Genomic DNA, 66,211 nt, shown 5'->3' with positions numbered 1-66,211 from the left:
GATGTAAAAAGAATTAAGATGCGTATGTACATGTACCGACTCTCCTTAAGGAGTGTAATTGTGGGAATCTCTGGCCAAAGTGGTGACTGAAGTGACAGGAGAAAGGAAGAAACCCTCGAGGCAACAGTCCAAGGCTCTGGAATGCTACCCTAACCCTAACCCTGCATGACAACGGTCAGCAGAAGTAAAAGAAGTTATCCTCAGAGATGTTTGCTTTGGCCAGTGTGTCCCTTCTGCCCCATAAGCTTGCTTAACTTAGACTGGCATGTGTTATGTAGCAAACCATGCATTCCTTCTCTGTTCCTTGTCCAGAACTCCTGAAAAAATGTTTTCTTCTGCATTTTTGTCCTCATGTCCTTTAGTTACAAATAACCACAGAGATCACAGACACTACTGTTTCCCTGAGGCTTTCTCTAATAGATATAGAAAACGTATTTAATGAAACTCAATATCCCTTAATAACAAAAAATCTCAATAATCTAGGAGTACAAGGAAAGTATCTCAAAACAATAAAGGCATCATGTATGACAAATCTACAGCTAGTATGAGTTATACCCTAAAAACTATAAAACATTGTTGAAAGAAATTGAAGATACAAATACATGGAATGATATGCCATGTTTATGGATTAGACTATTGGGTAAATGTCCATACTACTACCAAAAGTGATGTACCAATTCAAAGCAATTCCTTTAAAATCCTAATGACATGTGTTATAGAAACAGAAAGAACTAAAATTAATTACAAAACACAGAAGCCTTAGCCATGTATCCAAGTAGCCAAGTATCCAAGTTATACAAACTAACAAATATTAGAGGAGACAAGTCGTAACACAATCTTAAAAATGAGGAGCATAGATCGAAGGCATTACACTTCCTGTTTTTGAATTATATTGTAAAACTACATTAACTAAACCTACTACAATTGGAAATAATGAACCTAAGGGAGCCACTCACTTCCACTCATTTAATTTAATTTAATTGCAGCTCCCCTCCCTGGTAAGCAGCTGTGATGTGGCAGGCTGCAGCCCTCCAGGGAGAGAACCACCAGCGGCTCCTGAGATCCACACCATGTTGGAACTTAGAATGCTAGGAAACCAAGCAATCAGCCTGCCTCCCTGCTAAGCAATAGCCTACTGGTGCATGCGCTGAGAGTCAATCATCCCACTTCCCTTACCCCACTTTTCCCCCGGCCCCGTTAGCAAATGGGAACCAGGGATCTGAGCATCTCCTAGGAGGTTGACCATAGCAAATAAGGGGGACTTCCTTCTACCATCTCTTTGAACGCAAATATTTTTATTACTGTTTTGCTTTATTCTGATCAATGGTACTGGTCTATTCAATATTATGTTTTGATAAGCTCTATAATGTTCTGTATTTAATTTTATTTTGATACACGTGATTGAAAGAACAACTATTGTGAAAATAATGAGATATACCTATTACTGTTATCCCTGCTGTGAAGTTTTACTACACTGTCTCAATTGGCTTTATTCTGTCTTGTTCTGTGGTATTTTACTACCTTCAAAATAAAAATTTTTTTAAAAGAAACATAAAAAAATAATTTAATTTTTAATTTTACTTATAGAGAAAAGAAAAACAGAAAAAAGGATAGAAATAATACAGAATTTCAAAAAATAAACAGTAAGAAATCACTAGTTGATAAATTACATATTGTCATTTTAGAAACAGTTGTTCAAGCCGGGCGTGGTCATGCACTCCTGCAATCCTAGCACTCGGGAGGCTGAAGTAGGAGGATCGTTTTGAGTTCAAGACCAGCCTGAACCACAGAGCAAGACCCTGCCTCACAAAGACAAAAAATAAAAATAAAAAATAAATAGTTGTTCAAGTTACAAAATTAAAGCACAAAAACTGGACATTCAAACAGTGACAGTGCAAACAGTTCTGTTCAATGATCCAACAAAAAGTTAGTAATATGGTTATCAATTCTACACACTTAAACATACATGCAGTTATATCCTTTAGAGCACTTTCCTTCCCTTTCTTTTTCACAATAGTGATTACACATTTGGATCCTACAGTTTTACTCCTACAGTTTTTATTACTTTTTACACTAGAGATACAATGTGATATTTACAAATATGATTCTTATTTATTTCACTTATGAAGATGTCTCCAGTTGCATGCATTTACTTATAAAGGCCTCAAGGTCATCCTTTCATAGCTGAGTAATATTCCACTGTATAAAAATACCACATCTTTTTCATCCACTCTGCAGTTGATAAGCATTTTGGTTGTTTCCAATATTTAGCCATTACAAATTGTGCTGCTATAGCCATGGGTGCACATATATCACTGTCATATGACCTTTTCAGTTTTTCTGGGAAAATACCCAGGAGGAAAATAGCTAGACTGAATGGAACTTCCAATCCTAGTCTTCTGAGAATGCTCCATACTAATTTCTGTAGAAGTTGCACCAGTCTCCTACCAACAGTGGAGCAGTGTCTCCCCCCCCCACAGTCTTGCCAAATTTGTTATCAGTTGATTTCTTGATGGCAGCTATTCTTTCCAGAGTGAGATGAAATCTCAATGCTATTTTAATGTGCATTTCTCGAATGACCAGTGATGGTGAACATTTCTTCATGTATTTATTTGCCATTTGTATATATTCATCTGAGAACTGTGTGTTCATCTCAGATGCCCATTTTTGGAGAGGATCTTTGAACTTGGGGGGCTTGATGTTTTTCAATTCTTTATATGTTCTGGATATAGGTCCTTTGTCTGAGGGGTTGTTGCCTAAAATTCTTTCCCATTCTGTGGGTTTTCTTTTCACTCTGTTGGTGATTTGTTTTGTTTTGTTTTGGTACCAGGGATCAAACTCATGACCTCGCACTTGCCTGGCAGGCACTTACACCACTGAGCTAAATCCCCAGCCCTGGTGATTTCTTTTGAAGTGCAAAAACTTTTCAGTAATATGATATCCCAGTTGTTGACTCTCTGAAGTGTTTCTTGTGTGGTTTGTATTTTGTTCATGAATTCTCTGCCTACCCCTATATTTCCAAGACTTCTACCTACCTTGTCTTCCAGTAAATTTGGTGTTTCTGCTTTAATATTTAGATCTTTGATCCATTTTGACTTTAGTTTAGAGCATGGTGATAGGTAGGGGTCTAGTTTCAGTCTTCAGCATGTGGAGAGCCAATTTTTCCAACACCATTTATTAAAGAGGCTATCCTCTTTAGCCCCTTTGTCAAATATCGGGTGGCTGAGTGACTTTGTAGTTTTGCTTGCATCTTCTAATCTGTTCCATTGATCCTCAGCTCTATTTCTTTGCCAGTATCATGCTGATTTTATCACTGTAGCTCTGTAGTATAGTTTCAGGTAAGGACTTGAGATGCCTCCTGCTTGCCTTTGTTGCCTAGAATTGCCTTTGCTATTCTAGGTTTCTTCTGTTGAAATGAATTTTAGGAGTGTTTTCTCTAGATCTGTAAGGTATGTTAATGGTATTTTGATTGGGATTGTATTAAATCTGTATAACAGTTTTGGGAGCATGGTGATTTTCACAATGTTGGTTCTTCCTAGCCAAGAGCAAGGAATATCCTCCCATTTTCTAATATTCTCTTCAATCTCCTTTTTTAGCATAACATAATTTTCAGCATATAGGTCTTTTACATTCTTAACTAGGTTGATTCTAAGTATTTCATTTTTTAAAACACTACTGTGAAAGGTGATATTTCCATAAGTTCTCTCTCAGTGAGTTTTTTTGTTTGTGTGCAGGAATGCTATTGATTTTTGAGCATTGACTTTGTATCTAGCTACACTGCTGAATTTGTTTATTAGCTCTAGTAGTCTTTTAAAGGAGTTTTTTGGGTCTTCTATATAGAGTATCCTGTCATCTGCAAATAGTGATAATTTAACTTCTTCCTTTCCTACCTTTATTCCTTTTATTTCTCTCTCTCGTCTGATTGCCCTGGCTAGTGTTTCCAGAACTATATTGAATAGGAGTGGTGATGGTAGACATCCTTGTCCCGCCCCTGATTTTAGAGTGAAAGCTTTCAGTTTTTGTCCATTCAGTATAATGTTGGCTGTTGGTTTGTCATAGATGGCCTTTATGAGATTGAGGTAGACACCATGTATTCCGAGTTTCTGAAGGGTTTTTATCATGAGCAGGTGTTGGAAAGCTTTTTCTGCATCTATTGAGATGACCATGTGGTTTTTGTTCTTGGCTCTGTTGATGTGGTGTATTACACGTATTGATTTGCATATGTTAAATCATCCCTGTCCTACTGGAATGAATCCCACTTGGTTGTGATGTATAATCTTCTTGATGATTTGTTGCATTCTATTTGTTGGTATTTTATTGAGGATCTTTGCATCAATGTTCATTAGTGAGATTGGCCTATAGTTCTCCTTTTGGTTGGGCTTTCTCTGGTTTTGGTATTGGAGTAATACTTGCCTCCAGGAATGATTTAGGATTGCTGCCTTTTCTATTTCATTGAAGAACTTAAGGAGTATTGGCATCAAATCTTCTCTAAATTTCTTGTAGAATTCAACCATGAATCCATCAGGACCTGGGCTTTTCTTTGTTGGCAAGTTTTAAATTATGTTTTCTATTTCAATAGCTGATTTGGGTTATTCAAAATTGCTATATCTTCTTGGTAGTTTATATGTTTCTAGAAATTTGTCCATTTCTTCTGTTTTCCACCCTGAGTAGAGATTTTCAAAGTAGGTATTCATCTTTTGAATTTTCATGGGATCTGTAGTAATTTTCCTCTTTTCAGTTCTTATTGTATGAATTTGGATTTTTTCTTTCTTTTTCTTTATACGGTTAGCTAGAGGTTTGTCAGTTTTGCTTATTCTCTCAAAAACCCAGCTTTTTGATTCATTAATTCTTTGGGTTTTTTTTAGTTTCAATTGCATTAATTTCTGCTCTGCTCTTTATAATATCCTCTCTTCTATGAGCTTTGGGTTTTACTTGTTTTCTTTTTTCTAGAAGCTTGAGATGAAACATTAGATTGTTTATTTCTGTTTCTTCTGTTTTCTTGATATGACAATTTATTGCTATATATTTCCCTCTTAAGACCATTTTCATTGCATCCCACAGATTACAGTATGTTGTTTCCACATTTTCATTGAATTGTAGGTATTGCTTTATTCATCTGTAGCCTGCTGGTCGTTCAGAAGGTTATTATTTAATTCTCATGTATTTATGCAGGTTTTGCAATTTCTTCTGCCATTAATTTCCAATTTCAGTGCGCTATGGTCAGAAATTATGCATAGGATAATTTCAGCCCATTTGCATTTACTTAATAGTGTTTTATGGGTTAATATATGGTCTACTTTGGAGAACATCCCATGTGCATCTGAGAAGAATGTGTATTCTGATGTGGTTGGGTGGAATACTCTATAAACATCTACTAAGTCCATTTGCTCAGATGTGATTCAGTTCTATTATTTCTTTGCTGACTTTTTGTCTAGTTGATCTATCTCTTTGTGACAATGGGGTCAGGGCCCCTGTTATAACTGTGTTCTTCTGTATTTGGTTTTTCATGTCCATTAGTATTTGTCTTATATAGTTGGGTGCTTCTGTATTTTGTGCATATATATTTATAATTGTTACTTCTTCCTTTTGAATTTTTCCACTAACAAATATGTAGTGACTTTCTTTATCTTTTTTAATCATTTTAGGCTTAAAGTTCACATTGTCTGCAAATAGAATAGTTACCTCTGCTTTTTTCTGGTTTCCTGTTGCATGGAATACTATTTTCCATCCTTTAACTTTTAATCTATGTTTCCTTTTGGGTCAGATGTGTTTCTTGTATACAGCACATTGTGGGATCCTGTTTCTCGATCCATCTGTCAACCTATTTCTTTTGATAGGTGAATTGAGGCCATTTACATTTATGAATATAACTGATATGTACTGGCTCGACTTTGCCGTGATATGTTCCAGTTGTTTGCTGTCTGCTTTTCCCTCTTGTTTAATGGCTTGTCTTGCCTATTGGTTTCTTCCTGTTGTTCTGCAGATTGTGGTCATTTTTATCTCTATCTAGTATGTCTTTCAATATTTTTTTAGGGTTGGTTTGGTAGAAGTGAATTTCTTCAGTTGTTCTTTGTCATGGAAGTAACTTGTTTCTCCATTAAATTTGAATGAAAGTTTTTCTGGGTACATCAATCTGGATTGAAAGTTGTTTTCTTTCAGGGTTTGAAATACCGCACTCCTAGCTTGTCTTGACTTGAGGTCTTGTGCTGAAAAATGTGCCATGATTCTAATGGGCTTTCCTTTGATAGATGAGTTGTGTCTTTTCTCTAACAGCTTTTGGTATTCTGTTTTTAGCTGCAGGTCTGGGATCTTAGTTATTATATGTTTTGGTGTAGATTTATGTTAGTTGTGACTGTTTGGCATTCCACATGCCTCACTTATCTGCGTATCAAATTTTTTTTTGTCTTTTTCCTTTTTATTGGTACCAGGGATCGAACTCACGACTACCTGCTTGCAAGTCAGGTGCTTATGCCGCTGAGCTAAACCTCCGGCCCCCTGCATATCAAATTTTTCCCCATGTTTGGGAAATATTCTGCTATTGCTTCTGTGAATAGGTTACCTATGTCATTTGTGTTGACTCCTGTATCTTCACTGATGCCTATTAGTATTATATTGTTTCTCTTGGCATCACATTGAAGCTGCTGGATTGTCATTTCATGCTGCTTTGTTATTTTTAAAAGTTCTATCTTTTCATGATCACTAATTGTGATTCTGTCTTCAAAGTCCAAAATTCTATCCTCAGCTTCACTTAAATAGTTTTAGCAGCTTTCAGTAGAATTTTTTGTTTCTTAGATGTCTCTTTGAATTTGTTTCATGGTTTCTGCTTGTTTTCTATATTGTTCATTCAAGTTTTCAATCAGTTTCCCATGCTCCTGTACTGTTTTATCTACTTCTTCTCTAGCTGCACTGAGCAACTCCTTTACTAAGATTGCTATTTCTATCTTTACATGAGAGATTACTTCTAACTTGATTTCTTCTATAGCCTCATGGATTTGGTTTTTTTATTTCACTTGTTATCTTTTCAGAGATTTCTGGTGTGTGACTTTTGAAGTCCTCCGTTTCAGTGTCTCCTGTACTTGCTCCTGATAGACTAGATGTTTGAGATTGCATTTTACTTTTTCATTTTGCCATTTTTCCCTTTTAGGTTAATATTTGGTCTTTCAATCCTATTAGTCTTAACTGTTGGTAGTGTGTATCTAAAGGTCCTACTGTAAGGTTGGTGTTTGTTCAATTGTTGGCTCCCACAATGAAGAGGTGGGCCAGTCACCTGAATTCCACCTGCAGGGCCTGTTGGGTGAGTCCTATATTCTTCCTAGGCTGACAAGCCTAGGAGTATTGGTGGAAATCAACCCTTAGTTCCTGCTGTTATTATGGCTTCAGGTTGTTCAGAGTCACCAGGTCTCCCTGTTTATAGTGTTTGTCTTGGCTGGAACCTTACTGTGTCCCTGGGTGTCTCACAGGCCCTTTTAATTTACTCCAGGTTGGGGGAGACCTTATTGGCACCCTCTTCAACCTACCTGATGTTATCTGCGTGGAGGAAGGACTCACCCACACTCTTGCCAAGCTCGCCAATGGCCTACTTCTGGAGGAGGCTTCACTCTTGCTCCCTGTTTACCCACTGAAGGTGGCAAACTCTATTCCTATTTTAGGGGCAAACTCACTTCACTGATGGAAGCCTGCTGAATTCTTCTGTTTGATGAGGGGTTACTGAGTCTCCCCTTGATATAGCACGGTTAATCCACTGCAGTCCAAGGTTCTGGGGGAGAAGAGGGAGCTGAAGATCAACAGCAATACTAGGTCCAGGAGGTGGGGTGGGGGGGTCCCTGATGGCAGCAGTGGGACTGTGGGGGTGCATGCCGCCGGCTGAAGTTTCTGAGTCCCGAGGTGGACAGACAGGATGGCAAGGACATCGGAGAGGTCCAGGTCCGGCCCAGCCCTGCGCATGATGCTGGCTGGAGTTCCTCGGCCCCACTTGTTTAATTTTAAATGACTCCCTATGGTCATTCCTCTTTTGCAGTCCTACGACAGGTAGAAAATCACATAACCATATTTCAAGAGATTTCTAATGCTCTAGGTGAGAACACATGCTTGTTGTATCTCCTAATTGACCTTCTAGCCTGAACTTCACCCTATTCAAACCTCATTAAGAATTCACATACATGTACTACATCTCATGCATAGAATGAAGATCAAACTGAATCCTGGGACAAGCATGCATGTTGATAACCTCTCAGACTCAACACCCTGCCAGTTATTCCTGTCAATCACACCTAGAGATTCACAGGATATTCCTGGGTAGAAGTGTGAGTCCTTCAAATTCCAAAAGTCTGATTAATCTAGAAGCTGCTGTGTGCTGTGTGCGCTGATCTACGTGTAGTACTTTTGCTCTCTCTCACCCCAACACTAATTTGTTTGTTTCTGCCACATCTTTTGTCAGCACAGACTTTCCCTGAGCACAATTTCCCATGATCTTCAATAAACATGATCTTCATGCTTTTCACTTGTCATTTGAGTGTACATTTGTGATGTTTTTATTTGTCATACAAAAGACCTGAAATTTATCTGTCCAGTTCATCATGTTGTAACAAACCAGCCTGATATTGTAATAAAAGCAGACCTATAGACCAATGGAACAGAACAGAGTTCCCAGAAATAAACCCTTATATATGTGTTCAACTGATATTCAACAAAGGTGCCAAGAATGCACAAGGACAAAAGGGTAGGCTCCTTAAAAAATGACACTTGGAAAACTATTGATATACTAATGCACAGAAATCAACTCAAAATGGATGAATGGCTTTAGTGTTAGATTAGAAACTAAGCCTCAAAAAAATGAGGAAGTCTATCCGTATATATACTGTATAATTACATCTAGAGAACAAAGTAATGTATCAACAGGAAAAAAAAGATAGGTTGGTTATTGCTGGGCAGTACAGCTTGTGAAATATATTCTTTTACTGCTTCTACTTTCTCAGTAAAATCTTAGAAATTTCTATCCATTGAAGGTTAATCTTTTATACTTAACAACTATAGGCTGAGAATCAGATTTGGTGGTGCACAACTTTAATCCCAGAATTTATGAGACTGAAGCAAGAGGATCAGTGTGAGTTCTAGGCCAGTCGACACAGAGAGGTTGAGGCTAGCCTGAACTACATTGCAAGATCCTGTTTAAAAAAAAAACTATAGGCTGTAAATAATAATTTAAATGTTCTTATTGAGAGGAAAAATCTAAAAGTACCTAAAAATAACCCCTAAAATTATCAAAATATTAGTTTACTAAAAAAGTCAAAATATTAGTTTACTAAATTACAAGGTTTTGTACCAAAACTAGAAAGATAATAATGGCCATTTTCAAATAGGCTAAAAACATACCCCAGAGGAAAGATAGACTCTTTAATAAACAGTACTGGGGATACAGGCTATCTATAAGTAGATGCTTGAATCTAGGCCCATGTACCTCACCAGGTATTAAAGAAAAATTAAAGTGGATCAAAGATCTAAATGTTAAAACAGAAGTACAATTTGCTGGAAGGTAAAATAGGCAGGAGGATTGCTGTTAGCTGAAGGCATAGGCATAGGCAAGAACCTTCTGAACTTTCTGAACAGAACCCTTATTGCACAAGAATAACACAGCAATCAGCAAATTAAAAACTTCTGCACAGCACAGAAAACAACCAATAGGATGAAGAAACAGACTCCAAATAGGAAAAAAATTGTCAGCTATTTCTTGGACAGAGGACTAATTAATATCTAGAATGTATAAAGAATTCAAATGAGGGGCTGGGGATTTAGCTCAGTGGCATAAGCACCTGCCTTGTAAGCAGGCGGTTGTGAGTTCAATCCCTGGTACCGATAAAAAAACGAAAAAGACAAAAAAAAAAAAAAAAAGAATTCAAATGAAATTAGACTCCTAAAACAAAGGATCCAATCAAAAAATGGACAACTGAAATGAATAGATACTTCTCAGAAAAATAAGCACAAATGACCAACAAAGACATTTAAAAATGTTCAATATTTCTGGCCTTTTGAGAATTGTGAATTAAAACAACCCTGAGATTCCATGTTACTCCAGAAAGAATGACTGTTACCAAGAAATCAAATAATAGCCTAGAATGGTGGTGTGTACCTGTAATCCCAACACTTGGGAGACTGAGGCAAGAAGATGCTTGTAATTTAAGAACAATCTAAGCTATATACTGAATTCAAGCCAGCTTGAACTTCATATCAACACCCTGTCTCCAACAAGAAAGAAAGAAAAAGAAAGAAACCAAATAATAATGGTGGTGGGAGGAAAAAGGAACACTTCTGCATTGTTGGTAGAATGTAAACTAGTACAGCTTTATGGAAATCATCGTGTAGATTTCTCAAAAAATTGATAATAAAGATTACATTCAACCCAGCTATTTCGCTTCTGCGTATCCACCTCCACAGAATTAAAGATATAGAATTACAGTGACACATGTTTATCCACTTTTATAGTAGCACAATTTATAACAGCTAAATCTTGGAAGTTACCTGTATGTCCATCAATAGATGGATAAAGAAAATGCAGTATTTATATTTAATAGAGTACTGCTGTACCATAAAGAAGGATAAACTTGGGTCATTTTAGGAAAATGGATACAGCCTGAGACTATAACTTTAGGTGAAACAAATCATATACATTAGCTTAAATGTTGCATGGTTTCTTTTATGAGAAGCCAAATATGTTAACCAAAAGCAAAATAAAAGAAAACGTCTTATTTACTTTTCTCATTTCTCTGAGACAAAATACCCAACATCCAAAGTTAAAGGAGGAAAGGTTTACTTCAGCTCTCAGTTGGTAGAGTCCACTGTTGGCTGGTGGCTTAGCAGGGCAACACAGAAGAGGGGCATCTCAGGAGAGAACAGGGCAGGGAAGGCAGCAAGGCAAAGCAGCAGCAGCAGCAGGGCACGTTCCTCTCCTTTATCCTATCAGGCCACCTGCTTTTTGGGTGGTGCCACCAACACCCCGAGTGGATCTTTCCATTTTTCTCACCCAACACTACGCTAAATAAGTCAGTGGACTGCCTGGTCATCATGCATCCTTAACCCCAGTATCACATCCTTAATCCCAGTAACACACACTCTAGATACAGCCACCTGCAAAAAGAGCCCCACCTATGATACATGAGACTCTAGGAGGACATCAAGATACAAAGTATAAAAGATAGTTTGTAGGGAGTAGGGAGATAGATCTTTGGAAATAGGAAGGGGACCAAGAGATGAGAGAGAAGAAGCCGGGTGTGATGGCACTCTCCAGTAATCTCAGCACTTGGGAGGCTGAGGCAGGAGGATCATTGGCAGTTTGGGACCAGCCTGGGCTACAAAGTGAGCCCAAGGCAAGCCTGAACTGCATAGTGAGACCTTATCTCAAAAAGACCAGGAAAAAAATAGGAGAGAAAAAAGACCAGTTTAACAGTCAAGTTCATTAAATACAGCTTTATGTAAATATTTGTATATATTTAAGGTGTGATAGATAACCTGTAGATGAATAATAAATTGTAAACATTTGATGAATCTTCCCATATATTGTTCAGTGTATTGGCTATTGTGATAAAAATTTATGCTTTAGCCTTCCCCAAAATGTTTTTAAATGTTAAAATTTTAACTAGAAGGAAAGCAGTAATACAATACAATATATAAGATAGTGTCTATAAGGATTTATAATCAAAATAAAACTTGTATTTCATAGCCTCAAAAATATAAACCAAATTATAAACTTACAAAGCTTATTTTTGTAGCATATTTTATTGAAATTAGGCTATGTAGAAGTCTCATACATCATTGACAAACATTTCAAGAGAACAATGGAGGAGTAAGAATATAGTACACTGTCTATTTGACCCAGAGAAGAATGAAAATAGCAAAATTACATTAATATGTATACATTAACATTACAGTTTTATTCACAGGGCATAAAACTTACAAAGTAATAGGATTTCAAGACAATTAATGGATAACATAAAAATAGTTGTACATCAACAAATATAAAACATACTTCAACCTTATTTGTGGTATGACAAATTTAAATGACAAGTGTAATATATATTATGGTCTTACGTTTGTGTACACCAAAAATTCATGGGCTTAAATCCTAACACCCAAAGGGATGAATGAGGAGGGTGGCATTTTTGAAAGGTGATCAGTTCCTGAGGGCTCCACCTTCATGAATGGCATCAGAGCCCATATCACAGAGAGCTGGCTGGCTCCTCCATCATGTGCAGAGAGAGGAGGCCGTCTTTTACTCAGGAAGCTTTATCAGACACGGATCTGCTGGCCCCTTGATTTTAGACAGTCACAATTTGAGAAATTTCTGATTCTAGCTACCCTCTACGATATTTTGTTTTAGTAGCCCAAATGGACTACAGCAGAAATACGAGCATAATAAATCATGTTAATAATGTGAGTTGCTAAAAGAGAAAAATACCTTATTTATGTTATTAACAATTTCATAATATTACAAGCCCTGAAAAATCTCACTCAAAATCTAAGGAAATAGAGCTCTTCAAATATAGTAAAATGATGCTTAGCAATGAATTATTAATAATGAAAAGCTGCAACCAACAGTAACCCAACATTAATAAAATTTACAGTCTTTTCACATATTAACCAGAATAAGCAAATTTGAAAATGTGCACCTGAATTAGAGTCCACATATAAACAATTTTTTATTTTAAAGGGGGTAAAATTGAACACAACAAAACAGAACAAAATAGGACATAAGAAAGCAATGTAAGAGATATAAATTTCAAAGCTAGACGACTTGAGATCTTCACTATCTACCTTATTTTCTTCCAAATAGTTGTCCATGTCTTTGCATACAGAGAATTCATTCAAAACAACATAGTATAAAACTGATCTGAACAGAATGAGGAAGGCATTTGAGGTCTTCAAAACTAGACTATAGGGAAGTCACTAATGGCTGTCGTAGAGTCTCTCATTCTCTTCAAAATAGCTGTCCATACTTTCATGTATATTGAAGTTCAACAAAACAAAACAGGCTAAAATAACACCATTAATTAGAACAAAGCAAAACAGGAATTCAAGTATTGGCCTTCAAAGAGATGGTAGAAGGAAATCCCCCTATTTGTTACATTGCCTATGGTCAACCTCTCAAGCGATGTCCAGATTACTGGCTTCCACTTGCTATGGGGAGGGGGGATGTGATGTTTTCTCAGCCCGCGCACTGGCAGGCTTATAGCCACTTACCAGGGATAGGCTGTGTTGCTTGGTTTCCAGGCGCTCCAGGTCCCAGCATGGTGTGGGACCCCAGTAAACACCAGTGGCTCCCATCCTGGTCCACTGCAGCCTGCCACCCCCATCGCCACTCACGGAGGAGGTGGGGAGGCAGGGTAGCTTCAAGCTGTTTCTTTCTAATGAATTGACCATTTCACTGCCCAAGTTCTGAAATGGCCAACAGACCATAGAAAGACATCTCTTTAGGCTCCTGCTTGAAACCAACAGCGTCAGGAAGCTGCCAACCTTGATTCAGGGCCAGAACAATGTGAACTCACTATGTTTAGATAAGTAATTTTCCCCTTATTTAGAAAAATACTACAAAATCCTTGCGAAGAGGAACCATCATATTTATAATAAAACTAATAATTTTTAAAAGGATATATCTTCCCCTAGTTTCTCTCAGAAAATACTGTAATGCTACCACCAGGAACCACAAAGTCAGCAAAGTTTATGTATCCAAGGTGATTTATTTAATATTTTATTTTCTTCTTCTTCTTCTTCTTCTTTTTTTTTTTTTTTTTTGAGCACTCTGCCCCAGTTGAATCCTTGAGTCTTGTGATACGTCTGTCACTGCATAGTTACTGTCAGCAAACCTGAAAGCTTTAGAGAAACAGTCTTCCCTCAAACCCATGAGCTGATATTCCAGCAACTAAAACCATCCTGCTGTTTCTATGTACTTTGGTCTCTCCATGTATGGAGTTAATTATAGTTTTTCCTTGTAGATCGTGTACTTTAATAAATTCTGGTAGGTGGCTTTTGGGTATAGCAGCCTGCATGATGTTTGTCTCTCAACAGCAAGAATGTTTTTCTTTTAGTAACAATAGCAGTTTTCCAAGTTTGTTTATTTGTCAGCTTTATGTGTGCATGTTTGCTGGGAGAATTTGGGTCACTTTTGAGTGATTCTCCTTTTTATGTGAAATACCACTTTATTTCCCAGCGCTACTTTAGTAATTTCTTTTTTTAAAAAAGACTTCTGAAGAATGCTGATTTCAAAAATGCATTATTACTTATGTGAAAACATGTTTACCATACGTAATGGCTTCACTTATTGTGGAGAGTTGAAAATGAACATCTTAATTGTTTTTACTCCCATTGTTCTAGCTTCCCTCTATCTCTAGTTTCCCTTCCCATTTTTAGTCTATCAATGTGTTTCAGAATAAATGTGTCGCTTGGATGCAGCATATTGTGAACTTTTGTTTTTTGATACAATCTAAGTCTTCTATTGGAAAGTTGAGACCATTACATTGAGAGTTATTACAGTAAGGTCTTGACATATTCCTGTCACTGCATTTGTTTTTCTGTTACTGATTTCTTCGTTTTTCTTCTTTGTTTAACTGCTCTCCCAGCTTGATGTTTTTATTCTATCAGACTTTTTGGGATTGTTGGCTTATTAAGATTTTGGGGGGCAGCTGGAGATTTAGCTCAGTGGCATAAGTGCCTGCCTTCCAATCAGGCAGTCGTGAGTTCAATTCCTGGTACCGATAAAAGGAAAAAGACAAAAAAAAAAAAAAAAAAGATTTTTTTGCACAACTGATGTAGTATTATGAAATATTTTTATTTCCATCAACATTTGTTGAGACAATGTCTTGCTATATAGTTTAGGGTTGGCCTTGAACTCACTATATGGCCCAGGCTGGCCTCAAACTCATTGCAGTCCCACCTCAGCCTTCTGAATGCTGAGATCACAGGCATGCAACACTTCAGTGGGATCCTCCACGAATTTTAAATGGTTGTTTTGCAGAATATTTTAGTGTAGATTGAAACTTGTTTCTCTTAGGACTTATAACACTTCACACCAAGCTCTCCTAGCCTTTAAAATTTATATTTTCAAATGTGGTGTAATTCTAATGAGTACCCTGTAAGTGATTTGTTGGGTTTTTTACTGCTTTTTTTTTTTTTTGAGACAGAGTCTCACTATGCAGTTCAGGCAGACCTTGAACTCACTTTGTAGCCCAGGCTGGCCTTGAACTCCAGGCAATGCTCCTGCCTCAGCCTCCTAAGTGCTGAGATTACAGGCATGCACCACCATGCCTGGTTTCTCTAACAGCTTTTTAAAAAATAAAAAAGAGAGAAATGATACAGAATTTCAAAAAGTTGTAGGAAATTAACAGCAGTTAATATATGAATATTGTTATCTTAGAAGTAGTTGTTCAGATTATAAGATTAGGCATGAAAATAATGATCTAACAACCAAACAATGAAAGTACAAACTGTCCTTTTTGATGAACTTACAGAAATTAGTAGTATAGTTATCTATCTTGTATATAATATATATATATATGCATGCATACATATAATCTTTTCCCTTCTTCCTTTTTTCCTTTGCCCTATCTCAGTTGTTCTTTCCTTTTTTAGCACTTTCTTTCCCTTTTGAGTTTCACAATACCTATTATGTGTTTTGGATCTTACTATTCTCTCAGTTTTTATCTTTATACTAGGGAGACAATATGATATTCACACATGCAAATTTGATTTATTTCACATGTGTATGACCTCAAATTGCATTCATTTACCTATAAAAGCCTTGAGTTTGTCCTTCTTTATAGCTAGTTAATACTGTATTTTATAAATATACCATATTTTTTTATCCATTCTGCGGTTGATGTGCATTTGTGTTGTTTCTAAGATTTAGCTATTACAAATTGTGCTTCTATAAACACAGGTATACATATATTGCTGTGGCATGATGTTTTCAGTTCTTCTGGGAAAATGCGCAGAACGTGAATAGCTGGATGGAATGGGACCTACAATCCTAGTTTTTTGAGGAATCTCCACAATGATTTCCACAAATAGTTACACCATCAACAGTGGGGAAGGGTTCCTTTTTCCCCACAGCCCTACCAACATTTGTTGTTGGTTGATTTATTTATGGCAGCCATTCTTTTTGGTATGACATGGAATATCAATAGTTTTAATTGCATTTCTCAAATGACCAGTGATGTTGAACATTTCTTCATATACTTATTTGCCATTTGTATTTCTTCATTTGAGAAGTGTGTGTTCACCTCAGATGCCAATTTTTGGAGTGGGTCTTTGAATTTGGAGTGGCCTGATGTTTTGCAATTCTTTATATGTTCTAGATATAAGACTTCTCTGATTTTAGCAATTATTGTTATACTATCTTATCACTGCTTTTTCTTGAGGACTTATCAGATTATTTCAACAGGAGAAGCATGTTTGGCTATATATCTGTGGAGAAGTAAGTTTCTTTTAAATCTGCTGCTTCTTTTAAATCTGTTTATGGTACCTTACTTTGAGCCTTAGCAAATTAATACGATTAAATGTCAAAACTGTGGCAATGGTAATGGTTTAAATTATTGAAACTTATACTTTCTTATTTCATACGTTGGATTTTGGTTTTTACTGATTTATGAAAGTTGTCTTTTATAATTTTTATAACAATCCTGAGAGTTAGCCATTAGTTGCTGGATAGAGATATTTTTAAAAGGTACCTGATGATCCAGGTGACAGTAGAGCTACGAATCAGATCTAGATAATGTCTGACCTCAAATCCCATCTTCCTGCTCAACACTTTACTTTTTTTTCTTTGAGACCGAGTCTTCCTATGTAGTTCATGCTGGCCTCCAACTAACAGCGATCCTCCTGCCTCAGCTTCGTGAGTGCTGGAATTACAGGCATGTGCCACCACTACCGGCTCTACCACTTTTTGAAAAGAACAATAGAAGCACTGCAAGGGTTTAGTGAATGGGAATACAGCTGTCTGTTAAAATGGAACAGGGTACATGAAGGATAAAAACATGTTGTAGAGCTAGATGGAAGGGTGATATTGACCTACTTATTTGTGTAGCCCTGTAAACCCCAAAATAAGTACTTCCTGGTTTTGTCGTTGTTGTTTGTTTTTTCCTCATGTGTTTTTGTGACTATTTGCAAGTTTTAAAGCTGTTTAAGGAAGAGAGTGACATAATTCCGCGGTGCTCTAGAAAAGGATAGTGTATCCAGTGGGAGAAGGGGGGAGATCCACTTTACCAGGAGTGGGAAGGGATTTCTGTAACAGGAAGGCAACACTGTTAGATGTAATAGTGCTTCTTTCCGATAAGTGCTAGTTTTTCCTTTCCTGGATACTGTGAGGAGAGCCTCTTGAGGGAAGACAGACTTCATCAGTACTTCTCAAACATCAGTCGGTATCCAAGCCATCTAGATGCTTCTTAAAATGCACTCCTGGTCTGACTGGAATTTCTCAGAGTGGGGCTGAGGTTGTGCCTGGAAATTTGTATTTCTAACAAGTTCTGAGGTAAAGGTGGTCTACTTGTTGGGTGCATACTGTGAAGAGCACTGCACTAACAACTTCTCTCCAGCATCTGAGGGGAACTCCTGACCATGACAATCCACACTACTTGCTGCGGGCTTCTTACTGTGTTGTGCAGGAGGTTGATGCTGGTGGTTTTATAACTATAGAGAATGCAGATTCGGAGAGTAAAGCATCATGTGGAATGACTTCTGGCTTGTACGCCCTCCAACAGCTAGCTTTCTTTCTTTTTTTTTTTTTTTTTTCTATCAGCACTCAAACTCAGGACTTTGCACTTGCCAGGCAGGTGCTTAAACTGCTGAGCTATATCCCCAGGCTTCAATTTGTAATTCTTTTCCAGGTCTGTATTTTTTTTTCAAAATTCATAGGAATTCAATCATCTTTCTCAGCACATTTCCTTTTCCTTCTTTTCTCCAATTTTCCTTTCTAAATATATAATTGGAATATTTCTCCTTCTTCTATATAAGATTAGAAATGAGGTAAGTTTAATGCTATATTCATTAACTAAATAGGAATAGCTGTACAGGATTTTTTTTTTTTGAGACAGGGTCTCACTCTGTTGTTCAGTTTGCACTTGAACTCACTGTGTACCCTAGGCTGGCCTCGAACTCACTGCAATCCTCCTGCTTCAGCCTGTCAAATGCTGGAATTTCAGGTGTGCACCACCATACCAGCTAGAATTTCCTGATGTGGGCTTTTCATGACCAGTGATTCTAGAACATTTAACTATACAGCAAGCAGCATTTTATGAGAATTTAGGTGTGAATTTTCTTTTATGAGAAATTATTTACAATACTTTACAAAAGGCTAAATTAATACCTTTGAAGATTTTTATCTGGGGGTATAGTTCAGTGGCACAGCACCTGCCTGGCAAGTGTGAGATCCAGAACTTGACTCTCGGTATAAAAAAAAAAAAAAGATTTTTAGAGCATTACTATATGTAAGTTTATTGTATTATTGTTGTTCTACATAAAAATAACAATTTTTGAAATTATTCAGTCACAATATTATTGCTACTAATAATGTACATATGATTTGCCTATGTGATGAACATTGATTTTAATTACTTATTTCTTCAAATTCTCTAGCATATTCAAAAGATATATTTATTAAACACTTATTTTTATGTGTGAAAATGATGAAAGAACATTACTTGTTATTAGAAGCTCCCCCACACACAAGAGTATTTCCTGAATTAAATATTCCTTGGGATAGCCTCTTACACAATGTCTGTGTCTGATATAGAAAGTAGACATGCTTTTTTTTGCTTTATTTCAACATTTTGAATACTTTTATTTTACAATATAAGGACAGTAGATGGTAGTTTCCTCGAAAATTAAACTTTAGTAAATAGAATACTTAAACACTGAATGTTACATTTGAAAAATTTGGAATTTTTGAAGTACAATGATGACCATGAATGTCTTGTAAGATGGCTTGGAAATTTAGGAAGTTTCAGGAAAAAAGCTTAATAAGCTGGTATAGTAATTCCATCAACATACGAAGTTATAGTTGTAAATGCTAAAAAAAATAAGAACAATCTACTTACATGAAACAGACTTATTTTTAAGAATGAATTTGTACAATGAGGTGGCAGCTTTCAAAGCCAAAGTGAATGACAAACCCAGAGTTGTGATTTATAATTCATTGATTTATATTTTGCAGTGCTGGGGACTGAACCTAGGGCCTTGTGCACGCCAGCCAGGAGCTCTACCATTGACTGTCTCCAGCTCCTAAAATTGGGATTTATAATTACTGAGTTGTACAGCAACAGAAGAGAGGGAGGCTGTGGCTATAAATATTCTGAGCAAATGGAACAGGGATAGCATGTATAACTATGTGTGTCAACATACGTACATATATAATAACTACTTATCGTAGAAGTATGTTTAGAACGTTATAGGAGGGTTTTCCACTCAAGAATGTCTCTAGCAATAGACAAGAAAAATATTTAGGGGGGAAGAGAAGATCCGCAAATTAAGTATCACAGGGAACACATGGAAGGGTGAGAACAGAGGAGGAGCCCCGACTCCTGTTCTCCTCCCACATGGATGGAGGGGGCGTGGCCTGGCCAAAGGCTGAATCGCCCCTCCCCCTCCCCTCCTTTTGCTCTCCCACACACGAAGCAGACTACCACAATTTACTGCATTGTCCTCCTTGCTGATGCCATTCTATTTGAGTGCAGCTGGAGCACAGGGCCTTCTGCTCACATCCAGCTACTTCAGATGCCACCTTTCACATTTTTTGAAAAAAAGAAACAAGAGGACATTCAGTCTTGGCTAAAATCAAGGAGGGAGAAATTTGGGCCCACTGTTAATGTCCCCAACCCCCACAGCTAGCTTTCCAGAAAACTCCCTGGTTTTAGCTCTGGCCCTCACTGGATCTTGGCTGAGACAGCTAAGAAAATGTTGAGTGGACAGCTTACCACAAGCATAGCCCTAATTCTCAGAAAAATGATTTCTTTCCTCTCATTCTAGCTTAGAGATTTTTCCTTACCCTGAGAAGAGTGGTAAAGCTCTGGTGAACATACGCTAGGAAAGGCAGAGATACTTTCAGCCAATACTGTGTGTGATGTGACAGTTTTACCTATCACACAGTCTAGCCCAGCTCAACAGGGAATTGAAGTGTCACCCTGACATCACTTCAAGACAATAGCTCATGAATACATTTCCAGCAGAATACTTTATTCTGGGAAAGGAATGGAAGTAGGCTTTGCTTTATTCACCTACGATCTTTACTATCAGGATAAATACCATCATCCTCACAAAGCATAGACAAAAGTGGAAGCTTTTAGTATAATCAGAAACCATTCAGTTAACTTCTCACTTTTCAGAGTGAAAGATTGCATGCTGTAACACTGTAAAGCTAAAAAAAAAAACAACAAAAAACCTCTATATCCTGACATTTGTCAGGTGAACTTATTGAGATACACAGTATGAACTTTTTTTTATCCAGGCCACAGAGTTATGATTGTAGTACTGATTCATGAAAGAGAGTCTGAAAATTTTAGGATATAAATCAGATGGAGAAGGGTGGGGATGTAGCTCAATAGTAGAACTGTTGCTTGGCAATATGAAGGGCTGGGTTCAATCCTGAGTGCACACACACACATATACCAAAAGGGAAGGGAAGAGAGGGGAGGGGAGGGAAGGGAAGGGAAGGGAAGGAGGTGAGAGGGGAGGGAAATGTAAGCAGGACCCCAAGCCTGCTCTAGCATAATGAAATTTTGTTTCTAAAGTGATAAGTTTTTCTGATCCAGTATAACTTTTTTATAGGTTTGAGTTTGAACTTTTAAATTTTGCCGGTCTGTTGAGGAATAGTTTTATTGGATATATCTTTATAATGAGATTCTGAGGCTGGGGGTTTAGCTCAGCAATGTAAGCGCCTTCCTGGCAAGTGCAAGGTTGTAAGTTCAATCCCCTGAACCAAAAAAAGAGAGAGGGAGATTCTGGTAACATATATGATAAGTCTTTTAGTTTTCAATGTGTCTTGGAAGCCACATTATCTAAAATTTAGTCTGCTTCTTTGTTTCTATGATTTTTTGACATTGGTTGGGTAATCATCATTTTATATAGCTGAATCCTGGAAACTTGTGTCCCTATATTCCAGGTTCAGTAGAGAGGGACTGTTACTTTAAAAACAATGTTAAGCCAGGCATGGTGGCACATGCCTGTGATCCCAGCACTTGGGGAGACTGAGGCAGGAGGATCGTGCAAGTCCAAGACCAGCCTGGGCTACATAATGAGCTCAAGGCCATCCTGAACTGCATAGTGAGACTCTGTGTCAAAAAGACAAAAAAAAAAATCTACTAAAAACAATCTTTTAAAGTTCATTAAATGAAATACCTCATGGGAGCTGAAAACTTTTAATGAGTGCAGTGAAGTTGAAGACATACAGAGCCTAGTTTAATAATTACTTAATTAGAAAAGTGTAAAACTCTATGCAATTCCTTGGGGGCAAATACTAACTAGAATAAAAGGATGCTGCTGCATCCTTTTGAGACCTTAGTAACATCTGACAGAGAAGTAAGTTTCATAGTGGTAAATATACATCCTTCAAAATTATGTAGCAAACCAGTTATCATACAGCCATTCGTGTTAATTAACATAACTTGTAGAGAAAATGCTACGACTGCTGTGAAATATGTGTTGTTTTCTACCATCCTAATCTAACGACATAACATTAAAACCATCACTAAAATTGTATGTACATCTTGAGTTAAAAAACACTTTTTTGTGATGAAATCCAATATGTATTATTACATAGCTGTTAATCAGCTTTACAGTTAGGCCATGAGACATCATTTATTTTCTTGAATGACTTGACATTAGATTCCATTAAATTCCTTCATTCAAACTATAACTTTCTCTTGTAGAGCTTGGCAAGTGCTGTGTGTGTGTGTGTGTGTGTGTGTGTGTGTGTGTGTGTGTGATAGAGAGAGAGAGAGAGAGAGAGAGAGAGAGAGAGAGAGAGAGATTCTGTGTGAACTTTTTTATTTCTACTCCTGCATCTGCCCAGCTTTAATACTCTGGTTATTCAAGATTATAAGTGAGTTGGATAAAACACTGGCTTATGGTTGGCTGGTTGGTTGATTTCTTAGTCTCTGAAATAGCTTGGTTTAACAAAGATGATCTGGAGCTTACATATTTGAATAAAGACTATAAAACCATCTGTGTTGATGGATTGTTACACTTGAATGCCTGACTTATCCCATTTTTACAGTGATTATTTGTTGTTTCAGGGTTTTGTTTATTCTCAAATTGATGTTACAATTTTTACCTTCTAGAAAATTATCATTTTTTCACTAAAATCACAATTTGTTGGCAATATGTTTTGCTTTTTTTCTCTTATAGTATACACACAAGACCATTAACCATTATACACTCAATGTGAGAGGAAAGTTAAAAATCAACAGTCTGATGCCATGGTAAGACAAAATGTGCTCACTCAACCCTCCATGTAGTTACATCATTAGATTCAGTTAGCCTTGATGACCACACCAGAACTCAGAGATAGTCCAACCTGCTTCAGGCTAACCGCATCCTTCTGGACTGCCTGTACTGTCCAATATGTGAACATACTCTATTTTCAAGGGCTGTCCAACCAAGATAAACTAGTCAAGGACATTCTTAGCTTCAGTCACCCCCTCAGCCCCAGCTCCCTCCCTAGGTTTTTCTGTCTTATGATAAACAACCCCTTTGACTAACCTGCCCAGAATGAACCTGCATGACAAAATATGACTTGATTCATGAAACCAATTATAGAATAATTTACTATCAGCTTTTGTACTTTCTGCTTACAAACCCTATACAAACTAAACCCAATGCTGACTCAGGGCTGGTGATTTGAAACTGATTCCCACCAGCCTGCTAGCATAATAAAAATTACCTTTCAGTTCCTTGGTGTAGAGTGTCTTCCTTTCAGTTCCAGACCAGGTTCCTGCAACATTTCTAACATAGTTCCTTTCCACAAGTGTTGGAATATACTTGTGCTGTTTCTTTTTATAATGGCTATCTCTTTTTAACCCACTAGTTCTCTTGGAGTACATTTTAAAATTTCCAAATGCACATCTTTTATTACTTAGGTTTACTTTTATTGTTTAATTTGATTTAACTGCTTTATGGCATGAAACTGGTAACCATACTGTAATAATACTTGCCCAAGACCAATGTAGCAAATAGGAGGATCTCCTTTTATCATCTCTTTGAAGGCAAATACTTTTATCCCTGTTTTGCTTTGTTCTAATTAATTTGTTGTCTTAGCCTGTTTTGTTTTGTTGAACTTCAGTATACATGAAAGTATAGACAGCTATTTTGAAGAGAATGAGAGACTCTATGACAGCCATTATTCCCTATTGTCTGGTTCTGAAGACCTAAAACACCTTCCTCATTCTGTTTGGATCAGTTTTATACTATGTTGTTTTATATGAATTCTCTGTATGTGAAGACATGGACAACTATTTGGAAGAAAACAAGAGAAAATATGATAGATAGTGAAGATCTCAGGTTGTCTAGCTTTGAAATTTATATCTCTTATATTGCTTTCTTATGTCCTACTTTGTTCTATTTTGTTGTGTTTAATTTTACCCCCTTTAAAATAATGATAATAATAATAATAATATTTGCCCAAGAAACAGTTCTAAAGTAAACACACCTTTCTCTTCCCCTTTCTACAACTTTCCTTTGCAAGGATTCCCATTTTTCTCTTCTTCTGACTGGAATTTATATTTGTCTCCTTGATGTCATCTAAACATATTATGTTCCAAATGGTTTTACTTCCTCTTTTTTGACAAAGACTGAAAATTGGTAGCTTAGATACTGAAATCCCTGGCAGCATGCTTTATTTCTAATTTACTTGTTTATAGAGTTATCAACAAAAATGTATTTAATATTTTTAAACCTAAAAAGTAGTAATTTTTGATTCAGGCTCTTCATAAAAAAGAGATATAATTTATAATAAGGAAAATAACTTGAATGGTGTTTTATTCTATTTATGATTTACTAATCCCTCTTAAATGCTCGTTTTTAATGAAAGCACTCAAACTGCAGTTCAAGAAATAATACCAAGTACATCTTTGCTTTTTTCTTTTGCTTAAGCTTGGACCTTTCATAAAATTTGTATACTATTCAGTTTTAGCATAATTTATAATAATTTTGCCAAACATGTATAGAAAAATAGAACCAATTCTACATAATCTTACTAAGAAAAAAAGGGAGATGGGACTAGTTTCCCTATACGCTTCATAAGGCCAGTATTAGCCTGATCTCAAACCAAAGTATTAAAGAAAGTTCGGACCAATTTCCTTCATGAACACAAACTAATACTCTCAACAATTTATTAGCAATCAAATTCTACAGTATAGGGCTGGGGTTTTAGCCTAGTGGCTCAAGCACATTCCAGATAAAGCATAAGGTGATGAGTTTGATCCCCAGTACTAAAAAACAAAGCAAAACAAATTCTACAATATGTATGGTGAAAGTATCACATAGCTGGAGTTAAGGATAGGACTGTTTCCCTAGCATGCATGAGCCTGTGGGGTCAGTCTGTAGTACAAAAAAGATTTATAAAATATGACCAAGCAGAATGTACTTTAGGAATTTAAGGAGAGCTTCAGTATTTAAAAACTAATCAATGTTACCCACCACATAAAAGGCTGATGAGGAGAAATTACATGAGCATATCAATTGATGCATAAAAAAGACAAAAAATAATTCTCATTTATGCCAAAAAGGAAAACTTTCAGAAAACTAGAAACACGGTGAACTTTCTCAATTTAATAAAGAACACATACAAATTTCTTACCGACAATGGCATACTTTATGTTCTTGCTATTAGAAGACTTAATGCTTTCCTCCTAAGAGCAGAAATAAGGCTTTTGGAACTATTTTTATCTTTGAATTATGTTCAGGTATAACTTTGATTAAAACAATTATAATAAATGAGGAGAGTAAAAATCCATAAAAATTAAAATAAGTAGTATTTAATTGACAAAATATGGCATAAATTAGGTCAATGGCTTTGTTTCAAATTCCTATCTTTTGGAAGAAAACAGTTTTATATCTCTATATCATATCATATATTAAACATACTTTAATTCATCTAAACAAAAAACTGATTGTATTTAACACAGATCTCGCCTTAGCTTGGTCTGGAATGTTCTCCAGAAAAGTACAAATATGAGAGGCATAAACAATGCCACAGTAAATTTTAGCTATCAAGAGAAATTCAAATCACTAATACTTTCTGCCAATTGCCAGCTATACTGATAGCTGTCTACTGTTACAGATTTAATGGACTGTATAGCATTTAATTGTGGAACACACTTAAAATGAAAAGAGGTTTAAGAATGAAAAGACCTCCTACAGAGTTCTCCAAATGCAGCTTCTTCAGTTTCAACTGACACCCATCACATGCTACAATAAAACAAAACACAAGGATATGGACAGGGCCATTGAAGCCGGAAATTGAGCACATGTGCAGGATTGGGGCATGGCCATCCCAAGAACAAAGAGCGCCTGAGGCAAGTCACATGAGGAAACTGCTTCAGCCCAGAAAAATACCAAGTCCCTAGAAATCCATGCAACAGTTGCTAGGCAAGGGGTACCACATGACACTGTATTGCTAAATGTATAAATAAATGTCCCTACCCACCCGGAGAGTAAGGGCTCCTCCTGACACACACACCTCCACCAAAAAAATCCATCTTGAGTGTAGAAATAAAACCCTAAAGGTACTATAAAGAAATATATTGATATATTAAACTTGTGGCAAAGGAAGATAATCGAAGTATGTTGCCAAGCCCACAAACCATTAAAGCTTGGCAGATTTGAGTATATGATAGTTTAAGTTTTCCATAGAGCCAAAGGAACCATGAACAAAGATGGAAGACAAATAATTAGGGAAAGTATCTGCCTAAATTTTAAATTTTAAAAATGAAAAAATCTATGCTAAGAAAATGGATCACCAAAAGAATGAACATATTCCCCCACCCAAAAAAATAGCATTTATGAATAGGTAACCTTCACAGGACAATAATATCCATGTAAACATTAAAAATATGATTGATCTCCCTTCTGATACAGGAACTATCAAGGAATGGACTGATCACTAAACTGTCAAAAATATGAAAAAGATTGATTACACTCGGTGTTGTTATTGAGTAGCAAAATGGGAGTGCTGCTGGGCATGGTGGCACTCGGAAGGCTAAGGCAGGAGGACTGCTGTGAGCTCCAGACCAGCCTGAGCTACAAAGTGAGTTCTAAGCCAGCCTGATCTGAATAATAAGACCCTGTCTCAAAAAAGATTAAAAAAAAAGAAAGAAAGCTGATCTATTAGTAGGCTTCTGTAAATTGGGTCAGCACTATTGGAATTATTAAACAGTACATAACATACATAATATACTTTATGGCCTTTGGGTAGACAATGATTAGCAGAGTTTAGGATTGTTTTGAATAAGATTATTTGTATAAACATATATTTGTAAGTTATTTTATGATAGATTTCCTTTCCTAAAAAACCTGAAACAACCCAAAATCTAACCTACAAGGTAATAGCCATGTTACCTATCATATTCTCACATAACTGTCTGCGATGCTGTTCAAAAGAATGAGAAAACTCCGTGTGGTCTACGTTTTATATAGCTGTTGTCTCCCTGACTGCTTTTAAAACTTTACTAAATCTGCTTAATATTAGAGAAAAGCCCATTTTCAAAATATACAGGACTTGAGTTCATTTTTAAAAACGTTTTGGGCTTGCAGTGTAGCTCAGTAGCACAGGGCTTGCCTAGCATATGTGAGGCTCTGGCTTTTCTTCTCTGCGCTGCATACACACCAAGAAACAAATTTTTTTTTCTTTTTCTTTTTTTTTTTTTTTGTCTTTTTCCTTTTTATCGGTACCAGGGATCGAACTCACGACTGCCTGCTTGCAAGGCAGGCGCTTTATGCCGCTGAGCTAAATCCCTAGGCCCAAGAAACAAATTTTTTAAAAAACCAGTTTTACCAGACCCCAAAAAAAACAAAACAAACAAACAAAACGCACCACTTTTTCCAGGTATGGTAGCAAAGTCCTACAATCCCAGCACCCTGGGAAGCTGAGACTAAAAGATCACAGGTTCAAGCCTAGCCGGAGCAATTTAGTAAATTAGTGAACCCCTATCTCAAAGTAAAAAATAAATAAGGGTGGAGATCAAAACAGTTTTTTTAGTTCATCAATTATGAACTAATACAAATATAAACTTGGGTTTCACTTTCCTTGGAAATCTGGAAAAGATTTGGAACATTTAATCCCTCCTTTAATCTTTACACTAGATTTACCTAGTATGGACAATATTTCTCAGTGCAATAACCTTGACTGTGTTACAGTAATCTATTTGTAAATTTTCTTTCTTTTTTTTTTTTTATCAGTACCAGGGAGCAAACTCATGACCACACGTTTGCAAGGCAGGCACTTATGCTGCTGAGCTAAATCCCCAGCCCTATTTGTAACTTTTCCATTGTAGGAAATATTGTACATTCATGAAAAATTTGAGGGGAAAAAGTTTAAAAGAAGAAAATTCTCAAGCCTTACTGTACAAGACAACCACTATTAGTGCATTTATGTGCCTTGTGACAACACCCTAATTATGGTTGTTAAACATGTGGTAACCATTACAATTACAATTCTTGTTTACCATGCTTGAGAGACTCTCCAGAGAGACCTTATCTCTGAATTCAACATGATGGGTTGGGTTCATTAACAGCTGCCTAAGGATTTTGTGGCAAACACATACATTCAGCAAGTTCAGAAAATATAAATGCACCTTTTGTGCCATATAGATACAAACTGACACAAGCCAAGACTCACAGCAAACAGGAGCCTTTCACCAGGGTAAGTAAAACGAAAAAACGGCGTTTGATAAAAGTTGCCAAGATTAAAAATTAAGGCCGCAAAGAATGGTAGTCAAAAATTCTAGAAAGCACTATTTGATAAATGGAGAGAATTCAGTGAAGAAGAATTTGAATGAGAATGAAAACTTACATGTACTTCATGTTGGGATCATGGCTGCAAAGGACAGGGACCTTCTTGTCACATGATACAAATATTTTTTGGTCCATCTGATAGCTTTCCCACTGTTCCAATGATGGCTTACTCTGTCAGGAAGCACCAGAAGCTTGCCTTTAAACATGCAAAGTTACATGTATGACTAGGAACTTTGACAGCATGTATCCTGGAATCAGATTGCCTGGCTTAAGCTAGTGGCCTACACTGTGACTCTGTTACTTCCTGGGTTTAGGAACGTAGGAAAATAACCTACTTGTTTCTCAGTTTCCTCTTCTGTTAAGTTGACGTAATAATCATAACTGCCTGGAAGTGTTCTAAAGTACTCAGTACTACTCATTTTTCCTATCACTTCATTTTACTTCTGATAGTTTTGGTAAGTCGATTTTTTTGTTTTACTGATTGCTTTAAGCGTTATCTAAGGAAAGATGTTAATTATTTGATGTTTCAGTATTATCAAAAGGGAAAAAAGAAGGTTCATAATACACTTACATCATTCTTTGGAAGGATCTTACAAAGCTAAAGTGGAGGCAAATTTCATAGTAGGTAGAAAAACAGACTAGTACTAGAAACAAAATGAACCACCCTGCATTTTTAAGTATTCTCAAAATCATATATATAATTTCCTAGCAAATTGTTACCAATTCCCCTGATTAAAAACTATCTTTTATATTGTTTTTAAATTCAAGTTTTATTTCTTAGGATAAAATCAATGCATACTTATCCTTAATGCTGCCAAATGCCAAATGCATGAATGAATGAATAGGAAAAAAAAGAAATAAATGCACTCATACTTTAGCAGAGAATTTGAGAACCTCTTAACATTCTGGTGGATTTTCCTCTAGTCTTTTCTGACAGAATTTTACAGCTTTGAAATAGTGTATGAGCTGTGTATATTTTTTAATTATATAAATTTCTATACATGATTTTTCAAATTCCTTTAAAACATCTTAACACAAACAGTTACTCATAACATCAAAACTTTAGATGTAAGAAATAGATTTCAAAGATACACTCACTCTTTTAACTCTTCTCTCAGAGATTGCCTACTGTTCTTTGTTGGTACTAGAAATACACATCACTCCTGGTTCCAAGAGAACACTCTTCCTGTCTCCCATGATAACATGTACGTGCTACAGACAAGTTTCCAGAGGTAAAAATGCAGCTTCCCAATGAAAACTGAATTCACCATCTGAGGTCCTGACAGAACATCTCAAAGGCTGTTTGATTTGCAAGCACTGAGAGGGACCCAGGAGCTATGCTTTGAAGTTACCACTGGATCAAGGAGTGGGTGTGACCCAGAGAATAAAGTGGTCAGTATTTAAAGAGAGAAACCAAAGCCAGGTATTGTGGCACATGTCTGTAATCATAGCACAGGAGAGGCTGAGGCAGAAAAATCACGATCAGACTGAGCTAGATAATGAGACACTTTCAGAAAGGACAGGGAGGATATTAAATTTATTTTTTGGCTTTTATGAAGGCAAAACAGTACAGGTAGGTAGTGAGCATATGCACCAACAGCATATTCATTATCAGAATGTGAGATAGGCAAGGGGGTAGTTGGCCCTCTAGGAAACTTACACAGGCCACACTGTAGCAGTTAAGCTTCCTGGGGTTGCTGTTGCTTTGTAAGTACATATGAAAATGAGCAAAATTCCCAAAGGAAGGAGTAGACAGAAGGGACTCCAGAAACAGAATTGAGCAGAAGAAATCTAGACCATCTTGAAACCAGACTCCAGATTCCAGTGCTGGTTCCTGAAAAATCACTGAACCTTGGACAGTCTTTACCTGTTATCAAAAGTTCCGAACTGGAAAGGAAGTTGTATCAAATCATTAATATCAAAGCACTCTGGAATTGACCAGAATGACTCAAGTAGATCTCCATATGGTACTCATGCAAGAAATTCAACAAGATCAGTAAGCATTTGTGAGAAAAACTGTGCAGACAAAGGAGATAATGGACAAATTTTATCAACAGAATGCACTGAGTTTCTACAGGAGGTGTATGGACATTAGGGTGACTATGGGGTCAGGGGAGCATTTTAACTGTATGTGAAACAGTTAAAAATTTTTCATTGTAGGAAATGAGATCGTGTTAGATGCAATCTCAGTTTTCAAGCAGCTATGACACATTTGACTTAAAGGATTTTTAAATTGGTGGCTGGATTAGCCCTTATTTGAACATAAACTTTATTCTGAGAAAGGCTATTTGAGAAAATGATGGAATTTAATACTTCTAGACTTAACCACATATTGTTTTGAAATACATTGGATGTGGAGAATATCAGCTAGTAGTTTAAGAATTAAATCTATTCAGAATTTTTGTATTTTTCTAGGAAAGCAGTGCTTTATTCCTAACAAGAAGTATTCATGCTAAGTCGTAAACAGTTCTATTTGCTTATAATAACACAGAGCTGACATATTTGATAGAGAGGATATGACAAGGTCTACAGAAATTATCAATATTAAGACAATTTTAACATGTTTACTAAAGCATAGACAACAAAATTATATCGTTAAGAAAAGATGTACAGTATTTATCTTTCTTTGCTATGTTAATACAAATTAAAATCACCTTTAAAGACTGCTAATTCAGTATATTACAGGAATGAAGACAGGCAAGTAATCAAAATGTGCGCAGAACAAGTCAAAACACAAACAAACCTATAGATCCAATTTCAAAAAGTTTGAAATAATTCAATTACTGTCTTAACTCCTTATCTTTACAAATAGTTCACATAAGCCATAAGTTATTTTAACCATAAGTAGCCTTTTCATATGGCTACTGCACATTCTTTTTGCGGTTTATAGACAATCCTAAAATAGTGACAGCATTTCAACATATCTATTCATATATGTGGTATGTATTAACTAGTCTGATTTCAAAAGTGAATTAAAACATCTAATGTCCATTTAAATGTTTCTCATTCAGACGCAGTAGCCCCACATACATTTAAAATCTAAAAGTCTTGTATCAGTGCATTAAGTAGCAAGATGCTGGGCTGCGGATAATTGCTGCTTTAAAGGTAGATTCCTGCGTAAATGTTGTCTACTGACAAAGCGAAACAACAGTATATTAGTTTCCTAAATCAGTTTCCATGCCTTTACATTAAGCTTGTAGCATAAGAACAACGAAATCTCTGCAAACACAGTGAGTGCAAATCACAGAGCAAAATGGAAGTGTCTAGAAATTGACGCCAGGCCCTTGCACCCACATACGTACTAGTCCTTTTTTTGTTTTTTTAGGTGTAAGACAGAGCTCACCAACCTTAAGGGCTTCTGAGTTCTCTTCTCTCCCTCTTCACTCTTTGCCTCTTTCTGTATGTTACTTTCCTAAAGTTTTCCTCTTCTGCATCTCCTTTCATCTCTTTTTATATCATTTCTTGCCCCTGTATTTAGTATTTCTAATTCCCACGCGCTTCTTTTTTCCTCCCTTTGCTGGTAAATCAAAGCTCACACCATCATTCTTAGACCCTTTGTCTGAAAAACAAATCTTGGCGATGGTGTAGGAAGCCTGAGGTTTCTTCAGCCTCAGCAGGAGGGTTTCGAGGGTGGGTGGGGAGAGCACAGGGTGTGCAGCACAAGGAGGGGTGCAGTCTGCAGAGTGAACGCGGGCTCGGTGGCCTGGAAGCCGGGCGTCTGCAGAACACAGGAAGAATCCTTACCGCAGCCACCGTTCACAGCAGGCAGGGAGGCCCCACGGCAATGGTTTTAAAGGCCCGTTAAGATTTTAATTTCTCTCTATAGCTACTTTTTGTGCTTTGATTTTGTGACTTTGGCAACTATTTTTAAGATGACAGTGTGTAATATATCAACTAGTGATTTTATGCTGTTAATTTTTAAAAATTCTATATTCTACCTTTTTTCTGTTTTTCTATTTTTTAAAATTTTCTTTCTTTGGAAAAAAAAAGATAACAATATCAATATAATAACCATTGTTAAGTTTCTTTCATTCTGTTTTGAAAACCTATATTGTTATTGGTTTGGGTTTGTTGTTGTTTATCTCTTCTGCCTTTTGATTTTCTTTTCTGACTTCTTTCTTCTTTTTAAAATTAAAAAAAATTTAATTTCTATTCAACTCAGCAGAAAAGAAATATAATAAATAATATGTAAAAGCTATTGATATAAAAACATTTCATAATAGCCAAGGTGTAATACCCAACAATGCAGCCTGAATTCCATTCATCTTTATTCTGATGCAGTCACAAGCTACCATTTTTGTGGAAGTGGTTTCTGAGACAGGATCTCACTAAGTATTTCAGGCTGGACTTGAATTTGAAATTTTCTTTCCTCAGCTGCCTAAATGCTGGAATGTGGGTACCTACACCTGGCAAAAAAATATTTTTGTTTTTGTTTTTTGTGTTATTTTCATTTTCCTTTTACAAACTGTAATTTGTGATATTGCCAGGGCCCTATAAGTTTTATTGTGATCTTGAGTTCCAGAATATTGGCTACTAGGACTAATTATGTTAGAAGCTGCACACTGCAGGAAGTCTTTTGGTGAATACAGCAAAAGGAAAGAGTTAATATACTGAATTAAAGATTTGCCAACATAAAGTCCTGTCCCCATTACCCTAGATTAAAATTCTTAGTTGCCATTCCCAAAACATGTACTTGAAGCTTCCAGACAGGTGTAGGAGAATCTGTATACAATGTGAAAGTTAACAGCATAAATTTTTTTTAGCAGCATACATTTTAAAGCCCAGATCCCTTGACTTGAATTTTGGATGACCCTTTTATTAATGGAATTCATTGTCCTCCCTCTAGTTGGAATGAATGAATGAAAATATAGAAATCAGTTTTCATATACGTACAGTCTCTTACCTAGCACTTTTGAGGCAAAATTGTGTTTCAGAATTATGCAGTTATTTAAGAATACATAAATGGGAGCTGGGTGTAATCCGAGCACCAGCAAGCACTCCAGAGGCTGAGGTGAGAGAATTGTTGCAAGTTTGTGAAACCAGCCTGGGCTACAAAGTGAGTTCAAGGCTAGGCTGAATTGCATAGCAAGGCCCTGTTTCAAAAAGACACAATTAATCAATCAATAAATAAGTACAAATAAGTGTCCTTTTGTGTGTATAGTGAATCCTATACTGTTTGAGGCTGAGTTGGCACTCGTAGTCAAACACAGTTATATTTCTGCAGCAGAATGTGGGCTACCCACACTAGATGACATCAACATAAATCTCACATAGCCTCACATAATTTCAGGCTACTTTTTTGGGTGGGGGGAATACAATGTGGACAGAAGTTCTGGTGAGATTTTATTGCTATGTGAATTAAGCAACAACAACAACAAAAAAAAAATACTTTCATCTTCAGAGCTTCCCCCCCCCCTTTTTTTTCTTTTTTCTTTTTCCCCAGATTTGGCAATAGAAAAAGAAACTACATACTTTGTTGGAGACTCTCAACAGGAAAAAGTGTACACTCAAATTAGGATTGATCAAGATAGAAAATGGCTAATGTCCATTTTTCAAGCACACTTTAAAGGTAAAATTGATGAAGAAAGAAGATAATGTACAGAATCAATAAAAACAGAGCCCTATTATTCTTGAAAAATGGTAACAAAGAAAAGAGAGCAAAAAACAAGCAGAAAAAGTGATGGTTAGCAGATAGGGATGTTAAAAGACAAGATGAAAAATAAATGAATTTTTAAAATGAAGACATTTACATATCTAAGGCACCTGATGTGTGGGTTTAGGTAGACTCTAACAGAATACAGGGCAGATGGAACTTTGGGGTGGTTCCCACCATGGGGTAAGACCTGACCAGGCCCCTTCCCTGCCTACAACATGTTCTGCTTCTGAAACTCAAGAGCTAACACACAGCCCCCCTTTCCTCTGCTTTCTGTGATCACTTTCTTTCCAAGACAAGAAACCAGAGCTGTCTAGGAGCAGGACAAATAGGGTTAGAAAATAGGGTAGGTTGCAGATGCTGCTAAATAAAACAGCTATGATTGCCCCACACACATCTAACTCAATTCCAGTTGTCCTCAAATGCACTACAAAGTGACAAAAGCAATCTTCCCACGAAATATAACCCTAGAAGTTAGCTGTAGAGCAGTAGTTACTTTTTAATGCTTCTTAGATTTATAGTGATAATTGCTAAATTGTAGGACCTTTTTAAAAACAGGTAACAGGAGTCGATTCCCCACTTCAGCTATTTATGAACTGTGAAAATGATTTCAACATCTAGAATCCTGGGAATTGCTTTTCTCTTTCAAATTGGGCTTAGTATCATGGGGAATGCCATTCTCTTTGTAGGCTACACTTACATCTTCATTGCGAATCCCAAGCAAAGGCCCATGTGTCTAATAGTAACCCACTTGTCGGTGGTCCACCTGTTATTAGTCTGTACCGCAGGAGTCCCTGGAGTGGCAGAGTTCTCATCAATGATATTATGTGTAAGATAAATACTTATCTGCACAGAGTGTCGCGTGCCCTCTCCATCTGCTTGACAAGCCTCTTAAGCATTCTTCAGACCATCACCATTAGCCCTGCAAGTTCCTACTGGGCAGTATTCAAAACCAAAAACTTATTGTACATCATTTATTCCTTCTTCTTTGTTTGGATCCTTAATCTACTTATATGTTCAAACATGATTATCTCAATGACAGCCCCCAAGAGTGGTAATATATCCAAAGTCATTGCCAAATCTTGTTTTATTTTGTCAATGAATGATTTCATTAAATGGTTTTTTCTCATGTTCTTGGTCCTGCGAGATATTACCTTCCTGGGTTCTATGGGCTGGACCAGTGGGTACATGACTCTCCACCTCTACAGACACCACAAGCGAACACAGCACCTTCGCAGGTCAACCACACCTTTTAAAATGAACCATGAGATGAGAGCAACTAAAAAGATCATTATTTTAACTCTGTGCTTCATCTCTTTGTATGGGATTAATATGATTCTTTCCATTAATATAGGGTACTTTTCAAAAACTGAACCTGTGATTTTGCAGATTGAGCAGTTAGTTGCGGCGAGCTTTGCTTTACTAAGCCCTGTAGTGTTTCTCAGCAACAACAGCCAACTTCACATATTTTGGGCATCTGTCTTTGAGAAAATAAGGAATTTACAAAATAGAGGAACAAATGCCATGCAAATGCCATGCAAATGCTGAGGTAAGGCTCGACCTAGTAAATCAATTAAAAAGCATAATTATTCCAACTAATAAAGAACAAAATCTGATAGTACATTCACATTTTCATGTCCTTAGAAGAATAAATTTTAATGCCTCATACTGAAAAACAATAACCGGTTATACAAAATTAAAATGATTACTTTGCGTGGAAAACCAACTCTAAAAGGAAACTGTATGGTTTGATCTATAACATTCTTGAAATGAAGAATTATACAAATGCAGAAAATTTCTTTTCAGGGCATTGGGCAGCCACAAATATTTTAAGCAGCAGGGTTTCAGGTTCAGTTTGTATCCATTTTTGTCATGAAAGGCTCCACAAAATGTAGCCCCGAGCCTGCATATAGGAGCAAAGGGACAGGTGTATCTCCATATTTTTCCCTCATACATTTGAAGATGCTTTTAAATTAGTGATCTGAGATTGGTGCCGGTAGATTGTGCCCAGTAAAAGGACAGTGGACCCTGAAATCTAGCCAGCATCCCTGGGGCTGATGAGGGAGGTGATACTTTCAATGTTCCCTCAAATTCTTTATCAAGAAGAGAAGCACCTACTTTGTTTGTAAAATGTGTGTACATGAGGAGGGTAGCATTGAATGTAAAGTAAAAATCTAAACAAGCCGCCTAGAAGTCCCATGGGATACAGCAATACATAGGACAAGCATTGCTCCATTGAGCCACTGAAACAGACTTCTGGAAGAGGCAAACATGGAGTTCTTGGTAATAAAATAAAGAAATTATGAAATGTGATCTGTTCCTACACAATAGACATTCATCTCCTTGCCAACTGGCATCTCCAGTCCCAGGAAACCCTTCCTCTCAAAATTCCCACATCTGCTGTCTGCCTCAGCCTGGATTATCAGAGATGCTTTTAAAGACAGTGATGGATGCATGGAAACTTCCACAAAATCTGCATGAATACAAGCCCACCTGAATGTGACTATTTAAAACTGCAAACCCTATGCCTGCTACACGTTGCTCTCTGTACCTTGACTGACTGTTTTGCCTTGTACAATTAACCTTCCAAAATACTCTATGATTTAGTATTTATTTATGTGACTCATTTCTCTTTCTTCTTTACTGCTTATCTGCTTCTTTCTACTTGAAAATCAGCTACAGTCTCACTAGTGGCATATTCCAGTGGATAGGACAGACCGACTGCGGTGGGCACTTGGTATCTGTTAGCAGGGTCTAGATGAAAAGAAGACCAAGACACACACACACACACACACACGCAGAGTCAGAGACAGAAAGAGTGAGAGAGAGACAAGCAGACAAACAGAGAGCTTCAATGAGCAGGAAACACTCAAAAAAATGAAATACTCCAGGAAAGAGATACTTTTGCTGTCCCTCAGTTTGTGTTTCATTCCTTGATATGAAGATATCCAGGCATTTGTAGAAGGCCATGTAATATGTAATACAATTTTAGCCTGAGTTTTCCTGTTAAACTGTGCCATTCTCCCTTAATCTTTTCTTTTCAATGTTTTTTTCAATTGTATTTTAGAGAAAATAAACCCATGCAAAATAAAACAGAATAAAGCCAATCAAAACAAGACAGTGTGACACAGAATTTCAAAACAAGGTAATGGGAAATCAACAGTTGTTACCATAATGCCTCTGTTGTCTTCAAAACAGCTGCTCAGATCTTCAGACATAGTAAAATCAAACAAAACAAAAATGGAATAGAACCAATAAAAACAAAATAAAGTAATAAAGGACTTCAAAACAAGCTAATAGTAAATCCAAAATGGCTACCGTAATATATCTTGTTATCTTTGAAATAGCTGCCCATGCCACCTGACACAACAAAAATAAGATAAAACAGAATAAAATCCAACAACACAGAACAACGAGAATGATACTGGGTTTTGAAACAAGATAATAGGGAATCAACAATGGCTACCACCTTCAGAAGGGGATCCCCCATATATGCTACTTTGAGTATTGTTACTCTGAAGATTCCTGGCTTTAGGCCTGTAAAGTCAGTGAAACACTGAACACTACAAGCTTCAAGCTGTACTTTACCTCATTAGCTGTCATCACAGCCTGTGTTTCTCTGGATCAGCCGGTTGCGTGGGGGGACAGGGAGATGCTGGCTCTTGTCTCCCCTCCCATGTGCCAGAAGGGGCTGGCGGCTGGCTCTCCCCCAGTAGGGCTGCGCATGGCACTGCACTCATAGGAGCTCTTAGCTTCTTGTTGACTTCTCGTTATCCTCCCCGCCTCCCCCTCAATCTTGAAACAGGTTTTCTACCAAATGCCATCCCCGCCTCACTGCTCTGGTTGGTGTCAGTTCCATTTAACATATCTTTGTCTGTACACAAATCTCCTATGGATTTCTCTCTCAACTTTATGATCTGAAAAACTTCCTTCTGGAACTGAAAATAAATTTTGTCTGATGTCTCCTTTGATTCCACTCAAAATGATTTGAGAAAGCAGGTGTAGTTCCTAATCTATGCCCTACCAATAAACTCCAATGTTCTCTCAAAGAAAGTTCTACATACTTATAAGCCTGATTTCAAAATATACCCTTAGCAGGTGAACAAGGAAAGTAAAAGAGTAGAGAGTGTTTCTAACACACATGCAGCACAGTGTTTTATTCAAGTTACCACACAGTAGGCTGAAAAAGTGTGCTAGGATTCTAAGAATACAGAGCATGCAATAATTTTGTCTCTGTGGCACATTCAGCTATTCACCAAGAGATTGATAGTTTGAACTCACCCTGAGAAGAGTGAGTTCCATGAGTCAACAGGTTTCTTATGATCATGCCTCACTTTTTCCACTACTTAAATGAAAATCCAGCTTTTGTACATCTGCTGATATCATTTGTGGTAGCCACAACTTTTCTTTGTTAATTAAATTCAGTTTACGCAGCTTTTTGTTGTTGTTGTTGTTGAGACAGGGTCTCACTATGCAGTTTAGGCTGGCCTTGAACTCACTCTGTAGCCCAGGCTGGTCTTAAACTTGCAAAGATCCTCCTGCCTCAGCTTCCTGAGTGCTGAGATTACAGGAGTGCACCTCTATACCCAGTTAGCCCAGCTTTTTTATTGGTACAATTTAGCTATACAAAATGATCACCTTCATCATAGGGACTTTCGTACCTGTACATAATATATCTGGATTCTTCTTTTTTTCCCATTCCCCTCCCCTACCTTCAACCCCTCCTCCCCTCCTTATTTACAAAGCTTTGTTTCCATTTTATCCTTATTTTCTCATTTTTTCTTTTCCCTTCCTTCATTTCCTCCTTCCCCCTCTGTAGTTCCCCTTTCCTTTTGAACAGTTTCTTCCTATTTCACAGTATCTATTATACATTTTGGTTCTTACTTACACTTTCAGTTCCTCATACCATAGGGACAATATGATATTTATACATATGTCTGACTTATTTCACTTAAAACTATGGTCTCAAGTTCCTTCCAGCTACCTAAAAATATAGTTAAATGCTCTTTATGGCAGAGTAGCACTTGATTGTATAAAAAACAGACATTTTAGACATTTTTAAAATTTATTCATCAGTTGATGGGCATTTGTGTTGTTTCCAAGGTTTAACTATTCCAAATCGTGCTACTATAAGCAGGTGCACATATATAATTGTGGTATGATGAGCAGTTCCTCTGTGAAGTTAACAAGAAGAGGCACAGCTGGGTCAAATGGAGCCTCTAAGTTTTTTGAGGAATCTCCACACTGATTTCGATGTGGTTGCACCAGTCTGCACTCCCATCACAATAGAGAAGGGTTCCTTTTGCCCCACAGCCCCTCCAGCATTTGTTATTCATTGATTTCTTGATAACAGCCATTCATTCTGGAGATGGAACCTCAGCATTGTTTTAATTTGCACCTCTTAAATTACCAGTGATATAAAACATTTTGTATATTTATTTGCTGTTTCTATTTCTTCACCTGAGAAATATCTATTCATTTCAGATTCCTAGTTTTGGATAGGGTCTTTAAATCTGAGGGATCTTATTTTTTTTAAGTTCCCTATATATTTTAGATATTAGTCCTTGAGAAACAGCTTGCACTTTTTCCCTTTTCAGAAGATATAGTATTTCTGTTTTAATATTTAGCTCTTTGATTCATTTTTATTTTAGTTTAGTGCTCAGTGAAAGATATGCGTCTATTTTTAATCTTTGGCAGGTGGGTGTTGTACCCCAAAAACAAGCCCCGTGATGTTGTCAAGAAGGGGGCAAGACATCTTTTTAAAAAGAAGCACTTTTACTTAAGCTGGCACCAGCGGCGCAGTGCAGATGGAGTTTGCAAAGCTGTGCAACTGGGCTAGAATTTTGACAGATTTTTATAGCGATTAAACTGCTGACATGAAGAGAGCAAGAATAGGGAAGGCCTTTGTTCCCCTTTGCTTGGGCTTAGAGATGTTTTGCAGTTGGTGGTTTGCCCTTTTTTTTTTTCTTGGTCTCCTAATTTCAGGAACATTTGTCTCTCACAAAGGGAACAAAGGTTGACACAGCAAACAGGTTACTCGGGGGACAAAACATACAGAACACCATGAAGATGTGGCCAGTTAATCTATAACTATGTGGTTGGTGCTTCAATTACATGGTTACTAGGGTAATAAGCATAGCACAGAATGACAGAGCTCTTTTTACTAATAACAATTTTTTTAACTTTGCATTTTACCTTTTTTTAGCATTTAGCATGACAGTGGGAAGACACTTTTTCCAGCACAATTTATTAACGAGGCTATTTTTCTTCCAGTGAATGTGTTTGCTCCTCTATCAAAGATAAGGTAGCTGAGTGTGTGTGGAGTCCTTTCTGCATCTTTTAATCTGTATCACTAACACTCAGGTCTGTTTTTGTTTTGTTTTGGTAGTACTGTTTTTATCACAGTAGCTTTGTAATACAATTTCAATTCAGGGATTGTGATGCCCCTTCCTTTGTTCCCTAGAACTGCTTTTCCTATTCTAATGAATGAATGAATTCCAAATGAATTTTAGAATCGTTGTCTCTAATTCTGTGAGATATACTACTGGTATTTTGATTGAAATTGCATTAAATCTGTATAGCAATTTTGGACATTAGATCATTTTCTTTTTTTTTTTAATAAGGTCATTTTCAGTATGATAGTTCTTCCGATCCAAAAACAAGGGACACCTTTACTGTTTTTTTTTTTTTGTTGTTGTTGTTTTTTGAGACAGGTCCCTCTATGCAGTCCTGGCAGGTCTTTAGCTCACTTTGTAGCCCCAGGCCAGTCTCAAACTCCCAATGATCCTCCTGCCTCACCTCCTGAGTGCTGGGATTACAGGGGTGAGCCACCACACCCAGCTTTTTACATTTTTTGATGTTTTCTTTGATCTCCTTTTTCAGAGTACTATAAATTTTAATGTAAAGGTCTTCTACTTCCTTTATTATGTTGATTCCTTGGTATTTCACTTTTTGGAAGTTATTATGAAAGATGTTTCCCTAGTTCTATCCCAGTGAGTCTGTTATTTGTGTACAGGAATTGTTTTTTGAGTATTAACTTTGTATCCAGCTATGCTACTGAATTTGGTTATTAAATCTAGAAGTCTTTGGGTAATTTTGGGGATCTTCAATATAGATTATCACATCATTCACAAATAATGATCATTTAACTTCTTTCTGCCTTTCCTAACCTTATTCCTTTTATTTCTTTCTTTGTTCTTATTGCTCTTGTTAATGTTTCCAGAACTAGAGTGATGATAGAGGACACCCTTGTTTTGTTCTTGACTTTAAAGTAAAAGCTTTCTCTTCTATTTAGTGTGATATTCACTGTTGATTTGTCACAGATGGCTTTTATCAGACTGACATAAAGACCATCTATTCTAATTTTCTGTAGGGCTTTGTTATAATCAGGCTTTACAAGAGAATGAATTTCACACAGGACACATGATTTAAAGGATTTTATATATATATATATATATATATACACACACACACACACACACACACACACACACACACACATATATTGTCTTTTTTGAGACGGGGTCTCACTATGTAGTTCAGGCTGGCCTTGAGCTCACTTTGTAGCCCAGGCTGGTCTCTCAATGATCCTCCCACCTCAGCCTCCCGAGTGTTGGGATTACAGGCATGAGCCATCATGTCCAGCTCATAAAGGATTATTTTTGTGATTATTTTTATTTCACCCAAAGAGTGAAATGCAAAAGAGTGTGGAAGATCTGTCCACATCCTAGAGGCCAAAGAATCCAGCTGAGGGGCCTCAGTGTCCTGCACCAGTCCAGCTAAAGACCTAGAGCCCGTGGCAATGCCCCTCACAAGTCCAGCTGGAGTCCTAGAGACAATGACAATGTCTTGCGCAAATGTTTCATGGATCCGCACTGGGAAGGCCCAAAGGTCATTAGTGGAAGCTACAAAGTCTGTACCTACAGCATGAAGGATCTGCGCCAGCAGGCTGAGAGATCAGCACTCTAGCCAAGAAGCCATGCACAAGGTGTGGGTCAGAGCTTCCCTAAAAAGAACTGCAGCCATCCTTAGCCACAGCAAGGGGCTGGGGATGTAACTCAGTGGCACAGCACACCTGCCTGGCAAGCGCAAGATCTTAAGTTGGATTCCCAGTACCAAAAATAAAAATAAAAATAAAAAAGCAACAGTGATGTCTCAAGCTCCTCCAATGATGAAAACAACCAAGTTCATATCAGGAAAGCCAGCATGACAAGCTTCCCCAGAATCAATAGCAGACCCTCTTCCCCTCTAGTTCTCTTTATATGTTGTTATAACAGTCCTCAGGTGGGCCCTCCACACCCAGCACCATCATCATTCAGCTCAGCTGGCTGTTACAAGTTGCCCATCAGTTGTCAATCCACCACAAGTAAAACTCATGAGTGGATGTTAGACTTTGTCAAATGCTTTTTCTGCATCTATTGCAATGATTATAGTTTTTGTCCTTAACTCTGTTAATATGGTTTATGATGTTTAATGATTTGCAAGTTGACATCCCTGGGATGAATCTCACTTGCCATAATCTTCTTGATAATTTGCTGCATCCTTTACCAGTATTTTATTGATGCAATTTTTTGCATCTATGTTCATAAGGGAGCCTGGCCTACAATTCTCTTTGTAGTTGGATGCTTTTCTACTTTTGGTATCAGGGAAATTGTTGCTTCCAGGAATGAATTTGGGAATATTGCTTCTCTTTCAACTTCATTAAAAAAATTTCAGCACTTGTGGCATTAGATCTTCTTTAAATTTCTTGTAGAATTCAATAGTGAACTCATCAGGATTGCAAGTTTTCTTTGTTGGTAAGTTTTTAATTATATATTCAATTTCACTGACTGATATTGGGTTATTTAGGATTTTTATATCATGATTCAACTTTGGAAATGCATACATTATCTTAGGAATCTGTCCATTTCTTCTGTCTTTTCCATCTTCTTGGAACATAAGTTCTTGAAGTAGGCTCGCCTGCATTTCTGCAGGATCAATTGTGATTCACCCTTCATTATGAATTGCATACATTTGAATATTTTCTTTCCCTTTTTTTTTGATAGTTGGCCAAAGCTTTGTCAATTTTATTTAATCCTTCAAAGAACCAACTCTTTGATTCATTGATGCTTTGTATTGTTTTCTTAGTCTCCATTGCACTAATATCAGCTGTGACCTAAATATTTTGTACAAACTTTGGGTGTGATTTGTTCTTTTTCTAGAAGCTTGAGGCTCAACATTAGGTTTTTCAATGAGCTGTTTTTCTGAAGTAGAAATTTAACACAATAAATTTCCCTTGTAAGATTGCGGTCACTGTGTCCCATAAGTGCCATTATGTTTTATCGACATTACCATTTAATTGTAGAAACTGTCTAATTTCTTTTAAATTTCACCCATGACCCATTAGTTGTTCAGGAGAGTGTTAATTTCCATAGATTTTGCTATTTCTGCTACTGGTTTCCAATTTCATTGCATTACGGTTTGATAAAATGCATGGATTAATTTCAATTCCTTTGTATTTACTTAAGCATGAGCTAGTATGTTGTCTGTCTTGGAGAGGCAAGTGCAGCTTAGAAGAATGTTTTCTGATGTTGTGGGTGGAACACTGTGGTCATGTATTAAATTCACTGTTCACAGGTTTGATTCAGTTCTGATTTCTTTGTTAATTTCTAGGGTAGTAGGGTCCCCTATTACAACTGTATTATTGTTTGACTTTTTATGCCCATTAATGTTTTGTAGAGTTGAGTACACTGGTACTTGGTACATATATGATTGTTATAACAGTCCCTTGGATTGTTCCCTTTATAAGGACCTTCTTTGTCTTTCTTACTCAGTCTGGACTTAAAACTCACTTTGCAAATAGAATAGCTACCCTGTACTTATTTGAAGTAGAGCTTGAGATGTTAACCTTTGAGTATACACTAAGGCCACCAGCCTGGGATACTTTCCTTCACTCATCCAGGAAATTCGTACCAAGCTCTGTTGTCTTTTGCATTTTTTCCCTTCTTTTTCTTGAGGCAGGGTTTCATTATGTGGTTCAGTTGGCCTTGAACGCATGATCGCCCTTCCTTGGCCTCCTGAATTCAGGGATTATAGGTGTGTGCCACTACGGTTATCTTTCATTTTCTAAGCTGTCAGCAACCTGAAGGGAAGAAGTTCCTTGTCTTGGGCTATTTAGCAAAGGTGACAGTAACTACTTTTAATTCTAAATAAATATGCCAGTTAGTCAAATTCTGAAGCTTGATTTTCCTGGCACACTTTAAGTCGTGAGTTGAAGTGATCAGTAATCCCAGCACTCTGGAGGCTGAGGCAAGAAGACTGCCATGGGTTTGAGAATAGCCTGGGCAACATGGTATATTCAAGACCAGCTTGAACTACATAGCAAGACCCTGTCTCAAAAAAACTAAACAGTAATATTACACAGGAGATATTTTTGTGTATTAGGTAGGGAAGTATGGAAACATTACACCAAATTTAATACGTGCCCATTTTTATTCTTCCAAATAAAGTGTACCTATCAAGATGTGGCTGGGATATTTTAAAACTGAAGTGTATGAATTCACTTCTATTAAAACAAAATAAACACCACCATGAATAAGTTACATTGAGAAAAGAAACTAAAGAAATAAGCAAAACCCAAAAAATTATGATCACATTCCACCATTTCTCTTAAATTAACAGTTTGGATAATGATTTGTTTTGTTTGAAAAAGGGCCCAAGTAGTCCAGGTTGTCTTTTAACTATGTAGTCCGTAAGTCCTCCTGCCTTAGCCTCCCAAATGCTAGAATTATAGGCATGTGCCACCACACCTGGCAATGATCACTTTTAATCTATGAGAATGTGTGTGTAGATTTCTTAGTTTATCATCACTTGCCAGTTCTCAGCTTTTTCAGTGGCTTACCCTGACTCTTTGATGCAAGCAGGGCTGTTTTGTGCACCTAGTGTGAACTTGAGACCTTAGTGTCAACAGATACTTACGTTTACCTGAACAGCATTTATTTCCAACTTCCCTCCTAGATTTACGTTTACCTGAACAGCATTTATTTCCAACTTCCCTCCTAGATTTTGCCCATCTTTTTTGAACACCCAACACTCAATTCATGAAGTACTGTATGCAACTGTAGGAACACAGGATCTTTCATTTTGTGTTCTGTCATTTTCCTAATTCACTTTTAAGGAATGACCTGGAAAAAGTTGAAGACTGACCCACCCTAGAACTGGCCTCACCAACTAGGACCACACTTGCAGCTCTCCACACACTGCCAAGGCCCATCCTATCATTCACATAATTCTCCCATGATGCCCATTACCTTATTCCAGGGGCCTAAAGACTAATCACATTAGCTGGGCATGGTGGCTCACGCCTGTAATCCCAGCACTCAGGAGGCTGAGGCAGGATTGTTGCAAGTTCAAGACCAGCCTGGGCTACAAAAGGAGTTCAAGGCCAGCCTGAACTGCAGAGACCCTGTCACAAAAAGACAAAAAAAAAAGACTAATCACATTGGGCCTGGGACTTAGCTCAGCAGTGTAAGTGCCTGCCTGGTAAGTCTAAGGTCATGAGTTTGCACCCTGGTATCACAAAAAAAAAAAAAAAAAAAAGGAACTCTAATTTAAGACTAAGCACATTATACATGGTCCCCATTTCTTCACACAGTGGCTTTATACATGTTGAATCAGCCAGGAATAGTGATGCATGACTATAATCCTAGCTACTAGAGAGGCTATGGCAGGAAAATCACAAGTGTGAACCCAGTCTAAGCAATTTGGCAGCGTCCTCTCAAAATAAATAAAAAAGCCAGGGGATATAGCTCAGTGGTAGAGTATCCTTGGGTTCAATAACCAGTACTGCATTCTGAAGTTAAAATTAATCTAATGACTCCACATCTGAAACTAAAATAAGCATACAAAAAATATTATTTTATTTTTCATAAATATATTTAGAGAAAGTCTCAACCCAATCCAACCCATTATCTCTTATTCCTGTTAAGATTTTCTAAATAAAAATGATGTTGCTGCTGCCTTACTTGTGTCAATAAATAACACAAGAATGCTAGGCCATTATCACTCTAGCTGGAAATAAAGCCCACAGCTGGGCCAAGCATGGGCTTTTTAGAGGACTCCACTGGGCAACAGACAGGCAATCAAAAGTCAAACAAATAAAACCGGCATCTGCAACAGTCACAGTCACACTAGTATGAATAAGGTGCCTCAGCCAGGCACTTACAGAAGTTGAACAAGAGGGACAATGAGGCCCACAAAACTTCCACACTGGGGTCCTCATCAAAGACTTCTGGTCCCTCACACAGAAAATGTCTGACTGGGCAGTCCATCTCATATAAGGTAGGCAGGAAGCAGGGCCAGGAGATAAAGGAGCCTTCCTGCCCCTCAGGAGTCCTTCACTGGAGAAGGTCCCTCTGTATTCTCTGATGGTGGTGGCGCTCCAAAGATCCTAGCAAGGAGCCCTCTGTTGGAGCGGGCCTGTTCCTGAACAGTAGCCAGGCGAGCCCGTTCACGCCCTCCTGGCCGTGCTGCTTTCCGGGCTCTCAGCTCCTGCTCAGTGGGACGCTGGGCAAAAGTCCAGGAGCTGTCTGGGCGAGCAGGGTCCCCATCAGCAGCAAGGAAGTGTTGTCCGCGCTCCACGCTCCGAAGATAGAAGTCAGTCTCACGCTTGGCTTGGGCAACCTCGGCTCTCAGGCGCTGCCTGCGTACCTGGCGCTCAAAGGCAAGGTGTTCACTGAGGTGAGACCAAGTAAAACGGTGCAAGTACTGTGGGCAGGAAAACAAGGAAAGTTCAGGATTGGGCAGATCAAAGAGGGATAAGAAGTGGATGTAGGCAGGCATGAGGCCAAGAAAAACTAACTGGGATGGGGAGGAGAGATTGGAAGTGTGGCAAACAGGCCTGTCTCACCTTGAGGTTCCACAGGTCATAGCGGAAGGGGCTGCGCCTGCGGGAACCCATGGGTGTGTTGTGCAAACTTGCAGCCACGCGCTTGGCTATGCGCTTATCCCGGAACTCCACCCAGCCCTCGGTATAGTCCTTGCTGTACTTGGATCCCTTCTTTCCTCCTGAGGCCACTGCTGCCTTCTTCTTGCGTCTCACAAACCTGTCTGCACACCAAAGACAAAGTCACAGTCATGGGGGCCAAAACAGCACTTCACTCACCTCCTAGCTCGAACTTGCTGCCTGGAATCACACTTCCCAGTCCTTGACCCAGACAGACAAACTGAGGTTTCCTTTGTCTATCGATTTCTTAACTGGCTTACCTGAACACTATTTAAAATCCACACCAACGCCAAATCCCAGTTTCAATTAGCACCTTAAGGAGGTGGGGTGCTAATGATAAATTTCTTGATCTGTACGCAAAAGGAATGTGTTCAGTTTTGGAGAAATACCCCCTTGACAGTGGAGGACACTCTTAAACTGCTGTTAAATTTTATTCTTCGTTACCCAGAGTAGTATTAAAATAAATGACTTAAAGAAGAAAAATATTCTGAAATGTATGTAGCAGCAACACCAGCACTAAAACTCAAGCCAGAAGATTCTGTCTGTGAGCTAAACTATAAAATCTTGAAAATATTATTTTTCCTTGTGGCACTAGTTTCTGACGACCTCAGGTAAAAGACTATTGTAAATTTTTTATCAGTAGGCAAGGAGATTTAGTGCTTTTATACTCGTGCCTTAGATTTAAAAACATGAAAGCTTAAGAAACTATGAGAGCTTAAAACAAGTAGTTTAGAACCAAAAGCCTATAGTAACAAACACACTATGCCAAAAAACAGTACAGCATATAACTATGGACCTACAGTTTGCTAATACAATCTCAGCATTCTATATATACATTTCTACATTTTTAACGTATCTGCTTCCACATTAAGTTGAATTGTAACAAATCTGTGCTACTTTTAACATATGCAATGTACCTGACTTTACTGTTTTACTCTTGTGTATAAAGAAAAGTGCAATACGGAAATGTATACAGTTTTTGCTATTTTAGGTTTATAAACTTAAAAATTTCACCGGCCGCCAAACTGATGGGATATGTGATTAAGTAAATCCTGTGGTGAATAGGGGTATAATTTAAAACTTTCAACATGTTATATTTTTAAGCCATCAACTTAATACTTTTATATTTCGAGAAATAAAAGCTTTTAATTTTATTTTACTTCACTGGAGTCACTGCCCTGATATAAAAACTCTGTACCAAGACTGTGTTTTTTTAATTGCCGATTTTTCTAGTTAAAAAAAAAAAAAGAAATGTCCCTGAGATTTGTATTCAGGTTGTATTCATTCAATACGTCGAAGAGGAGGAGGTCAGGAGAACTAGGCGGAACCAGGATTAGAACCCAGAAGCTATTCGAGAAGTAAAACAACACCAGACTGCCACTACGCGCCCCTTTCCCCCGCGACCCGCTGCAGCCTCCAGGGAGACATGCGCACTACCGAGTCCCTGGCCAGCAGCAGGGAACCAGCCAGCTCCAAAAGCCTGCAGCTCGCGCCGCGGACCTAGGTAACCCAAACCACAGAAGGAGTGTTATTCTCCTTCCTTCGCGCCCGGGCCTGCACACTTACCTTCAGCCTGAAAAAACACGCGCCCGACCTCCCCATAGGCGCTAAGGAGGTTGCGTACGTGTAAGGGTCGGAAGCGCGGGGGAATGTGACCCAGGTACACGATACCTGGCACCACCCGCTTCTTGCTGCCGTGAGCCGCTTCTCTAGGTTCCTCTTGCTCCTCCTCAGCCTCTGACTTCTCGTCTGTCGCTTCCAGCTCCGTAGCGGCTTCAGATCCCCCGGCCGACATGCTGGCCGATAAGTGGAGCACGACAGGCCGTTAAGCAGGCAGTGACGGTGACGCACACCAGGTGCGACGCCTGCGACGAGGAGGCGCAACCTTGTGTGACGACAACGGAAGAGCTCCGCGAAGGACCATGGGAGGCGGGAATGGAGGGAAATGTGTTGGTGTTTAAAGTCGCTCTCTTCTTCGCTGGGGAGGTCAGAGCAGGCGGGGGCAGCTTACTGTCCTGGAGCTTTGTTGAATCATTTTTTGGCACCTTGTAAATAATATTTTAAGTTTGAGTCTGACAGTTTCAAGTAGTTTTGAAAGTTTAACTTAGGATTTTTTAAACGCAGGAGTTGGGAATATTTGAAAATGTTTGTGCAAGTTTTTTAATGTTTAATTGGATTTTATTTTTGAAATATAAAGTTGTTAACTTTTAACAGTGTGCTCTTCTAAACTGGACTTCGTGAATGTCTTTAAAATGTAAGTGCGTGACAGTTGTGTAAAGAGTTCGTCCGGGGTCTGTAATCCGTGCGGGTCGCCATGTCGCCTGTGTCCTGTCCCTCAGCCTCGCCCTCGCTACCTGTGCTGCCCTCGGACCTCCACAGGTCCTGTGCCTCAGCTTTACCTTGCACTCCTTGCGCGCGCAGCTTGGCAGCTGCCGGCCACTCAAACGGCCCCAGCCACCTTCCACGTGGCTCTGCCCCGCCGATTGTCGCTCACAGAAGATCCCGGCAGCATTCTGGAGTCCGGAAAAAACCCGAAATCGGCCACATAACCGCGCCCTCGTTGTGACCTTACCAAGCTCCCCGAGCCCGCTCTGAATGCGGCGAGGGTACCCAGGATTACAAGTGAAGTAAGGTGGTGGCACAGACCTAAGTGTGCTCAGGTACACCAGGCGTTGGGCTCCTTAGAAAAGGAACGTCTAGGCTCTAATAAATAACCAGAACCTGAGTTCTCGCACTCCTCCTTCATTAATGTTATTAAAGAGATCTCTGCTAGTTGTCTGCTCAGACCTTGCTCCGCTTCAGTGGACATCGACGTCTTTAAAGCAAGGGAAAAGCGAATGAAAGAGAGCCCGAGCCTGTAGCTCCGGATGGCTAGAGCTAGAGGGCAGATGGTGTGGGCGTGCCGGTCAGGTGTCCCTGCACGAGGGCACCTGATGCGGTTTCTCTACTTTGGGTTTGAGGATATTAGGAGCCTTAAAAAAAAAAAAAATTTAAAGTGTTGCATAAGATGCTTATGTATTTCCGTACATTACCCAAACCCCTCAGCTCAGTAGAAAGTGGACCTTCCCTCACCGGCTATCAATATGAATTAGAAGATAGTCGATGAAGAGACCTTTGTTTCCTGGTAGGTACATGGAAACCGAAGGCCACTGAAGTTTGTTGCTTAGTTCTTTTGGCTACTGTTTAGGAACAATTAGCCCTTAACGTAATAAGGGTTGTTTCCGCTTTGGATGAGCGCTTAGGTTCCAAGATCCGGCCAAAAGACTAACTCCTTCGAGCCGGATTCCAAAAGACTAACTCCTTCGAGCCGGATTCGAACCAGCGACCTAAGGATGACCACAACCAGTACCTACAGTCCTCCGCTCTACCAACTGAGCTATCGAAGGCCATTGAAAGGCAGGGTCTTCCAGCTACTTTAAATATACTTAATGTTTTTTAAAAATTGTGTTTCTGTTAGGAAGACAGGTAAACACGAAGAAATTTATTCAGGTATTGATATCTACAACTGATCTAAGCAGTGAAAGATTTATTCTCTTAAATGTTTAAGACGTGTTTTTTTTTACTCTGTGTTTCACTTAGGCTTTTAAATCTAGCACGTGCTTTCTTAGGTATAACGCCAATGGGTCCATCGCCTTTTTTGTGCCTGTTGTTCTGGTTTTCAGTCTACTTCACACCTTCTCTCTATGGACGGTGAATGATTATGCCATCCTAAACACATGGATTGTAGACTGTTGGACTTGCCATTTTTAAGCGAAGTTACCACCCAGTTAATTTGGGAAACATTGCAGTTCTTCTTTCTAAAGTACAAAAAGTAGGGCTGGGCACAAATGTACTAGACACAAAATGGAGGTGTTTTATGTATGCACACGTAGGTAGTGAGTATCTTATAGTACATTGCACACTACAGTGAGACAAATAAATGAAACATATCTGCACCTCAAATCTTAAAAGGAAATGCAAGCGTTTTGTTTATGTAAGTGCAGTTACATTTTGTTACCAAGAATCTGTGGTGGCATTCAGGTTCTGGGCACTTAGGACAAATGAATCCTAACGAGGAAACCGGAAAGTCATCAGGTGGGACTTTTCTGGAGGTTATAAAAATCTTCAGGTATGAATTATTAAGTTAATGGGAAAGATTTCTGGTGAATTATCTAAAGAGGACATCCTTCATTAAAATTAACATGCTCTGTAACCATGGTCTCAGAAAAATTAAAATTGTCTTCAAAAGATCCTGTCCAATGAGTCCCATAAGAAATCTCTGCAGCAATGCTAGTACTTAATTCAGTCGCTCAGCTCCTTTTCATGAGAAACTGAAAATGTCTGGGAAGTTTCCAATATGTCCTGACCTGGTGTTGCCGTGTGAAGCAACATTCCGGTTCGTTCCACACACTGCTGAATCTTGGATGCCACCTTGGAAGCAGCTGAGCTGTCTTCACCCCACTAACCCACAAACTCATCAGTGCACATTCTCTCAAAGGCGTTGCCAATTTTCAGAAGGGTCAGCAATGGGGTCTGAAAAAAAAAGTCCCAACATTTTCCCTATCAGACTTTCCTCAGCCAGATGCTTCTGGCCTGCGTTGCTTACTTTTTCTGTCACTTCTTGCCTTCTAATGTTCTATACAACTTCTCTTCCACTCTGAAAGAGGAACTGAGTGGATGATAAAAGATCTCTGCTTGGTTTGTGGACATGGCAAGGTGCCTAGAACAGTGCATCTTCTTACGGGCACTAATGACCATTTATCGAATGAATAGACCACCTTCTTAAATTCAAGGCAGCACCCTAATGGAAGCACACATCCAAAGTAAATGTTATAGGGAGGAGGAAGAAAAGGCATTGAACACCGCTTGCACCTCCAGTTGCCGGGCCTTACCACCCTTCTTACCCAGATTGGGAACAAAGGATAACTAATTTGGAAACCTCTATCTTCAGAGACTTCAAAGGGAAAATTCTTGGGAAGCATGAGACACACCTGCCAATGTCTCTATTCAAATACTCTCGATTGTATTTTTCATTTAAATAAGGGGAAAAGTGAAATCCGTCGCTGTGTGTTTCACAGCAGAGCAGAGCGGCGCGTGAGGCGCTGTGAACTCGGGGCGCGCGGGGTGCTCGCGTGTGGCCGCGAGTTCCCACCACTGCCTCTCCTGGCTTCGCCCAAAGCCAGGCGAACTTTTGTTGTCCTCGCGACAGTGTTTTACAGTTTTATCACCTTTATCTATGTATCTGTCACTCCATCCACCAAACGCCCTCCCCTTGAAGAACAAGCGATGCGCACCGCGGCTGCTCCAAGCCCAGCTGCGACTGTGCGGGCAGCCCGGGGTGGGGCTGGCGGGGGCGCGGCCGGGTGGCCACGGGCTCCTGCCGGCCCCAGCGGGGCCCTCGGCCCTCCCCAGCCAGCCCGCGGCCTCCCGGCGCTCCCTTCGCCTTCCAGCCGCCGGAACCGACCTAACCCTGCGGCCCTCCGCCTTCAGGATGAGCCCCGCACCCCGGGTCCTCGCCACCTTCCGGTCCTCACTCAGGCCCACACTGCTATCGTGTCCATCGGGGGGCCACACAGTTGCCCACCCCAACTCTACCCCGTTAAAGCACGAATCTGCCCAGAAGCACTGAAGTGAGTGGCAAGCGTGGGCACTAATGGTCACCTGGAGGGGACACGCTACCCACGACAGGTGCCAGGGAGCCGCTGCTCTCCTCGTCAACCTCGAAGGAGACAACGTCTTACTGTTTTCTGGGAACACTATCACCTTTCGTTTCTTAGTTCACACTGACCTCTTCTAAGCCCAACAACAATAGGCAGAATGAGGCGAGATCCTGGTTAGTGTAAAAGTGCACATCGGGGTACACGATGCACAGGGGACTGAGGATGGCTGGTGGTTTTGTCCGCGGGATACGTACCACGAGGTTTAACTAGGAGGCATATTTGAAATATGCTCTCCTAAAATTATTTTAAGGCACCAAGGTAGCAGAGCCCTCCAAAAGCTGTGGTTCATCCTCATCTTTAGTAAGTAGAGCACAGGGCCACCCTCGGGAGCGAGGCGCGCTCCGCACCCCGGCTGCACGCGCGCCCCCTGTGGGTCGGGGGTTTAATTCAGGTTGGACCGGAGAAGGGATGGTCGGCAGCAGAGGGGAAGCAAGAATGGGGCGGACACGCGGTAGCCGGCAGGGACCGGTGGAGGGAGAGCAGGAGGATGCCTTGAGGTGTCAATTTCACAAGAAAGTGGGAGGTGGGGGAGAAAAGTTGTTTTCCAGCCACTCCACTACTCTTCCCTGAGGCAACCACGTTTTTGGTTTCCGGACAAGTTTTACGTATGTAAACAAAACATGTACACTTCGTGCCCACAGTTGTACAAATAGCAGCCTGACTAGTGTTGTCATGTTCAGAACCCTAGTTTCACAGGGACCGGATAATTCTTGTGTATGAAAAAAAAAACCGTACTTGACAAAAACCTACTGTCCTTCGAGCCGGATTCGAACCAGCGACCTAAGGATGTCAGACATGCACCCACTACAGTCCTCCGCTCTACCAACTGAGCTATCGAAGGAAGTGATTGGTGAGTTTTTTAGTATTCCTAAAATAAGAAATGTCTCAAGGCGTTTGCTTTGTATTTAAAGTATGTACATTTGAAAAGCAATTCTTAGACACTGAAAGGATACAAATAACGATCTTGGTAGTTGATTTCGTAGGGTTACAAATACAAAAGTTTTATTGAGTTACACATTTAAAATCTCAAGAAATCCATGTATATCTCAAAATAAAATCCGAGTAAACTCCCTTGTCCTCCTCTATTAATATAGCTAGGGCGAGTGCGCAGCAGTTTCCCCCAATGTCCTGTCTAAGGATCAGGACATTCCTGATCTCCTTTCTCTCCTGAAAGTGTCTGTTTGCCCCATAAGAGACATCTTTGCCCTAAACGTGGGTAGGGTTGTGAACAGAGCTATGTTCCGTAAATACACTGAATAAAATACTGGTACCAATGCAACTGTCCTTTCTGAAAACCGAGTGGAACGCCAGGTAGGTTAACAGTTGGTAAAACTTCAGTGCGCATTTTAAGATATTCATGACTTTTATCCACTTCTGGGGAATGCTAATCCAATATTACTGGAAAGGAGAACTCCCACCTCACCGCTAAAAGCGCCAAACAAATCTCTTCAGGTTTGTGGTCAACCAAAGCCCAATTCAGTCTTCTGAGCTGGATTTGGGCACCTCGACTAATAGAACCCTGGGAAATAATTTTTTTTAAAAATGGGTAAAAAAGGCTAACCAGGTTAAATTCTATCTAGGGACAAGTGAAGAGAAAGAACCCAGATAGTGGTGAAAAGCAGCACAAAACTGACCTTGAACCAAGTTTTTGGACGAATAGCAGGCTTCTATGAAATTAGAACTCTCTCATCTAGGAGAACCATTTCGTCTCGTAGAACTCTGCTCTTTGTCTGCCCTGACTGGAATAAACCAGGAAGAGAAGTGCCAGTATTAAGGTCAGCCTAAAAGTCTTGGGATTTCCTGCTCGGCTTCTTAAGCAGACCTCAATTTCAGATCTAATAAGCTTACCTCGATTTCCTTGAGACTAGAAAATCACCAACCAGATAGAGGAAGCCCCTTCTGATTGGATCTCAAGAAAAAAAGCCGTTGGAAGGTGCAGATGATGGGTGAGGGCCTTCAGGGGTCTCCCGGCAAGTCCAGGGGTCACCCCTTTACAATTAGCTTTGCCAACCGGTACCTAGCACTTAGTGGTGGTGCTATAAGAACTTGGTACTTGGTGGGGCTGAAAAGAAAAAGAGGTAATGACTTCTTTAATCTTCTTGGGAGAACTTGGACTCTGAATTTGCAGCCCGCTTTTCTTTGTGGATATTTACTTTAGAAAAATAACTTACTGACAGCTTTGTTTTGCCATATTTGACTTTATTCTCTTCCAAAAAAAAAAAAAGTAATAAGAACTAAGGAGTAATAAAACCCAAAATGTGTAAATTGTGTTGTAAAAAAGAGAGGGGAAAAAGGTGCTTTAAAGGAAGGATACAACTGCAAGTGTGTTTAGGGGTGTTAAATAGATGACCATATTAATGTTTTTGGTGGGATCATTGAACACATCTGTTTACAGTCTCACTGTTTGAATGCCCACTTTGTATGCTTTGATACTGTGACTTGAGCAACTATCCCTAAGATGATAATGTGTAATCTATTAACTGGTTATTTATTTATTTATTTATTTATTTATTTATTTTTGTAGTTCTGTATTACTTGTACCCTTACACCGCTTTGTTTTGTTTTTTCTCTTTTTCCTTTTAAATAAAATTTTTAAAAAAAGAAAAATAACTTGCCCACCGCTGGCATTTGGACCTACAGAAGCCCCGGCGGTGTCAAAGAAAGCCAAAAAAGCCAATCTCAAGGGACAGTCAGATCTGTTGTGACTCAGTCTGATTGTGGGGCTGAGTCGATCCGTGGAAATTTTAGGCTTACAAAGATGACTGAGAATTATTGTGTAGCTAAGCCTCCATTGCTTGAAAACCTTGACTGAATCTTCAGTGGCTGAATCCTATTTCTTTCCGGTATCAGATTTCTGCAGATCAGATTCTGGCATCACAGTCTTGTCCAACGTCTAGGCAGGCATTCTGTGGACTCTGCGCCCGTGACCTTTGTGAGTCAGGAAGCGGAGGGCGGAGCAGGTGGTGGTGACGCCGAGGGCTGCAGTCTTTTGGAACTGCCTGGTAGCTCGAGACTTGCAGACCGCACGGCTTCCGGTTAGCTATGCAGGGTCAGTCCAAGAAACTGCACAGCCTGAACGGCATCCAGATTTCAGAAAGGGACAAGGTTGTCAACAACCCCTGCCAGATGGGGAATTAGCTCAAATGGTAGAGCGCTCGCTTAGCATGCGAGAGGTAGCGGGATCGATGCCCGCATTCTCCAGTTTTACATCCCAAGGTTTTTTTAGTTTTGTTTTTTCTTTAATATATTGCTGAAATATGTGAGCAATTAATACGTGCCCACTTTGCGACCCGAGTGCTTTGCTTTTCCTTTAACAGCTAGACACTTCCACGGGGTGCGTTCATTGCCCCTGAATCACGGAGGGTGGTGTATTTTCCTCCTCTTTAGACAGATCTATCACCCATAGTGGTGAGGTTTGCGAATATCCTTAACGTTTTACAAATCTAAAGTTTGGTTCCGGCCAAGTGGATTTACAAATCTACAGTTTCCTTTTTTATATTCCAGATATCACATTTTTTATTCGCAGAATTTGTTTCCCTTGTATCTAATGTATTGAGGACGCTTCAGTTTCTGACAGTGGTAGCAAATGCACCCCTATTTCTTAACAGGACTCTAGAGCGTCAAAGCCTCTGCTCGTGTGTACAGGCTTGGCTTTTCCTACTCTTCCCCTCCTTTTTAAAAAAGGGATTAATTGAATGAATGGGCCCAAATTTAGCAAAGGTGTTCTATTGCTGTGATCTCTAAATTTTTGGTTCCTCAAGTGCATAGGAAATTCTGTTCACTTTCCTGTATGCGGTCCCCCCCCCCCCATTATTGTCTTCTTGTTACGTTTTCTGAATTTCGCAGCCCATTTCAAATTACTGGGGGAGTTTTTAAACTGCCACTGTCGGAGTCTCAACTGCAAGCATAGGTTCAGTGAAAAGCCTCCCCAGTTTATTCAGATTTACACCTAGTTTTCTCGAAAGTGGGGCTGAAACCCCAGTGATGTAACACTCGCGGGCAACAGGTCTTGTGAGTTTCCTCTAGCCGCACAGATGATGAGTTGGTAGGTGACAAATGAGCCCCAGTTGCTAAGCACTCCGACCTGCAGGGGGCGCGCGTGTCCCATCGATGCCCACCGGCCTGGCGACTCTTCTCCGGTCGACCCTCCCAGGCTTGGAATCTGAGGTCGAGAGTGTGTGTGGATCCATCTCCGGAGCCCTGGCGGGGTGGGCCTACCTCTGATTCGCTTTGCCGGGTCAGAGAGTTTTCTGAGGGTTAAAATAGGTCCAATGGAATCGAAGTGTGGGTATTCAAAATAACTAAAGATTTTAATAATTTAGCGAGACGGCTTGCACATCAAAAATCGCTTTAAATTGACCCTTGAGGATACCAACAACTAGGACATGCCTTGAACTCACTAAAAGTGTAAGTTCCTTCGAGCCGGATTCGAACCAGCGACCTAAGGATACCAGCGAGCTGCCACTACAGTCCTCCGCTCTACCAACTGAGCTATCGAAGGACTCACGAGTAACAAGCGCTCTGCTGGCGAAGCCATCTCTGTTTGACGCGTAGTGCGAGACCCGCCGTCACTGGCAGTCGCCTGCGTGCTGTCTGCGACTTCGCACTGCTTCAGAACTCGGAGAACACGGAAGTATTGCTGCTTGTGACTGTGCAGAAGAAAAAACACACAAATGTTTTAATCTGCAGTGTCACCGAGACAACAGGAAGAAGAGAGAAGAAAGGAAAAGGCAAATGAAACTTCAACAGCATACTAAAATGTGTTTTAAGCAACATCAGCCCCTAAGGACAAACCAGACCGTGTTCTTACCTCCTAAGAACCCTGTCGATGTGGAGCTAAAACAATATATTTTAAAATGACTGAGCTTAATACAAAGTAGAAAACAATGTCACTCACATACATGATGTCACTCACATACGTGTTAATTTCATAGAGTGCAAGAGCTTCTCTGGCTTCCTCTGACCGTCTGAAGCTCAGAATTGTGTTACCCTAGTTATGAAGCAGGCCCCCAGGGCAGCTGACATCAGAAGCCTGTTTCATCCTTCTGAGAGATGTTCATTTTTTTAAAAAAATGACACCACCACCACCACCTTAAGGAAGTAGTGTCTTGGGACCAAACTCTACCCCATCAAACAGAAGATTTTTTTCCTCCTGAACAAGAATTAAAAGCAGATTAGTAGTGATTATTACTCACTGAACTTGCCTGTAACCTACTCAAGCCTGCCTTTATGAAACATCTGCCCAGGGCCTCTCTGAATGAACCCTAAATAGAACACCTCGTCTTCTCCCCAACTCCAGCTGACTGAATGAGATTTACTGTTTTATAGATGTATCTAATGTTATCCACTTTGTCAAAATACATTTTTCAAGAGGTTAAATGTGTGATTCTCGTACAAGTATAAAATATCTCATACAAGTATAAAATATCGTACAAGTATAAAATTCATTAACAAGAGATTGATATTATTACTTACATTCAAATTCCAGAAGTTTTACAGAAGCAGAAAGCAAAGGGTTTTATCCTTTTTTTTTTTTTTTATTTTGTTTTTTTGTTTCTCATTTTTACCGGTACCGGTGATCGAACTGATGATTGCCTCCTTTCAAAGCAGGCGCTTATGCCGCTGAGCTAAATCCCCCGCTGAAGCTAAAGCTCTAGCCCCCCTCCTTTATAAGACTCCTATGAGACAGGGTTCAATTAATTTAATTTAATTTTTGAACTGAAATTATTAGTGGACTGGGTTAATTTTTCTTTGCTACATCACAATTTAGACTACTTTACAAGACATTTCACTCCCAAATCTAGTCACATGCACAGAAGACCCCTTGAACAACTTCCAAAGATGGTTGAGGTCCTTTGTTCCGGTGGTTCCGCCTTGCTGGAATGCACAAGCCCACGCCCATGTGGGCTGCTGGCACACTTCATTACTCTGGAGTTGAACACCTCTACTTTACCTGCAGCCCAGGCTCTAGCAGGTTTCCAGGTCAGCCCCAGACACAGGATTAAGCCCCTGAATTCCCATCTCCAGTTTATACCTCCTAACTGCCAGGGCTCCCTGAAGGATACTGCCCACACAAAGGGCTGTTGCTGCTTTACTAAGGAGTAAAGCAGAACAACAACGCGCCAGATTGGGATTGTATCTGCCCGGACCCTTCTTTCGGAGACTGACCACCTACATTCAGAACTGTTTCTTTACTGTACTCTTCTGTAGGCAGCCCCTCAAACTATTGACTTCCTGTCTTTTATCTCCTTCCTGCTCAGTCCCATGCCAGTCAAATTGCACTAATAATCAAAGTTTCTACAAAAGCCTTTCAGATTATCTGTCCTGAAGAAAGCCATAAGATTCTTTTAAAGTCAGTTCAATACCATTTGCTGAACTGCCATGCACCAATGCAGCTCTGTAAATTCCTGGGGGGAAGGATGGTGAGCAGATGGTAAAATAAAGACAGGAAAGCTGAGGTCAGGTGGAGGCCCCTCTCCTGATGGGAGAAGAGGAACCTTCCACCCATCATAGCACATTTATTTATACACTCAAGAGGGTGATGTGAATTTCAACCTCACTGCCTAGTAGCTTGTTTGCCTGGCTGGCCGGGGCCTCTTGCCTTCTTGGAGCTGGAATAGCTTGTTTAAGCTCGTCGATTTGGGCTCTCGTTCTCAGGGTTGTCTTTGCTTTAACCCTGCATGTGTGATGGATCTCCAGTGTCAGCTGCTTTCTACACCGAACCTGCTGTGTGTATAAAAGATTGTGTTTAAAAAAAAAAATTGTGTTTTAAAAGAACGAAAATAGTGCTAAAAGAACATACTGCTAAATCATTCAAAAAATATTCAAGCACCTACCATGTGCTAGACCAATTTTCCTTCAATTCCAAAATGCCACAGGATGTTTTGTTTGGTTTTGTTTTGGCCTCCTGCTAAGGACTGAATTGTGTTCCCCTAAAATTCCAGCTTTAAACCAGTTGTGATGGTGCACAGCTGTAATTCCAGCACTTGGAAGGCTGAGGCAGGAGGATCCCTCAAGTACAAGACCAACCTTGGCTACCAAGTGAGTGCAAGGCCAGTCTAAACTACACAGTGAGACTGTCTCAAAAAAAGATTTAAAAAAATTCTGAGCCTTAGCCCTCAGCACAGCTATTTTGGGAATAAGGAAGTAATCAAGACTAAATGAGATCAGAAGGCTGGAGCCCAGATCCAGTAGGATTTGTCCCTCTTCCTCCTCTCCTTCCCTAAACATTAGTAGGTGGTGAGAAGGTAATAATCTGGCAGCAAAGGAGAAAGCCCTCCCTAAAGCCAAATCAGAAAACACTTTGATCTTAGACCTCTCAAGCTCTGGAAATATGAGAAAATGGATTTCTGTTGTTTAAGTCATCCAGGCTTTCATTAGAGCCCCTGAGCAGACTACTAAGCCAAACCCCATATCCATTTTACCTTCTCTGATCAAGGATTTCCTTGCAATTTAAGATAAGCATTACATGAAGAGTCAGGTTAGCTGATACTCTGAAACAAGCTCAGGGCCTGGATTGGCTTCAGGGATGTCATGGATCTTAGAGTCAGGAGAAAATTCAGTTGTTAATAAATATTTCAATCCACTGTTACAGTTTGGCAAGGGACCTTGAGAAAGAGGAAAAAAAAGCAGTTCATTCGATTGGCATGCATACACACACACACACACACACACACACACACACACACACGCACACAAAACAAACCAGAAGTCCAATAAACCCATTCACATTAAGAATGTGGCTACTAAAATTGGCAATACCATATTATTTTGGATGTCTCTTTATAGTTCTTACAGTATTCAGCAAAGTAGTACTAAACGGAGGTTGCTAATGAGCAAAAAGAGCTCATGTTTTGCAGTGGGACACCAAGTTTACTAATAACTATGACATGTGGTCCGAAGGTCCTGCATTAGGATCCGTAGACTATTCGTGTGAATGTTTTTCTGTTTTAGGTTTCACTTGGTAAACACAGGTAATTTTTAAATTATCCAATGTCATTGCCAACATCTATTCAGTCACTCCAAGAACCTTTATTTCCCAGTGCCTCACAGTTAATATAAACCTGAACCCAGTAAGTACATGACAGCTTTCTTGGGGGCCGAGTATGTGATGTTGTATTGGTATTTTCATTTTAAACACCCAGCACAGAAAAGACTTAATAAAAATGTGTTCACCAGTTGAAACTGGCGTGGTGGGGCACTCAGTACTTGGGAGGCTGAGGCAGGAGAATTCTTTGAAAGTTCAAGACCAGCCTGGGCTACAAAGTGAACTCATGGCCAGCCTGAACTGCATGAGACTCTGTCTCAAAAGACCAAAAAAAAAAAAAAAAAAAAAAAAAAAAAAAAATCATCAATTGATTACCGGTTTAAAAGACACTTTGTTTTCTCTTAAAGCCTTTCTAACAAAGAGCCTAACCTTGTCCTGTGGTTTCCACTATGGTCACCTTAACACTAGAGCCAAAAAGGGAAGGAAGTTGACCTTGACAAAAGGGGAGCAGAAAGATGTGACGGTCACAGAGGGCCCTAGATAGTGACTGGTCTTGAGGACCTGGCCTGCTTGGTACATGCTCAGAGCTGAGCTGGAAACCGGACCTCGGGCTGTTGGAATGTCGTTTTGAGGTCAACGGAATAACCTCCAGCGACTGGGAACCCTACTTTGATTTAGGTCATGGATACACCTGGGGGGAGGGGACGTAGAAATATAAATAAATAGGTGGAAAGCATACTAATAATTACGTGTAATATTATCACTCTTCCGATTTCATCTCAACTTACCTATAACACTAAAATAGTCAGGTAGAATTAAAATCAGACATTGCTCAATTTTTCAAAGAAAAGGACATGAGTCAGTCTACTAATACACTAAGGAAAGCTCTACTTCACAGGTGCCCGGCTAGCTCAGTCGGTAGAGCATGAGACTCTTAATCTCAGGGTCGTGGGTTCGAGCCCCACGTTGGGCGTAGCTTACTTTTTCAGGTCTTTTCCGGGGCTTGTCAATAAACTAGCTTTACGTTGTCACTTAAAACAGCCAGTATAAACTTGGCTACTGCTGGCAAGCAAAAACTGTTTTTAGTAGCCTTCACTCGATCAGGGGAGCACCTGGAGCTACTCAGTTCCCTACTGAGTTGTTCCAACCTGTTCAGTAACTTGCAAATTGGCCTCTGCGGCCCCTAGCGAGGTGCCTTTCAGAGATGTGAAGCCAAGGATTTAAACCTGACCTGTGCTGTCGGTCCCGGGGATCCAGGGTAGGTAGGTCCTGGGCTTGGAGTTCGAGTACTGAGCAAGTTCTTCAGCTGACTCCGAAGCACAAACGCGCCTTTCAAGAAAGTTTCTGATGCAGAGAACGAAGCAACCGTGTTAGAGAAGGCGAAGTCCGAGCTAGGGAACAGGTTGAGTGAGAGGCAGAAGCCTGGAGGCTGGATTTTGAGAATGGCAAAATTTTTCTTCCGACCCAGCCAGGGTCCTGCTCGTGGAATCCATCACACTCACATTTCAGCCTCTCCTGACCCCATCCGGACGGCACGGTCAACTTCTCCCCAGCAATACCATGTCTAACCTGTCTTCCCTTCACACAGCCCTAGAGAAAAGACCTGCACTTCTCTTTCTGTTTCTCATTCATTCCCTGCCATTAAGAAGACGTAGAAATTACATCTCATTTTTTAAAAATGCCTCCCGATTCCGCGATTTTTCCTGTTTTATTAACGCTAGCCTCAGAAGTACACTGAGCACAGCACTGGCCCCAGGAGGAGCAGGGAGGCTTCGTCTTTCCGGAGGCTGCAGAGCCCGGGGCTCTGACGGAAAGGCAGCCGCGCAGCAAGCGCCAAGCAGCCCAAGGGAGGGCTCTGGCACCCCAGCTCGCGGTCCCATTTGAACCCCTTCTCTGAGGTAGTGAACGAATAATGAATGACGGCCTATGATCACGGAGTGGGGACTTACGTGACTCGAAGGCACTCGCCTTATTAAGACGCACTTTAAAGCAGATAATAGAAAAGTCTGGACCAAAACCACTTCTATTTCAATTAGAAGCGATATCAAGTCGTGGCCTACCACCCAGACAGGGCCGAATGCTTGCTTTCACGCTTAGATATCCCAGTCACACTCCGTGACAACTCCGACTTTGTAAATCCTCTGGCAGGAAGCACAAGTTAGGATACTGGAGATTCAAAACTTGGGCTCGTCCGGGATTTGAACCCGGGACCTCTCGCACCCTAAGCGAGAATCATACCCCTAGACCAACGAGCCACACAGCTTATAAAGCTCCGTAGAAATGTTAAATATTTAATAAGCTTTCCTTTGTGTCTTATAACAGGGTCTGATTACAGTTGATATTGCCTTTAACCGTTTCTCTTTCAAAATAAAATCAGCCCTGTACGGCTCTCAGAACTGCCCCAAACGTTCTCGCAAATTGTCGTAGAACTAAAGAAATCTCCTCTCAAGGGCCCTTGGCCCATCCTTCTAAGAGAAACAACAGTGTTGCTGGTTTAAAAAACAGAAATCTAAAAAGAACTCTTAAAAAAGTAAAAATCTAAAAAAAACCAAAACTCACCCCCAAAATCTGATTTCTTCCTCAAATGTACTGCAACTCTCAAGATGAAGCCTGAAAAAACTGCGTTTCTGTCGGAGCAGGAGTTGGCAGTACTGCGGGCACAGCTGACTTTCTCCTGTCACGATCTTGCTACGTGTTCACCGCTCCGCGTTTCTTCTGTAGAAAATACGGAAGTCGAGCCACGAGCTTCACGCGGGTTTAGGAACAGAACGCAGGGGTCCTCACGATCCTGGCGTGGCACTTTAGTGCCAACTCCTCGGACAATACGTTTCTCCATCTCAGAAAAATGTACCAAATTTAAGTGGCAAACACAAAATCGCAGAAAAAAAGTGACGTGGCCCGTACGGGGATCGAACCCGCGACCTTGGCGTTATTAGCACCACGCTCTAACCAACTGAGCTAACCGGCCTCACGCTAAGTTGGTCTTTCCAGACTTGCATAATAATTAACTGCTTTTGTTGTATTCCTCTCCCCCTATCCCTTCTTAAGGAAGTGTGGTGTTTCTCCCAAGCCTCGTTTGTTTGCACCCGGCTAGATTTCGTCAGTTTCTTGGTATCTGCCTAATTTTTTGTTCTATGACGCACAGGACAAAAATCACTCTTTTTCTCTTTCCATGTTCTCAAACAAAATTACTTATAGTCTAAGAAGCAACCAGATACCCCACACGCCACACATCACTAGGTTCCAGTTTTCCAGGCTGTTCCCTTGTCACTGCTGCCCTAGGTATTTTTCTATGACCCCAATTCCATTCTTTTCAGAGAAAGATATCTCAAAACACCTCGACTCAATCATGTTTCCCTGGCCACATATGCATTTGAACGCAGTGGCAAAAACATTATAGAGAATGAGAGAAACTGGTGTCACAAAGGACAGCGAGCAATTTAAACAGTACAGAATATTTTGTGTTGGTTGCGTAAAATAAGCAACTGGAGATGCCGGGGATCGAACCCGGGGCCTCATACATGCGAAGCATGCGCTCTACCACTGAGCTACATCCCCAGCTCTTGTGGCCAGCTCTTTGCTGCTATCCTCAGTTCTTTGAAACCAAATTTTCCTTCCTGAAACTAAAATTTATTAATGTTGCTGATAAATTTTCCTTTATTTGTCCAACAGAATCTTGAAACTGTCAGGTGCAAAATTCATCGACTTTCCAAAGGAAGGAAGCTTTGCAGCCTTCCACCGTTCGTCAAAACTTAACCATGAGACCGACGGGCTGACCAGGAACCCAACCAGAAGAAATGAGAGTAGAGTAACTGCTTTAAAAACTTTCTTTCACCTTTTCTTTAAAAGCAGCGAAAGCCAAGCATTCCTAAACCAAACGGCTTCTCTGTCGTGTTACTAAAAAGGTGTGATCACTTCCCGTACAAGCCCAAGCAAGAACTCCACTGGGTTGTTTTTGTTTTTTGTTTTTTGTTTTTTGTTTTTTATATTATTCCTGTTTTGTTTTGACTGCAGAAATTTATTAAAAATTGACAAGGTTAAATCTTCAATGAGTATTCATCTAGCTTCCTGCAATAAAGATGTTTCTTTTAACCCTATTGCCAGATGTCAACTCATACAATTCTTGGGGAACACTAGAACATTAGATCTTTGCTCATCATCCAGTAAACAGGGAGAGGGTTCAAGCTGAGGTGAGATCATCATGTATTCCACTGATATGGTGGCTTGACAACTGGTAATTTGTAACACCCAGCCAAAATGAATCAGCTTGATGCTGAGTATGGATGGCCCACCTGAGGATTGTTGCCAACAGCACAGAAGGACTGTAGAGGAAGAAGTAGTGTTGTTTTGTTGGTTCTCCTGTTGCTTTTGGTTATCCTGGAGGAGCTTGTCAAGCTTTTTTCTTGATATGAACTCCCCTGTTCCCATCAGCAGAGGAGTTCAGGACCTCATCGTCACTGAGGATGGCTGTGGTATTTTTCAGAGGAGCTCTGGTTCTTACTTTGAGGGTTGCTTTCTGGCTCCAGTGCAGATTCCTCAGCCTACTGGCACTGATCCTTCATTTGGCTAGCACAGACTTTGTAGCTTCCACCGCTGATCTTTGAGCCTTCCCAGCAGAGACCTGTGAAATAGACTGGCATGAGTCATTGTCAAGGGTTCTAGGCCTCTAGTTGGACTAGTGAGGGGCATTATCATGGGCTCTAAGCTGGACTATCAGGATATTACCATGGGATCCAGGCCCTTGGCTGCATTCCTTGGGTCTTTAGTGTGTGGAGAGATTTCCTGTACTTTCTTGTGTTTGACTCTTTGGGTGACTATTATAAAATAATTCTATAAGTTATGTGTCCTGTATTAAATTCTTTTTTTGGAAAATCTTGAGTACAACAACTGACTTTTTTGAAAGTATTAGTTTGGTCCAGCTTGTAGAAGGCTTGTGCTATTTGCCTAAGCGAGAAATAGAGGGAAACATTTTGTTAGTTCTTGAATAGATCAAAGTCTGCATAGCATATAATATTATTAGTCCCATTTCAGAATACAATTTATGTAACAGACAAACATTAAAGGACAATTAAATTAACAAATATTGTATGTTCATTCTTCACCAATCTCCTAATTTCTAAACGTGTATGTTCATTTTTCCCCCTCAGCTTGGCCATCTTGAAACATCTAAAACTCAGCTACTAAACAGATAATCCATTGCTGAAAGACCATTTTGCCCTGGCCTCACATTTTCCTCTCTAGTTATGGAGGAACTGATTTCTCTTTGTTCTAGATTATATTTGTCAAAGACGATTACATAACAAACATCTTGAAAGAGAGAGGTGTCAGGCTCCACTCTGGCATGGCTTTCCCAGCACCTAGCCTGATTTTTCAGTTGCCACATTATTCTGCCCCAGCAGGAGGGCTGCCTCTGGCAAACACAGGATGTCATAAAGAAGAGAAGACAGAACACAGAATCTTCCCAGTACCAGGACATCAATTTGTACTGGACATTCTGAAAACTTTGACCACTCATGTTTTAGATCTCCTTATCTGAGGTCCCCTGCCTGATCTTCCCACTTGACCATCCCTTGTCCAAACTCTATAAAAGGTTTTGCTGTATTTTTCCCACATGACACAGACGGCCTTTTCACTGTTTACTTTAGTCTGTTGACTCCCTAAAATTTCTTCCCTTAAAGTCAAGTTCAGAACTAAATCTTTTCTTTGTTTTGGTTTTCTTGAGACAGGGTCTCACTAATATAGTTCAGGTTGCCTTTGAACTCATCCTGTAGTCCAGGCTTACTTGAAAGTGCAGTGACCCTCCTTCCTCAGCCTCCAAGTACTGGGTTTGCAAGCACGAGTCACCATCCCTGACTTAAAACTAAATCCTTAGTGTGAAGTCCCCTTTGGCTCTTTTCTTCCATGGC

At 39.5% G+C, this 66,211-nt stretch overlaps 2 protein-coding genes, 1 long non-coding RNA gene and 10 other non-coding genes across 15 annotated transcripts; 3 read left to right on the top strand and 10 right to left on the bottom strand.

The window, feature by feature from the left end:
- Positions 1-13,382: 13,382 nt before the first annotated feature.
- On the bottom strand, positions 13,383-13,519 carry LOC111756494 (small nucleolar RNA SNORA2/SNORA34 family). The gene has a single exon (XR_002790978.1). It is a non-coding gene; the product is annotated as a small nucleolar RNA SNORA2/SNORA34 family (small nucleolar RNA).
- A 20,722-nt stretch (positions 13,520-34,241) lies between these two features.
- Cavporv1r603 (vomeronasal 1 receptor cavPorV1R603) lies at positions 34,242-35,185 on the top strand. The gene is given in 2 exon segments (NM_001167459.1): positions 34,242-34,442; positions 34,445-35,185. Coding segments are annotated over 2 exon segments (942 nt in total).
- Positions 35,186-45,511: 10,326 nt separating this feature from the next.
- Abt1 (activator of basal transcription 1) lies at positions 45,512-48,469 on the bottom strand. The gene is made up of 3 exons (XM_003468813.5): positions 48,186-48,469; positions 46,524-46,723; positions 45,512-46,381 (listed from the first exon to the last, which is right to left on the bottom strand). Exons 1-3 carry the CDS (start codon positions 48,412-48,414, stop codon positions 46,001-46,003), a joined length of 810 nt encoding a protein of 269 aa, XP_003468861.2. The 5' UTR covers positions 48,415-48,469; the 3' UTR covers positions 45,512-46,000.
- Positions 48,470-49,917: 1,448 nt separating this feature from the next.
- On the bottom strand, positions 49,918-50,005 carry Trnay-gua (transfer RNA tyrosine (anticodon GUA)). The gene is given in 2 exon segments: positions 49,918-49,953; positions 49,969-50,005. It is a non-coding gene; the product is annotated as a tRNA-Tyr (tRNA).
- A 3,065-nt stretch (positions 50,006-53,070) lies between these two features.
- Positions 53,071-53,159, bottom strand: Trnay-gua (transfer RNA tyrosine (anticodon GUA)). The gene is given in 2 exon segments: positions 53,071-53,106; positions 53,123-53,159. It is a non-coding gene; the product is annotated as a tRNA-Tyr (tRNA).
- Positions 53,160-54,090: 931 nt separating this feature from the next.
- Positions 54,091-63,260, bottom strand: LOC134478527 (uncharacterized). 3 transcript variants are annotated; one of them, XR_010051201.1, is made up of 5 exons: positions 62,865-63,260; positions 61,537-61,649; positions 59,743-59,925; positions 56,826-56,967; positions 54,091-56,568 (listed from the first exon to the last, which is right to left on the bottom strand). It is a non-coding gene; the product is annotated as an uncharacterized LOC134478527 (long non-coding RNA). The 3 variants fall into 3 exon arrangements; XR_010051199.1 differs by having other exon boundaries at positions 54,096-56,967; positions 62,865-63,258; XR_010051200.1 differs by lacking the exon at positions 59,743-59,925 and having other exon boundaries at positions 54,095-56,967; positions 62,865-63,253.
- Positions 55,447-55,519, top strand: Trnaa-agc (transfer RNA alanine (anticodon AGC)). Its single transcript has one exon. It is a non-coding gene; the product is annotated as a tRNA-Ala (tRNA).
- On the bottom strand, positions 56,732-56,819 carry Trnay-gua (transfer RNA tyrosine (anticodon GUA)). The gene is given in 2 exon segments: positions 56,732-56,767; positions 56,783-56,819. It is a non-coding gene; the product is annotated as a tRNA-Tyr (tRNA).
- Trnak-cuu (transfer RNA lysine (anticodon CUU)) lies at positions 61,206-61,278 on the top strand. Its single transcript has one exon. It is a non-coding gene; the product is annotated as a tRNA-Lys (tRNA).
- Positions 62,489-62,560, bottom strand: Trnap-agg (transfer RNA proline (anticodon AGG)). Its single transcript has one exon. It is a non-coding gene; the product is annotated as a tRNA-Pro (tRNA).
- On the bottom strand, positions 63,200-63,273 carry Trnai-aau (transfer RNA isoleucine (anticodon AAU)). The gene has a single exon. It is a non-coding gene; the product is annotated as a tRNA-Ile (tRNA).
- Positions 63,274-63,791: 518 nt separating this feature from the next.
- Positions 63,792-63,863, bottom strand: Trnaa-cgc (transfer RNA alanine (anticodon CGC)). Its single transcript has one exon. It is a non-coding gene; the product is annotated as a tRNA-Ala (tRNA).
- A 576-nt stretch (positions 63,864-64,439) lies between these two features.
- Positions 64,440-64,516, bottom strand: LOC111756491 (small nucleolar RNA SNORD81). The gene has a single exon (XR_002790975.1). It is a non-coding gene; the product is annotated as a small nucleolar RNA SNORD81 (small nucleolar RNA).
- Positions 64,517-66,211: the final 1,695 nt, after the last annotated feature.

Source organism: Cavia porcellus, unplaced genomic scaffold (assembly GCF_034190915.1).
Source record: "Cavia porcellus strain 051 isolate PalLab524CR breed Dunkin Hartley unplaced genomic scaffold, mCavPor4.1 scaffold_13, whole genome shotgun sequence".
In the NCBI taxonomy this organism is placed as follows: Eukaryota; Metazoa; Chordata; class Mammalia; order Rodentia; family Caviidae; genus Cavia; species Cavia porcellus.
This window is presented reverse-complemented; position numbering and strand designations above follow the sequence as displayed.

Bases quoted from the DNA above. Each gene is read 5' to 3' on its own strand.
- Abt1 (XM_003468813.5), bottom strand. From the start codon at position 48,414: ATGTCGGCCGGGGGATCTGAAGCCGCTACGGAGCTGGAAGCGACAGAC. The intron at 46,724-48,185 runs GTAAGTGTGCAG...TTTGGTGTGCAG, and splicing joins CGTGTTTTTTCAGGCTGAAG to ACAGGTTTGTGAGACGCAAG. The intron at 46,382-46,523 runs GTGAGACAGGCC...TCCTGCCCACAG, and splicing joins ATGACCTGTGGAACCTCAAG to TACTTGCACCGTTTTACTTG.